This window comes from Urocitellus parryii, chromosome 12 (genome assembly GCF_045843805.1).
Source record: "Urocitellus parryii isolate mUroPar1 chromosome 12, mUroPar1.hap1, whole genome shotgun sequence".
In the NCBI taxonomy this organism is placed as follows: domain Eukaryota; kingdom Metazoa; phylum Chordata; class Mammalia; order Rodentia; family Sciuridae; genus Urocitellus; species Urocitellus parryii.
Genome location: NC_135542.1, coordinates 79,978,269 through 80,050,357, shown reverse-complemented (window position 1 = coordinate 80,050,357; position 72,089 = coordinate 79,978,269).

The window sequence follows — 72,089 nt, the reverse complement described above, 5'->3', positions numbered from 1 at the left end:
CCACTCCCATGCCTCTTCCCTTGGCTAAATGCTTTATCATGACTTTTTAATGAAACTAGGTTTATTATTTAACCATTTTTATACTTTGAACAACATGAGACGGCATGAAAACACCAGAAACTGAGTTAAGCATTGATGTCTGTAAAGATTGCAGCTAAGGGAAAGTTGTCAGATCTGCCAGAGATAGGCCTTGGAAATGAGCTGGGGGAAGAGAAAGTACCCCAGAATTCCAAGATGTTTAATTACAATCCCAGGGAAACCCTCATTTGCACAATCACTATTTACATTTTTTCCCACAATTTATAGTCCTTTTCAACCCACCCCTCTACCCCATGCTATTAAGCTTTTAATGTTGCTGATATACTGAATTTCTTAAATTTATATGGCAAGACTGTTAAGTTAAACATGATTCTTGAGAAGTGTTTCATACATTTCTCTATTTGTTTCAGGATGGACACTGGCGGGAAGCAGAGTGTCTTGTAAGAGATACTAATTAGGACTTAGAAGTCATCCATTTTTTTTTTTTTGTTCCACCATAATTTCAAGCACAGAGGTCCATCGGAGATGTCTTTTAGACTAATGTCCAACCCTAGGAAAGAAGTGAAATAATATGCCCTTGAGAATGTTGTGCTAACTGTCTGGGACAAACGAAGTTGACAAATAATCACTCGATTTCAGTCCTTGTGTTTGCTTTGTTTAATAAACAATGGCCTATCTTTTATTAGCTCCTGCAGTTCATATTACACTGCAAGTCACAAAGTTGCAATTTAATTTTCCAGAATAGCATGACAGGCTTCCTTATCCTGGACTCTTCTTTTTAAACCTTTCAAACGGGGTAGGGGGCTAACTAGGCACTTCAGCCTACTACAGAGCTGCATCTACACCACACCAAACAACCAGGCAGAAAGTGAAAAAATTCAGTCCATCTCCCAGATGGCTCCAGATGCATGGCATTGTGTAGACAGAAACAGCCAGATGGCTGAATGGATTTTTCACTTTCCATCTGGGTGCGTGACATGGTGGAGATGCAGCCAAAGCCTTGAGCCAAAAGAAAATGCCAGCCAAGGAGATGAGGTATTGCTACTTTCCAGGCACCTAATTCCTGCTGGGCAGTGTCTGTGACCTTGATTTCGTATTTTTTTTTTTTTTTTCAGAAACAGGTCACTCTTCTGGGAACAAGGATTATCAACCTGTAGAAATGATCAGGAAGGCAGACCCGCCCAAAGAGGCATGGAGAGAATGTCTCCTTTGCTTTCTTACAAGGACAGGTATTTCACTGAGTTCGTGGGTACAGCAGCACTGTGGGAAGGCCTTCTCCTTCCCAGTCTCTTGAGGTCAGAAAAGCTGGAGGCATGACAAAAACACAAAGTGAAAATGAAAACATCAAGGGGCTTGCTGTCCATCATGGGCATCACTAAATCTTTTCGAACAACCCTGGGCAGTGAATTATGGCAGCATGGAATTGACTTACAGTTTATTTCTAGTAACAGGCAGTTACTATGTCAAATCTGAAACCATTCAGAAAGGCCTATAAAAATATATGACAAAGTAACATGTTACCTCTAGCTCTTTTTAGCATGTTTATGAGCTTAAACTGCATTGAGCTTGTGTTTATAGAAATGAATACAGGAATTTCTTATGTTCTATTCTCTCTCTCTCTCTCTCTCTCTCTCTCTCTCTCTCTCTCTCTCTCTCTCTTTCTCTCTCTCCCTGCTCTGCAACCTGCTCTTCTGAGACCATGGGGTGGTAGCCAAGACCTTTGGAATGTTTGAACTCCCAACTGGAGTTGCCATTCTGTTTAGAGGCAATTTTATTGGTGAGCATACATCTTGTCTTTTTCCAGGACAGTTGAGTTCTTTTGTGGAGGAACAGGATAGTTAAGTGACAGTTGCCAAAGGAAATCATTTCCAAGTTACCTTTCACCCACTCTTCCCCACCCCCTGCCCAATGCTGTTTGACACTTACTGAGAAACTAATTGCAGCCTGAGTGGGGCCATGGGACAAATGCTGCAATCCAGGCATAATGCGACACCAAATATAATAAGGTAACATATTGTTAAAAGTCAATACCCTAAGTCTAACAATACGGTGTCACAGACTCATAAGCGTGTAACCATATAATACATAATTGTCATCTGCAGAGAAAAGATCTAATTTTGATAATGCATATTGAGATTGGTTGTCTGAAAAATGCTTATGGCTCCAGAAGGTTTGACAGTCCTGAATATCACATAATAGCATGTAGCCAAGGAACATGGGATGAAGGGAAGAAAAAAAAGACTCTATTCCAGAACGCAAGCACTCCCACTCACAGTTTTATTTTTAAAAGAACATGATTCTGCTCAGACAATGAGCAAGTTTACTGAGCAGGGTGATTTGTTCCTGGGTTTCCATATCTGGAATCCATGTGTGTGTGTGTGTGTGTGTGTGTGTGTGTGTGTGTGTATTCAAGGGTCCCACTGCATCTTTTAGGATACGAGACTCTTCTTTGGCAGAAATATCCTGAGATCTTTGACTTATGAGAAATTGGTTTGGGTTTAAAATACAAGGAAATTAAGCAGAATCAATTGATTTGTGTGTGTGTGTGTGTGTGTGTGTGTGTGTGTATGTGTGTGTATGTGACATTCTATTTACTATGTACCATATTTCTCAGTTCTCGGAAATGTCTTTTTAGTCATTCAAGATACCTATGGTCAGCATCCTTCTTTCTATGTATGGATTTAATGTATTTTCCCTTTTTTTCTTCCTAAAAAGCTTTTTTTTGACTCAAATCTGTATCTTTCAATCCACAGCACCTTATATGAAGAATATAAGTATAATATAAGAAGAATGTAAGTATAATAATAAATATGTTAGTAACCCTTTTGGGCATATATTGTAACCCTAAGATAAACAAAGACCTTTGACAATATCACTTCATTTCAACCACATGTGAACTCTTTGAAAGAGCTGATTTTATTCCTATTTTACTGATGAGGAAACAATGTCCCACAACCATGGAGTTCTGTTAAAAGCCCTCTTTGCCCTGCAGTTCAGGATCTAGTCATCTTTGAATGTAACTCCTCATGGCAAGAGGTAGGGCAATGGTATGCTTTGTTCTCACACTCACGACTTTGACAGAGCCCACTGCATGGGCTCCATGATGCTTGGAGGCCATTAGTTCCTTCAGACTTAGGCTCCAATTGGTCTGGATGCAGCACTCATAACAAGAAGATTTGCACCTGTTTTTCATTTCTGGGACTTGTATCTCTTGCCCCAGATCATTCACCTAAGGCTACTCTATCAATATATGTTTGTGATTATGTTCTGTGGGAGACCAACCTTGCACTTGACTGAGTCACACTCCTCGGCTGGGTGCTGAGACGCTCAGTCACAGAAATGTGGCAGAGCTTTCCCCACCCTTCTTGGGTTCCAGGGTTGATGCATGGGTGTGTCTTGCTACAGCCCCATGGGTGAAGCTATGCTCACCTGTTCCTTTGTAATATAACCCCTTGCCCTGTTTAGGATAGAATCTTCCATGGAAGTGCCTTGTGGTATGTCCCCTTCTCTTACTGTGCCTTTGGGTGTAGTCTACCCAGATGTCAGTCAACCTGCTGATAGTGGACATCATGAAGATACACTCAGCCCCCTGAGACCTGACTCCTTGCCTCATTTGAATAGCTTCTCCTCAATAAAAGGGGTCAGTTCGTGCTCTTGCTCTCTTTCTGTGGAACCTTGGGTCAGAGGAGCCATCACTGAGACCCCAAACAAAAAGGTATTTGTGTCTCTTGTGTGGTTATTTTGCGCAGCCCAGTCAGCCCAGTTCAACTGGAGTGACCCCTGAGCCTTTTATTCGAGAGAACAGAAACCCAGCAATGTCCCAAGTCTCTGTCTTGGATGGTATCTTCTTGAGGTCAAGGCCATTTCTTCTATTAACTATTAATCTGTACATGGTGTGTGGACGTTACACATGGAACAAACACATAACATTAAAAATGTCATACCAGTACCTTTTAAAGAGGGTGGAAACAACTTTGCTCTTTGACCCCGTCTGGCAGCTTCCATTTGAGATTTTCTTTTACCATCACCTTTTTTTTGTTTTTAACCATTATGACTAAAATTTTAGGAGGAAAAGTTTGTTTGGGGGCTCTAGGTTTCAGAGGTCTCAGTCTATACATATGCAACTTTATTTTTTCAGAGCCTGAAGTGAGATAGAACATCATGGCAAAGAGTGTGGCAGGGGAAAGCAGCTCAGGACATGATCAGGAAGCAGAAAGAGACCTCTGCTCATCAAGGGCAAAATACCAACCCCAAAGACATGCCCACAATGACCCACTTCCTCTAGCCACACCCTATCTGCCTAAGGTTACCATCCTTAGTCTTATCAATGAATTGACAAGCTGATTAGATTAAGGCTCTCATAACCCAATCATTTCACCTCTAAACCCTTTTGCATTGACTCACACATGAGCTTTTGGGGGGACATTTCGTTTCTAAATTATAACAAGATTCATTCATTTCTTTATCAAATTTTTATTATAGGTGCTTCTATGTGCAAATATTGGTTCAGATACCCTGGGAGAACCCAGACCAAAAAAAAAAAAAAAAAAAAAAAAGAGAACCTATATGTTTGAAGAGATCATAAGTTGGTTGACTCTATCACAAAAAAATTGACTATTGGAAGAGATAGTTGATGTGTGAGGTCTACATAAGAGGCCGAGGTGGTTATTATTGTTATTATTATTTAGTAGCTATCATTCAAGGGAGAGAATGTTTATTGCTCTGGAAGTTTGGAGAAGGGAACATGTCAACACAAATGGTTACGGAAGGTTTTTTTTTTTTTTTTGGTAGGGGATGTTGTACATGTGGAGATGAGGAAGAACATTCTAGGCAAAGGAATACCAGAAGAAAATAAGGTCTCAAATAGTAATCATTTCTTTTTCTTTTACAAAGTTGAAAGGTGGTGCAGGAGCAACCACGGCTGCAATTCTGTCTTCTGGGGCAGAATAATGGAGTCATTGACAAACAGGCCGGGTGCTTGGAAGCTCCAGAGAAGGGGAGGAAGATGGGGAGAGGGTTGATCAAGCCTGTGTTCTTGGGATATTAGCTTGATAAGGAGTGTGGATAGTGTGACTAAGGATGACTCAGGCCCAAGATCAGGATATACGAAGAGAGAATGAAGAACATTCATAAAGGTCCTATTCTGCTTAAAGATGCAGCTATTTTCAAAAGGTGAAAAACTTTTATTTTAAAAACTAGAATCATTGCAAGCAGATTTTAATGGTTAATAACTGAATGGCTGATGTAGCTGGGAATCACCATGGTGTAGAAAAGATGTGGTCACTGGAAATGCACGAGAGTTAGGCTGGGGTTTTGAAAGATGGAGTCAAGGGAACAAGGTACCTGCGTAGACAGCAGACCTGTGGAAACACCATTTCCTTGGGATTCTCTGGGAAAAATGGGGCCTGGATAGGAGCATGGCGGGAGGCCATTACTCACTGCATTTCTCCCAGTGTCAGGAAGATGATGCCAGCACTTTCTTTTTCATGTTGACTCCTTAAATCCCTCCAATACCCCAGCAAGGAAGGTGTTATTATTTCTACTTCATGTGTGAGAAAATTGAGACTCAAGGAATTTAAATGACTTTCCCAAGTTACAAAGCCAGATTTCACGTTGGGTTTCATCCTAAGAATTGTTCGAGTCCTAAACCTATGCTTTCCTCCCTCACCCCACAGCATGATCTCGGCATGCCTCATCATTGTTCAGGAGATTAGTCTTGGAGACAGTAAATACCCACCACCCACATTGCCCATGCATCTCCATCCTGGGCCATGTGGCTCTTTCCTCTCTAGTGAGCAAGTTAAAGAAACGAGCTCCCTCTGCAAAGGACAGAGCACGGATGACCAGAGGCTTTGTTTTGCACCTCTTTCCCTTTGGCCTACAGTCTGAGATCAGAAGGGGCGAGGAGATCCAGTTGGAACTTTAGACAGGAAACACAGTGAGGAGTGCAAAGAGGCACCCTCTGAAGAGGGTCTGCTCTGGTCTAGCTTGACTTTTTCTCTGTTCTTCTCATTCCTGAAAGTTTCCACCTGCCACCAGGCCTCCTGGTTCCTCCAAAGATTCAATTTGACATTGACCCATTTCAGAGGTCCTCTTCCTTTTCAAGAGCAGAGGGGAAGGGTCGGGGGTCAAGGTGGCAAAGCCATGAGCTTCCTGTAGAGGACACAACAGTGCTTCCCAACTTTTTTTCTCATCAGGACACAAATATAAAATAACAATATTTGTAGTGGACTCTGAAGAAAGTGATGCGGTGTTTATAACGGAGTTACCAGGCCAGGACTCTGGCCCCAATCATTTTTCCTGACGCCTCACCTGTGTCCGATATGAAGCACAGCTCTGTGCCCACTGACTCGAAGCTCTGGGATGGAGAGGACCACACCACTGAGGACCCCCTTGAGCAGTGAATTCATTAATTTATCATGAGAGGTGAGGTCAAGCCCTGGCTTAGCTCTAGATTTTTTAGGTTCTCAGTATTTAGTTCTCAGTAAGAAATCAGAAAGGTCCAAGATAGGATTATGAAACTGTAAAGCAATGGAAATGTGCTATTCACATAATAATCCCAGGATTTGCATAATAATATTCTACAGTGGAGCGCAAGTTTAAAACTACAGAGTGAGCATCTTCTTTCGAGCTTGTCTCAGTGAGGGCAGGTGTAATGGTCTAATCTTATCTGGAGAGTGCAGTGAAAATCTATTTAATATCCTTGACAATTGGAAGTCTGAGCCACGCAATAAGTTCCAGTGGGTAGTGGCAATGGAAAGCCATGGACACATATTACTAGGTGGTGGCTACATGTACTTCTTCATGTGCTATTTACTTTATTTCTCAGAGCCACCCTAATTATCTCTGTTTTACAGATGAGCACACTGAGGTTTAGAGGGACAGATTAAATAGTTTGCTCAAAGCCACATGGCCTCACCGCTGAGTGTTGAAATTCTGCTGCCAACATCATCAATCCAGCCAGAATTCTTCGAGAACTCTCCTTAGATGCAAAAGGAAAAACAAACAAATTGCAAAGTTTTATTTGCTAACAACTAGCTTTAAAAACTGACCCCTCTAAGGTATTGAGAGTAGGTCAATGGAGGAAAATGCGGTATAGTAGTGAGTGAAGTCTGGACCATTATCTGGGGTTGCTACATTTAGCAAATAAAAATATATGATGTCCAGATAATTTTGAATTTTAGATAAGTAATGAATCATTTTTAGTTTATATATGTCCCAAATAATGCACGGGACATACTTACACTACAGAATCACCCATCATTCATCTAAAATTCAAATTCAACTGGGAGTCCTGTATCTTACCTGACAACCCTAACATGGCTGCTACTGTCTGCTGGTAGATATGGATTTCCTTTAACATTTATAGCTCCTTGATAGCACTACACAAAGGCAAGTATTATTAAAATGACAAAATAAATAATTATGACCATAGAATCACAGGAAGAAAGAGAACAGTGGAAGATTGTTATAGCTTTGTTGCTCTTTGCTAGACAGTGGCTGTGTTCATTCCAAGGAGAGACTAGGTTTTTGTGTCTTTCCCACAAGACAAATCAGAGAGAGCCATCATGGCCAGAAGCTCAGCATTGTGAAACTCTGGGAAATATAAAGTAGAGGAGTGTCATTGAGAGGCTTTCCTAAATGTGGGTCTTTAGAAGGAAGCAGAGACATTGGATAGTAAAGAATAGAGAAGCTATTTCTAAGTAGAGGAAACACATGTAAGGGTCCAGAAGGACAGAATGACAATATTCTCAGGACTGTTGTAAAGGGAAAGGGGTCAATTGGCTTGGAAATTGATCAGAATATATCATGAAGTGCAGAGAAATAACATTTACTTGATATCAACTACCACGTTATTTGGGCTTGAATAGTGTTATTCTCAAACTCAAGTCTACTCAGAACCTGTGAATATGACCTTAATTGGGAAAAAGGTCTTCGGAGAAGTGATCAGGTTAAGATAAGTTCATACAGAAGACACAAATGGTGAAAATACTTTGTGTACAATCAGTGACTTGAAACATTGTTTTCTATATGTGTAATGTGAAATGAATTGCACTCTGCCATCATGTATAATAAATTAGAATAAATAAATAATTTAATAATTTTTAAAAAGAAATTAAAAAAAAAAAGACAAGGTCATACAGAATCAGGGGTCCCAAATCCCAATATGATTGGTGCTGTTAGAAGAGGGAAGTTTGGATACAGAGACACACACATGCCGGGAGAAGTTCATATGAAGATGGAGGAAAAATCAGAGAGATGGGTTTACACTGCCAAGATAGCCCAGAGATTTCTGAAGATCACTGGAAGCTGAGACAGAGGAGCAACCATTCTTCCCAGAAAATTCAGAGAGGGGAGGGAACTGCCAATACCTTGAATGTGGACGTTTAGCCTACAGAACTGTGAAAAGTTGCAAACCATCGAGTTCCTGGTAATTTATTACAGCAGCCCTAAGGAGATGAATAGAGAGCATGACAAATTCCATGTTACCATCTTGGATAGAGATAAAACGGTAAAATGCCACTGAGAAAAATTGGGGAGAAAAAATATTCACCACTGTTCCCTATTTCAATTAGTCTCTAAAACAGACTGAATCTGAAAGCACTGGTGTTGGTAAATACGAACTATCTGACCTAAAATACGAACTATCTGACTAGGAAGGGTCAGATAGTTCGTATTTTAGGCTTTGCTGTCTACAGCCATGGTATGTCATTGTAAGGGTGAAAGCAGCAGAAAGATACATAAACAAATGGGTGTGGCTCTGTACCAATAAAGTTTTATTTATAAAACACCTGGTGGACTGGATTTGGCCCCCAGCCTGCAGTGTGCTGGTTCCCCTGATGTCTTGCAAATGTCCCTTGTCTTGTGACTATGTGACTGTTCAGTTGGCTACTCTGAGACTCCATCTGTGTATCCTTGCGTTCTCACATACATGATGGTACTGAAAAGTCATGGAACTAGTTTCTCAGGTCAAGTGACATCTCAGTAAGTGTGTCTCTCAGGGTTTCATACTTGCACACAGGCTGCCATTGCTCAAGGTGCGAAGGGCTTGTTCTTTCGCACTGTGCCAGAATCTGAGCCAGCTGCGTCATGCTTCCTAACTACACCTCATTTTGTATCTGACAGATTCATGCTCATTTTGTTCACTAGGTTTGATTCTGAGCAACTTTTGGATTCATTCCCAAAGTGAAATTCACCTTTCAAAGTTATATATTACCATTTTGGTGGGATTTCCAAAGAGCTCGGTAAAGGGTCTAACAAATAGCCCTAATGGAGAGTCCCAATCTCTCTCTCTTTCTCTCTCTTTGGGGTGGGGGGGGGGGCAGGTACCAGGGATTGAACTCAGGGGCACTAGACCACTGAGTTACATCCCCAGCCCTATTTTATTTAGAGACAGGGTCTCACTGAGTTGCTTGGAACCTGATTTTTGCTGAGGCTGGCTTTGAACTCACGATCCTCCTGCTTCAGCCTCCCAAGCCACTGGGATTACAGGCAAGCACCACTGTGCTCACTAAATTTCAATATCTTTTTGTTTTGGCAACATCCATAGAATAAGTGCTTAGGTTCCCAGACAGCTCTTAGGGAAAAAAAAAAAATGGAGGTTCAGCTGCATGTGTAAATGGTACAAGGCTTATTACAAGGTCATTTCCATTGTTTTTAAGGCTTGCTTTACTTGATTGCCCAAAATGGTATGCACACTTCTGTGATGTGGGTCTTTAGAAGAAAGCAAAGAGGAGACATTGGATAGTAAATGTGATGTAGGCTTTGAGACATCCTACAGATTTGGGGATACTGGCCAAATTTACTCATGAAATCACCATTCCTACTTCTCAGCCAGGTAACCAACACCTCTGAGGAAGTGATTCTCCTAGGGAACTTTTCTAAAAGCACCAGCGACTTCTAGGCCTCCATTCTGCCTTGGAGGAGGAGCAGCTGTACACATCACAGTTTATCAGTATTTCTGAGAGGAGCGGGCTCCCCTGCTCAGTGCTGTAGGTGTGGGTCTCAGAGGAGCCCTTCTGGCTGATATTGCAGGACGTTTTCTTACCCTCTCCACTTTAGAGTGTTAGTTTCCTACTCACCACGGTGCTCTTTCTTGTTAGAGGGATGCTGAGTGTGTGAGAGCAGGTAGCACCTGAGACCCACTAGGGCTGTCAGATGTGATTTCACCTCATCTTCTGAGGTGCTGGAGGGAAGAATGCTGGGTTTCCTTTGAAAGTTGAGCATCGGCTGGACATAGGCAGTGGGCACCAGACCAACTGTCCTCTTTTTCTGATTTAGAAAATTGAAATATAATGTATTATTCTTACATTTTAATTATATGGTAGATGTTATTGTGACTTCTGATGACAATAGGCTTTCAAGACTTTCAGGGGATAATCTTCTACATATTGAGAAGAATAGTGTCTTGGGTTTATACAAATAAAACATTCCCCAGTAGCAACAGCCAGAATGATAACTGCAAATAGCTCAGCTTTACACGGTTTCTGAGCCCACCCCTTTGGCCAACTGAAAGGTACCAAATGAAACCAATGAAATCATTTGCCAGTTCTCTGACTTATATAGTTCTTTCTTTTATGCTAGAGAAGTGACAGCATTTCAGAAATTTCTCCTATGCAGCCCTGGACTCTTTCTGTGCAGGCCGAGTGTTTAGTTACGTGTACCTTGAACTCTTCAGAATATGTTGTTTGGTGAAATATATTCCGCTTTCTCCAAGAATCTACCTAAGCAGATAGATAGAAGATGAATATCTGTAATTTTTCTTGTTAGAACTTTTAGACTTATAAACAGTCATTGCAAAACATATATAATTATTCCCTGAGTGAAAACACAGGCAATACTAGCAGGGCTGAAGCAGCGGATGTGTGTACATATTTGTTTATACGGCATTTCATAGAGGACAGGGAGGAGAGAGCATGAGAGTGAGGTGGAAGGCCCACTAGCTGGAAGTAGAGTGACAGAGGTGGAAGGCAGCTGCTATGGTTTGTATCTAGAATGTTCCCCAAAGGCCCTTGAATTGAAATCTTGGTCTTCAAGTTGGCACTGTTGGGTTATATGGGAAATTTGAGAAGTAGGGCCTAGCGGAGGTCTTGTAGTCACTGACACGTGTTCTTGAGGTGGGTATCAGGACCCTGGACCTTCTTCTTCCTCTCTCTCTTGCTTTGATGCCCCGAGGTGAGTGACTTTGCTCGGCCTAATGCTCATCATCATCATATGCTGCCTCATCACAGGCCTCAAAGGGACAGGTCAGCCTGACCACAGATTGAAACCTCCAAAGCTGTGAGCCAAAACAAAACATTTCCCTGAGTATATTGATTATTTCAGGTATTTATCACAATAATGGAAATGGACTAACTTAGCACTTTGAGAGTCTCCTAACTATATCCTAGGTTTAAATGAAACAAAAAGGTCCTCTCACCCAATAGTATGTGTAATATGACGGGTCACTCTAGCTTATAATAGGCTGACCTTGGGAAAGTAGAGCAGACACTTATTTTTGATAGGAGCATCTGGCCAATTCCACTACCTTCCATTCCTGGGTATGCTCAGAAAAAGTGTTTATTTATATGCCACCTGACTGAATTACCAGTTCCACTCTTACAGAGTGTGCCTTTGGTAATGCTTGTGTCTTTGGTAATGCTGACCTCCTGAGAGTCTATGGCAGGAGTCAGCAGAATTTTCTTGTAAATGTCCAGATAGTGATTTTAGTTTTGTTGGCTATACAGTGTCTGTGTATTCAAGTCTGCCATTGTTGTGTGAGCACAGTCATAGCATAGATGGATGGAAATGGCTGGGCTCCAATAAAACTTTATTACCCAAATGGGCAACAAACAGGATTTGGGCTGCAGCCCATAGTGCTGATCCTTGGTCTATAAGGAAGAAGGATTCTATTCTTAGGCTCTTATGAATCTTATACTTATAGATTGAACATGGAACAATACAAAGACCATTAAATTAGGAATGAGGAGACACGGGTTATAATCTTAGTTCTGCCATGGCTTGTGTTAACTGTTAGGTTTAATCTCTCATGCCTTAATTTCCTCATTAGGAAAAAAAAAGGAATTTAGACTAATGATCTCTAAGGGTCCTTGCAGTTAGGGAATTCTGATTTCCTCTAAGTTTTGGAATCTCTAAATGGCAATTATACTATTTATAATTAATTATTTTCCAAGCAAAATTCCTTCCCATATCTTCATTTTTATGTAGGATTTTTGATGGCAGAAGTGACATTTTGGAAGGGGTCTGGGAGAGAGTGATGTTTCACTAGTTCCTGTTTGTGGTTCTGATGTTCTGCCTTCTATATAAGGCATTAGATTATCTTATCTGGACCCTCCACTCATTCTGTCAGCAAATCCTGCATCCAGTACATTCTCTATTGGCACCATTTTTCTTTACCAATGACAGCAAAATCAGGAGCTGCTGGTTTCCTGATTTTGTCCTGTTGCCTCCAAAGAAGCAGGTCTACCTCATGCAGCTACTTCACATTTCATTTGAGGGATTCTGCTTCCCTGTGGAAGAGAAAGGAGCCTTTACCTCCTCGGTGTATCTTTCCCACAGGACATAGTATGGCGTTAAGCATACAGCAAGTGCACGCTATGTTCTTGAAGGTTTGAGTCCAGGGAAGAATGTCTGCCTCTCCAGGTTCAACTGAAAGGCTGATGGAGAGAATGTTGTGGAAAGAGCTCAAGGTAGCAATACAGTCAATGATTATTACAACAATAGCTACAACATGCGGAAGGAACACTCTTGTGGATGTTGCTGGTACTTTGCCCAAATGTCTTCATTTTTGTGCACCCCAAGGTACCTTTATTCCAGAAGCCAGAAATTACAACTCTTATTCTGGAGGACTGTCCCAGACTGTCAGATTCTGCTTTACCCATGGTTTGGAGAACTGAAGAGCTCCTGGGAACTTCTATTCCCTCAAGGAGGCCTTAACCAATGACTTACATGCCAAGTAATGTGACTGTCCAGTTTCTTGTCTTCCAACAACTCATCTGGGCATGACTCATAGGCTGGTGTTTCCCTGGGGATCAACTGAAGCTCCTTTCCACAGGACTTCCCCTGAAATCAAGTGCTTTACTGACTCTTTTTCTTTCTTTCTTTCTTTTTCTCCTTCTCCTATTCTTGCCTAGAGATGCTCTGGGAAGATTTTCTTATAGGATCACCAACACGTGCTAATCTTCTTGCTTGAGTCTGAATCTAGGGAAGCCCCCTAAAACAAGAACCTAATATATTGAATCTATAATTTTAGGTACTTGGCACAACTTGATACTGATCCTTGACCCCAAATCCTGCAAAGTAGGTATTCAGAACCCACTCTGCAGGTGAGAAAATTATGGTCCAGAGAGATCAAGTGTTTTTTCAGTTGCACCCAGCCGAGAAGTGGCAAATCCAGAATTCCAGTTTCAGAATTTTGCTCCTTGTCTCTCTGAGGTCTGCTCTGAGTCAAGTGGGTCATTTTTCAGGGGAAATTCTTACAAAGGTATCAGAGGATCTTTGCAATTTTGCCTTAGAGGAGCTTCTGTCTTAGAAAGAAGAGCTGTTTCCTACATGCCAAGACATGAGGTGATTTTACCTCCTAGGAGAACTGGCAAACTTGGACAACTGCATAATGTTATATATATGTACACACACACACACACACACACACACACACACACACACACACATACACAGAGCATAAAACAAAATACCAGACTATGTAAAATGGCAGCTGCCAGAAATATTGTCCTCATCTCTCTCCAAGTGCCAGTAAAAAATTAAGTTACGATTCTATCCTCTGCTGACACGGGCTTTCGTGGGATTGCAGTAGTTATGGTCCTAATCCGTGAACTATCCATCACAGTGGCATTGGAAAATGTTTGCATGTAGTAACTTCCCCCCAGTGAATCTCTCGAATTTCCACAGCTAATGGTTAAACAGGACTTGAACCAATATTTGCATCTCTCCCTGCCTCTGGCAATCTGATTATTAGTGCAATAAATATACAACATTTAATAACTCTTCACTTTTCCACTTTGAAACCATTAGTTGTCTCCAGGTTGACGATGAAGAACTTCAAATTCAATTCATTAACATTTCTTTAAATAGTCCTCTTAACAGTGAAGGTCTTGCTTTCCCATTATGTTCTGTCACTAATAATGGTTTTTATTTCTAACCTATTATTAATTAAAAAATAAGAAGGAGTCCTCCACTCTCTCCATTTCTGAATAAAGGTTTATATCCTCTCTGCGTGAACTGCAAAGAGGCCTTTGGAGTGTGGCTTGTAGTGTTTGATAATTGCTATCAAGGTAAATAATTTAGCTGGTCAGACAGAGTGCACTTCTGTCTGCCTCGAGTGGACAGCTCAAGTCACTGCCAGTTGGGCACAGTGAACCGGAGGCAAACAGAATCAGAACTGTATGAAACTTTCATTAGGAACCAACCAGAAAAGACAGACTTAAGAAAGTCTGGGATGTTGCTGTGACCCCTGAAGCTGGCTGTGACCTGGTTCACAGTCCTCCTCTGCACATTTGCAGCCAGACAGGGGACTCTGGACCCCTGGGTCCTCCTACCCCAGACAGAGGTATCTTCCCCCACAGCCTTTCAAGATTTCTCCATGAAGGACAAATGAGCAGGCACACAGACTCTGGATGCCCTAATCTTTTCTTTCCCTACTTCAAAGCCTTCTGCGTTGCCTCTCAGCCTGTAATTACCCTGGAGGTATTTTAGACTTGAAGCGACACCAGCAAAATTGTACTTCCTGATCATGGGAGTCCACAGTTGTGTTTAATCAATTATGAAGCTGGTCACGAGATGGAGTTTTTCAGCCATAACCATTAAAAAGAGAATCGTGATCTATCCCAACTCCTTGTGCTCGGGGTAAGGGACTCCCAATCTGAAATTACAGAAACACCAGCCACTTGATGTGGTTTAATTTGGTCTCTACCTCCTTAATTAAAAGCATACCATTACCCACCCACATAACAAACTGACACTTTCATGCCAGACTGTAATCAAAAGGAAAAAAAAAAAAACTGCAAAAGTTAGGTGGAGCTAAAACCCTGATTTTAAGATACAGAGGCTCCCGAGTTATTTAAATTGGAAGCTCTGAACAAGCTTTAGGGCTATTTGAGAGTCTGTTCTCTGTTCCTCTCCAGCTGTTTCTGCCTCTTGCAGCATCATATGACGTGTGTACCTAGTCCCTGCACATACCTTGGCTTTTTTGCCAACACTTGGGTGTTCTTTTGTTCTTATTAGTTATACATAAGAGTAGAAAGTATTTTGACATATTATACATACATGGAGTATAACTTCCCATTCTTCTGGTTGTACATAATGTCGAATTACATTGATCATGTAATCATACATGCACAAAGTTAAGTAATGCCTGCTTCATTCTACTGTCTTTCCCATTCCCATCCCGTTTCCCTTCCCCTCATTTCTCTGTCTAATCCAAAGTACTTCTATTCTTCCCTACCCACTGCCCCATTTTGGGTTAGCATCTGCATATCAGAAAGAACATTTGGCCTTTGGTTTTTTGGTATTGGCTTATTTCACTTAGCATGATAGTCTCCAGTTCCATCCATTTACCTGCAAATGCCTTAACTTCATTTCTCTTTATGGCCAAGTGGAATTCCATCATATATATATATATATATATATATATATATATATATATATATATATATATATATCTCACATTCTTTTTATCCATTCATCTAGGACCTAGGCTAGTTCCATAGGGTGTTCTTTTTGGAGGCCTGTGTATCTGTGTATCAGGTCAGGGAAATTGCAGGGGAAAGAAGTTTAGACCAACCTTCAAGGTCACGAGTACTCAGGTTGTCCTGGCCCCGAAGCAGCTGGCTTAAAGGGGACTGACTGAAGCCATGGTGAGAGCAGGGCTGCAGAGCTATGCAGTAGGCCACCATTCTGCCCCAGTCACCCACTGGCTTTCAGAGATGTAAGCTATCAACAAAGGAGCTGATTTCATACAACCAGGCAGACTAGGCTAGGCCCCTCTCTACTCAGATCTCTTCCCAGGAGTTCAGTTATGGTGCGTGGACAATGGGAGTGGCAGGTGATCATGCTTACATCTCCTTGACCTCAGCCTTGCTCAATCTGCCTCATTTCTCTGTGGCATTTTTTTTCTTCAACTTTGAGAGGTAGCATAGCATAGTGGTTCAGAGCATGAGCAATTATGAACAATTACACCATTTGAATTCAAGATCCTACTTTGCAACTTCCTAGCTGAGTGATCTGCCTCTTAATTTTTCCCATCTGTAAAGTGGGATGGTAAGAGTAACACTTTCAGAGGTTACTGTGTGGATCAGGTGAATAAAATCAGGTTAAATACTTTGAATGCATCATAATAAATACACACAGCAACTCCTTCTCCTCCACCTCCTCCTCCTCCTGCTCCTCCTCCTCTTCCTTCTCCTCCTCCTCCTCCCTTTTCTTTGGTACCAGAGGTTGAACCCCAGTGTGCTTAATCACTGAGCCACACCTCTAGCCTTTTTAAATTTTTTTAAAAATACATATATCTTACCTAGAGACACGATGTCTCTAAGTTGCTTAGGGCCTTGCCAAGTTACTGAGGCTGGCTTTGAACCTGTGATCCTCCTGCCTCAGCCTCCCAAGTTGTTGGGATTACAGGCATGTACCATTATTCTTGGCCTCATTTTAAAAATGAGAAATGAAGAAACTGAGGTGCTGAGAGCTATGTAATCAACATATTAAAGACAGTGTGATTGTGGAATGGAATCTGCTAATCCTGTGCTCTTTTGAATAAACACTTTGCAAATGTTTCTCCTCCTTTTCAATGAAAGCTCTCTGGGACTTGGATTGCTAGAAAAATCAGTAGCTTTGAGGGCAGGATCTTAAGATACTAAAGTCTTGCTGACTGACCTCAGATTCATATAGGCAGTAGATGGTCTCCTTGGAATTATTTGAAGGGTGTTTAGAAGACCTCAAATAGCTCCCCTCTTGCTACTAGATACTATACCACTCTCTAGCCCTTATTTTTGGATAATAATTGCTCTACGAAGAAAACAAAACCTCATTTTTAAAAACCATGGCGAGTACTCTGAATATGCAGAAAGCATCCAACATTTTAATACGAATGGAGTGCCTTCTCTACTCAGAAGGGCTTGGGAGCCTTAGGCCCCAGGGAGGAAATTATTTTTGAAAAGAGGGAAAGTGTGTGAAAAGAGTAGAGGTCACTGAAAACAAGCTACTGTGTACTCTTACAGTTTTGCCTAGGGCTAGCTCAATCCTGTTTCCAACTGGGTCTCCTCTGCTCCTTCACCAACTCTGTTTGGATGAATAATGGATTGAGAATGAATGTTTAGGAGCGAGCCAGGGACTGATTGGGTGACCTTGGGTTGGTAACAAGTTACCTGGGTGGCTGTTGATTGTCCATCTTGGTGAAGGTCATCCTGCAAGCACTTTAGCTCCCTGGTTGAAGCAGAAAGAGACAGGAATGAGGTAGACTTTTGCTCCATCACCACCCCAGTAAATCCCACAGGATGCAAAATGTGAGCGGACAGAACTGTCACTCCAGGACCTAGAGTGAAGCCCTCTATATCTGTTGTCACCCCCACTGGTCTGCAGGACTTCTGCTCTGGGCTACCTCTAAAAGTTTGAAATGAACCGAAAACCACACTGCTGAGGGAGGAGGAACAGGAGGAGGTGGTGGTGCTGATATTGATTCACGATGTTCCGAATTCTTCTTTGTGACCTAGAAGCCTGGCATGCTACTAGAGTCCTGGGAACCACCTTCCCTCAAGTCTGAAAGAGAGAGAGCAAGCAGGGGACAGAGTGACAGTCTATGCTTCCTGTTGTGACACACTGAGAAATTCCTGCCTCAACTGCCTAACACTGACCTTAGCACAAGGAATATCAAGTGATCCAAAATCCAGAGATGTGCTGCAAAGAGCTGACTTGGACTCCTTAAAATTGTCAACCTGAAAGACCATCCTAAGTACAAGATCAGCTCCAGGTCTCTGATGAGCCTTCTGATGGCTGCTACCTTGGAAATAAGACCTTCTTTTGTAGGAGATTCTAGGATTTACCATTCCTACCAAAGACTTGGATGGTGAAGAAAAATAGGAACAAATACACTAAGTGCCACCCAAATTAAGTGGAACTAGTGCTCTCTGCTGGGAACATGAGTGGCTGGTCAGTTCATACATAACATGGTTCATGAAAGTAGTCATTGGAGAGAAAGTGTTGAAATCTCCCCAATACACACACACACACACACACACACACACACACACACAATTAAAAAAACAAAACATGTTGATAGGAATTGCCACCCTCCGCACAGCTTGCTCAAGCATAGCCCTGTGGGAGCAGCCTTCTGGAAATGGAAGGAAGGGCACAAAGCCATGCCACCCCCAAACAGATGCCAGATTGTCCTCTAGGAAGTTTGGCTCGGTTTCCTCCTAGCTTCAGACCCTAAACAGCTTTTTCCTAGGGCTCAACTCAGAAGATGTTGCTCTTCTGGAGCAGGACTTTCTCCATAACCTTGGGTCTTCATTTCCTCTTCTGCACAATAAAGGGGAGGTTTCTGTGGTCTCTTCTAATGCTAAAATTGCATGGCTTTATTAATAGATAATAGACTATAAAGATATATGTGTATTGAATGATGCTATTGGTCTGTGATGTCTCCTATAAGATCTGTAATTTAATATTGTTTGTCAAGTAATGGGCATGACTTCTAGGTTAGCTGGGCCATTTCATTCATTCATCACACTTAGAAGTAAGATCATATTAAAGAGTCCTTATTTATGGGATGGGTTCTGATCAAGTCACATGCCCTGAGAGAAGAATGTGTATCATATCTCATTTACTCTAAAAAGGAGGGTCTAGAGAATGGATGTTTCGGTTCTCAAAGTCCAGATGCCAGTGGTATCCCCTGCAATGTTCTTTTTTACATCTGGAAAACATAAGCTCATATTCTCTGTAACTAAGACCATCATTTCTTGGCTACATGAGACAGATCATTGGTTTTAAACCAATTTGATGTAATAGATCTATTTGAAAATTGAATAAAATCAATGATTCCTTTTGCCTAAAATGTCCACACATGTAAAATATTGCACAAAGTATTAGGGGCTCCATGGGTCTTCTAGAAGTTCTTAAAAATCAAATGAAGAATCTCTGCTATATACCTACGAATATGTTGTAGGGGAAGGGATAAAAAAGAGCTATTTTCAGAAAGGAAGTTTGAAAAAAAAGGTACTAAAAATTAAGTAATAACAATTTTTAGAGTTATTACTAAGTCTCATATATGCTAAGTCTCATGTATCCTGAAAGCAGCATCTCCAAGCTGTAAGGGCCCTCTATTGAGTCTCGGCTGAAATTCCTGGGACATTCTGACATATTTCAGCCTCCTCTTGATTTAAGGGGACTAGCCCCCTTTCTTTGGGATATGTAGAGGATCCATCCAGACACCTGGGTCCCACAAACCTAGGATCTGCCCACTTCCCTGGTGATGGTGAGACTGTGTGGGTAGAGAGCTTGCTGAGCACAGCTCTATGGGAGACGCCTACAGATTTCCTCGTGAGATGTTGCTCTGTTCCCCATCGCTCAGCACTTTAAAACTTGGGGAGAAGTGCCAGAATAAGAGAGAGAAAGAATAGGAGAAACACATTGCACTGTAGTTTCGCAGTTTTCTCTGTCCTTTGATTTTGCATTTTTGATTGTTGACCATTGGCTAGGACCATATGGCTCTCTGTTGTTTTCATCCACATCTCCTCTACAGCTCCCCACACGATGTGGGGACTGTTTGCAAGGCTCCATTCCATCAGTCCGCCCAACAGCATATGACATCTTGGGGATTTGCATTTTTTAATTTAATCATTAACTTAATGTTTGGGGGACATTAGTCATAGGAAGTTAGTCTCATTCATCCAGATGCGTTTTTGAAAGTTACAGCTCTTCTTTCTCCACCATAATGCCCCCCTTGAGCATGCCTTCTCCCATTTCCTTTAAAAAACACCCTGTTCTTCTGGAACTCTCCAACGAAGACATCAAAGCTGGAAGAAATTATTAATTCAGAAAATACATTTGAGACTGCCAGAGGAGTTGGACCTGGCTGGAGTCATGGAGGAACAGTGCTGGTGTATGGTCAGGAAATGACTTAAACTTGATCTTGAAGGGCCTGAAATTGCTCCCCTGAAAAAAAAAAAAGGGAAGGCCCTTCTCTTGCCTACAGCCCTCTAGGGAGACCCAAGTCCGGGGCTTGCTTCCCTTTCAGCACAAATGAACGAATGGAGGTTGCTCCTCAGGCTTGTGGCCAAGAGAACTGAAACCACTTTTGGAATTTGGGCTGTTTTGTGTTCTTGGGCTTAATAAGTTACTGGACAGATGGCTCTGGAGGCGAAAATGGGGCTTGATAGGGGCTTAAAAATTTGATTCAAAATAGAACCCCTTCTATTATTAAAGATTATTTCAAGTAAGCAAATAACATGAGCAAAAGCGAGGAAGCAGGTACCATAATGAATATTCCAGGCCCATGAGTGCATCCATCTGAATGTAAGCAGATCAACATCGTTGAGTGAGGACAGGCAGACCAGGGCACAGGAAGAAGTCTTTCTTGTCCTGTTGGTCTTTGCTCTGTGGGTAATCAAGAGCCACTGAGAGCATGTAAGTTTGGGAAATCTCAGGATCAAATCCGAGTCTTAGAATTGTGAATTAGGTAGGGGTTATTGTGAAAGTGACCCATAAGAGTCCTTTTGGGGGCTTTCTTTCTTCTAATCAAAGGCCAGTGATTTTATTCTTCATAATGAAATCATCATACCCATAGCATTCCAATTCTTTTTATGTTCAAGGTCTCCCTTTCCATTTTAAACATAGCTTAAGAAATTATCCTGTAACCCATCCACGTCCAGGGTGAGCCATCAAACTGGTCCTAAGCACAAAGCCTTGCTAGTCCTGCCCCATAGTCTATACTCAGGTATCAAAGGACAAAGACAATTGAGAAATGATATTAATCCACTAGAGTGACCTGGGTGTGGTCTAGAGAACCTAATTCTTTTGACATCCTACAACCTCCCTGGGCCTCAATCTCTGAACTCTCTTGTTCTTTTATTTCCTTTCTCTTTCTTTACCTTTTTTTTCTTAATCTAATTATTCCCCACTACTTCCCTCTCCCAAAAGGAAAAATATTCTTTGCTCATTCAAGGAACAGAAAAAAAGGAAACTTTTCTTTAGAGCTCATCTGCTCCTGATTCTCACATCACCTATTTTGGACATCCTTATGACCCCAATCCTTCAATTCCTCCACTTTCTATTACCTCCACTCATCATGTATTTAGCTTATTGGAGTAATAATTTATTAATATCCTTATAACCTGTCTTCTTTTCCCATCTGCCAGGAAATCATACTTTAGAGGAGCTCAGCAATCTATTGCCTCTGTGTGTACAATTAACCAGCCAAACATGGCTGGCAGAGAGAGGAAGGAGAGGGAGTGAAGGGGAAAAAGAAAGGATGAATGAAAAAGAAAGGGAGGGAGGGGGACAGAAGGAAGGAAAGGAATGGAAGAAAGAAAGGAAAGAAAAAGATCATTACCATATGATCAAGCAGTATGTTTCCAATTGATCTTTATCATAATCAACCAGGCTTTGAACATTGCCCATTTTCCCTATGATATTATTCACATATATGTCTGTCTGTGATCAATGCATCTACTCTTCTATCATCCCTGTTTCCCACCTCAGGGAGCTCTCAGAACTCATACTACATCGATAGGTGTTTTTTTTTTTCTAACTTTACCATAATTTTATTTATTCAAGTTATTTAAAATTCAAAACCTCTAAAAGTTAAGATTCTGTTCCAGATCTCCATACACCTAGTTCTCCCTCCAATGAACCACCCGTGTTCTCAGTGTGTGTCTTCAAAGACATTTTATGTATATAAAAGCAAATACATGTGTATATTCTCTCCTCTCTTTTACTTTTATGATCACACTTTGCTTTTGATTTTTACTTAATGATACATATATTAGTCTCAGTACATAGAAAGCATCCTCATTTTTTAAAATAATATTATGTTCCATTATAAGGTGTACAATTATTTTACCAGTCTACTAATAGTGGTTATTTCCAATTTTTTGTTGTTATAAATTGTGCAATAATGAGTATACCTATGTAATTTTGCATATGTCGATTGGTATTTTAAAAATTTGTTCTTTTTAGTTATACATGACTGTAGAATGTACTTTGGCAAATTATGCACATATAGAGTATAACTTATTCTGATAGAATACTATTCTTGTGGTTGTACATGATGCGGAATTACCCTGATCATGTATTCAAATACAAGGCTAGGAAAGTTATATCCAATTAATTTTACTGTCCTTCCTATTCCTCTCCCCCTCCCTTTCCCTCATTTACCTTTGTCTAATCCAATGGACTTCTATTCTTCTCCTTCCCACCCTCCCTTCTTTTGGGTTAGCCTCCATATAATCAAAGAACATTCAGACTTGGGTTTTGGGGGGATTGGCTTATTTCACTTAGCATGATAGTCTCCAGTTCCATCCATTTAGTGTTGGTATATTTGTAAGATTAGTTTTTAAAAGTGTTATGAATGGGTCAAATGGTATGTCATTTGCATTTGAATAGATGTCGTTGGATTCCTCTCCTCAGAGATTACACCAATTTACACTCCTACAGGAATGTCCAAGAATGCCTATATCTTAGGGCTTACTACCACTGGGCTCTGTTCATCTCTTTTGTCTCTGGCCAGGGATAGCTAGATAAGGCTCCTCATTGTAGTCACAATTTGTATCTGCACAGGGAAAATTGAAGCCATGGAAAAAATCTTCTCTAATTTTCTCTCTACCATAACCACTTTGGTTCTTTCAAATCTCTACTTGTGGCATTGATAAAATGGGTACCATCTTCAGCTAAAAATCAGTCCCTCTATCTTCCTTCCAAGTCTCCTTTCCCCTTTCTCCTCAGTGGTCCTGTATGGGGAGCCCTTATTTTTGCTGCATCTTCAACCTATCCTTTCCTACTGGATTCTTGCTATTGACTTCATGCAAGCATCAAGTCAAGTCTTAAAAAATATTTTTCCTTAACCCCACAACCTTCCTCCAGTGTCTCTCCTAGCTCTATTATAGAGCTAAGCCAGACAAATTTTCACACGGATGCTTTCCCTTCCACTTCCTGCCACATAGTCACGATTCCCCTTGACCCATGTGTCTTTTCTTTTTTTAAAAAAAAATTTTTTTAGTATTTATTTTTTAGTTCTCGGTGGACACAACATCTTTGTTGGTATGTGGTGCTGAGGATCGAACCCAGGCGAGCGCGCTACCACCTGCCTGAGCCACATCCCAAGGCCCCCATATGCCTTTTCCACTCCTGACTGCTCCTGTAGAAGTCAGCAGAGATCTTTGTGCTTCTTTCTCATATGGATTTCCAGTTCTCAATTTACTTGATTTCTTCTTAGCAAGATGGGTCAACGTTGACTTCTCCCCTCCTCCTATGATGCTCTTTTCTGTGGCCAGGTTCTGCTAGGTCTGCTACTCTCTGAGCCTCCTTTGCTTGCCCCTCTCCCTACTGAGTTCTAAACATTGTTTCCCCCAAGACCCACATATCCATTTCTATTTGGATTCTCTCCTAAAGAGAATTTATTTTAATACCCGTGATTTAAAAACCAATCATAGGCAATTTCTCCCAAATATTTATCTCTCGTTGCCACTTCTCTTCGGAGTTCTAGGCCTGGGTTCCCAACTGCCGACTGTCTACATCTTCTGTTGGATCTCTCACTTGCATTTTAAATTTAAGATGTCTAGAACTAAAATCTCTCTCTCCTCCACACCCACGTCTTCCGCTTCTCTAGGATTTCCCCTCTCTGTCAGTGACACCTCCTGCCATATGGATGAATGCTCCACTAACTTAGACTCTATCCCCAAAAGCTCCCTCAGCTCCAGCCCCATATCCAATACGTAAACATTTCTGTCCTTTTGATCTCAACAGATATCTCAACTGCATCATGTTGTTCTCATTTCTAATGTCCCTACTCTCTTCAAAGCCATGGGATCTCTTCCCTGGATCACAGCAGTGGCCTCCAGTTCATGTCCCAATTCTGCTCTTACAAGCTCTGTGGTCTGTTCTCACAAAGTGGCTCAGGTCTCTAAACACAACAACTAGGTACGGCGATTTCCCTTGTCTAAACCTTCCATAGGCTGTCTATTATACCTCCAATGAAATCCAAGCTCTATCATCACAACATGGCAGTCTGCTCTTGGCCTTCCTGATACCCACTCCCCCTCCCCTTTTCCTAATTAATAGGTTCTGGCTGGTGATAGGATTGTGTTTCCCTTACACCGCTGTAAAAAGGCGTGACCATGTTAACAGATCTGGCCAAAGATCTACAAGTGGAAATGTTCTCTGGGAGTTCTGGGAAGGGTCCTTTCAGCAGCTGACTTAGAACATCCCCTGGGCCTGCCTTTCCTCCATTCCTCCTTAATTCTTGGAATGCAGATGTGAGAGATGGATCTCGGCTGCCTTTGGAGAGCGGTAGAAACTGTCAGATGGAAGCCAGGTTCTGGATGGTAGTGTAGAGAGAGAGGGAAGAGATCCTGAAGGCCATGAAGTTATAACAGCAGCCCTGGGATGCCTCTCTCTGGGTTTCTTTTCCATCTGAGAGAAGTATGCTTCTGTTTTCTTTATGCCATCGTTATTTTACATTTCAGTTATATACAGCTGAATTTAATGTTAACTGATATGTCTGGCTTGTAAGGCCTGTGTGATGATCTGGCCCTTGTTCTTTTCTTTGACCTCATCTCATGAGCCTGTCCCCCTGGGTCACTCTCCACTCACTGAGCTGGGCTTCTGTCAGTTTCTTGATCTCTTTGCCACCTGGGGCTTCCCACCCGTCTTCCTCTGACTGGAATGCTCTTCCTACTCCTTCTTTGCTTGGATAACTACTGTCATCTCACAGACCCGCATTTAAATGTCATCTAAGTGGAGAGTTCTTCCTTGATTCTCTAAGCTGCATTATGTTTCCTGTTTTTTGCTCAAAACTCTAATTTTGCCTCCACACCACTGATGACTATTGGAAATGGCATATTTATTTGTGATTTTTTTTTTTAATAAGGCCCCTCATTGTAATCACAATTTGTATCTGCACAGGGAAAATTGAAGCTATTGAAAAACTTTGAGGTGCCACAAAGATCATGTCTTTTTGCTCAGTACTTCTACCCAGCACCTCCTTCTCTGCCTATGGTGCACTCAGATAGTAATCAAATGGATGTAAAAATATAGAATATGGTTCAGAGAGTTGGGCCAGGCATCCAGGGGTCTGGGTTTTAATCCAAACTCTCACCAGCTGTGTGACCTTGGCCGGGTTACTTACCTCTCTCTGCCTCATTTTACCGATCTTGAAATGAGGTCAATAGTAGAAAATTCCTGAGGGGATTGTGGTGAAGATTAAATGACCAAATAAAAATGAAAGAACTCAACATAGTGACCTTCACAAAGGAAATGCTTAGTGCACATCAGCTATTATTAATGAGTAAACGAAGAAATCAATGAAAGACCCAAGGTCCTCTTAGGCAGTATGTTATCTGACCCGGGAAAGAGACCAGGGCTTCGGTAGTGGCCTTCATTTGCTGAGGTCACATAGCCTTCAGCTAAAGAGTGGAGGGAGTAGTGTTCGTCACGGGCAATTTTAGTGTCCACCTTGACCTTTGTGTCCGGTGATTCCAGTGCCCTTCTCCGACAAGGTCCTCGCTTGGCCTTTGATACATTTCCTCTGTGTCTGCAGGACTTTGGCTCTCCTGGCACCTGCCAGGAGGAGCCAGAGCTATTACCATCCCTGGGGATGCCAGCCTGTCCCGTGTGGGGCCGTGTTTTATGTGCCTACCCTCCCCTGACTAATGAGCAAAAATCCTTCTCAAAGTCAGATTTTAATCTTTGGTATCAGACAAGAGGAGAACCAAAACATCAGTAAGTGAAGAATGTGGGGAGAGGGGCCGCGCTGGTTTCCTGTCTATGAACTGCCTCTTTATCCAATTGCTTCAAACCCTTCCCAGATTTAGGGGAGCCGCCTTGAAGACTGTTTTGGTTCTATTAGGGATGCTCCAAAGCCACGGTTTTGGAAAGGCTTCAAACATTCCCCAGATGAGCGTCTTCCCATTTATAAGACATTCTAAAGTCCTATATTTAGTAAGCGTGGAACAGGACGCACGAACACACACACACACACACACACACACACACACACACACACACACACACACACACTCGCACACACTCATACAGCAACCACTCTGGTTTCGCTGTAATCCTGGCTTTAACATTCAAGAGAATACTTGAATAATACTTACCTACCTCACTAGGGTGTTGTTAACGATTAATTAGTTAATGTTTGTAAAGCACTTTGCCAATGTAAAGTACTTATTTAAGTGCTAAGTATTATTATTATTAAGCAGAAGTTCTATGGTTTGGCTGAAAATATTTTTTCCGCAATCATACGTTTAACTGTAAATAAATCAAGTTTATTTACAAGAGTATTTTCCTTTTAAGGTCATCTCCTGCTTATTATCATGGAGCTAATCTCTTTTATTCTCATTTGGGTTACAAATAGGACTGCCTCATCCTGAAAACTTTCTCGGAGATAATGTCAAGATTGTGCTAGAAAAAAGAAATTCCCACAGAGGTTACCTATTTCCTCAGGAGTGAGGCTAAGTAGGTATTTCGTCCCAAGAACTCCATACCTGACTCAGTCACCAAAACGTCGTAAGAGTTCTGCCCCTGGATTTAAAAGAATTCCAGTTTAAATTGAAAAAGAGAAAAGAAGATGATACATAGAGAGCAGCATCCCGTCAAATAGGTGGCTGGAATAAATCTGCTAGATTTGATGATAACAGTAATAATCATAACAGCAATGATAGGGACCCTCACTCCCCTGTCTTTAATCTGTCTTTGTTCTTCAGAAGAGTATGATAAAGGTGGGGGTAGGAGGCTGAGAAAGAAGCAAGAGTCTTGGCCAGACCAAAGCGCCCAGTGGAAGGGCAGCCTTAATGAAGTAGTAGAGTGTCTAAGTCCATCACAGCCTGCAGGTCAAGTTCTTTCTTCTCCTGCAGTGGGCAATTCCATGGGAGCCCCACTAGAAATTTAATTGAACTTAGCAGACTATAAATCAACAAGGGATATGATACTGGGAAAAGGGATGAAAACTTGGCATATTCTTGTGCTTTCCCCCCACCCCCCCAGGTATGGATGGACAGTAGTTATTTTAAGCAGGGGCTTAAATTGTCCAGATATTGGATCAGTACTGTGCAAGGGTTATATCTTTAGTGTGCAATTCCAGGGTGGGTGGGGACAATCAAGCTGAATTACTGACACTGTAAGGAAATGAAAAGTCAAACTGCTGACCATGTGCATTCTATATTATTTAATTAAAAGTGGATAACGGTGCATGAATGAACCACAAATCAGATAAAAAAAATGGCAGCATTTTCTCATATTTAACACATATTTGACTTGTGGTTGTGTGACAATTTACCAGAACAGGTCTAGGATGTCGCCAAATAGAAAATCAGGAGTGTAATTAAAAAAATACTGCGGGGAAGAAGCAATATTAACTCCAACCTGAGCAGAGCTAATCACAGCCACAGCTCCTGTTTAATGAGAGTTTCCTTTCTTTCTTTCTTTACCTTAAAATGAAAAGGGGAAAATTATTAGAATTTTGCTAACTTGACACAGGTATTTTAAATACAATGCGCCTTTTTTAGAAAGAAAGGAGGACAATTTACACATTCTAGGTGTCAAGATTTCCTATTTATTTACTTGTTTCAATAGAGCAACAAATTTTAATGTTTCAATGACCAACAAATAATGTTGGTCATTTTATGAGACTTTATTAAAACAAATAAATAAATAGGAAATTGTCTCTCAGGAGAGAATTGATCATTCATCTTTAGAGATTTTTGGCTTCATTCATGAGCCGTTCTGGGGAAAGTCCATCCTGACACAGAGGAGTGATGATTCCTAAGTAGTGCAGAGAGCACTCTTAATGAATCCACTGTCTTCTGCACCCATTCAGACATGCCTTCTATGGTCAGAGCTGAGCATCCTTAGCCCTGCCCAGGGAACAATGCCACAGCAAGGGTGTGGAGTCTCTGCTTCTCACAGCCAGGCTGCACTTGACTTTCTGACTGAGTGGGGAAGAAGTTGGTACATTTTCTGCTTTCTGAACTTCAGTTGTTTCCTTGATTAGTCAACCCACCTGCTTTTGTCTAGAAATGTTCGCAAAATCCCTCTCTATACCTCTTTACCTTGATTCTTCTGTCAAAGAGTGAGAGATAAATACTTAAATACATTATAGGACAAATTGTTGATGATTCTTTGATATTGGTTTGGGCAGGAATGGAAGTGACTCTGCATTAGAACCTGGTGTCATACTGTTACCACTCATCCCTTTTTCAGTCTCTGGTTAGAATAAATCAGGAGTTCTTTAAATTCCAATCTTGCATTTCTTACTTTTGTTGCCCTACATTGAGAGACTTGTTGTGAATTTTTTTTAAGGGCTCTCCCTGATTATCTTATCAACAGAGAAGAGTTTCCATTCATAGAAGACAAGTGCATAGAGATGGATAATTCTGAGAAGCCAAGAACTTAACTCATGCTCTTGTGCCCTGAGCAAGCCTGATAGAGCTTCCAACAAGGAGGACAGCCAGGAAGGAGGGTCTGGGGCCAAATCAGGTGGGCAGATGATATTCTGAGTTGGCATATCAGGTACTGCTAGGGTTGAGGACCTTTGGGGACATGGTGTTATCAAGTCTGAAGATTAACATGAGGATGGTAATGAAAGGCAAGGGGAGGAAGTCAAGAACAGGGTGGAACTTGGTGGAGACAGTTCAAGAGAGAAGTTCAGAACGAGGAGAATTTGTTGAGTGTGAAAGAGAAAAGTCCTATTCCTCCCAACATCTTGTCTAGTGGGCATGGCAAGTGTGCTGGTGGAAGAACTTTCAAAAACAGCATACTAGGAAGTGATAGATTGAAACTAAGTCAATTGGGTAAAGCTGTGGGGTGTGCTGAGCTCACCAGTAGGAAATAAATATAAACTCAGTCCAAAGGCAAAGAACAGGATTACACTATTGCCTAGATTTTAAGACAAGCCACCTAATGTTGGTTTTTACAATTGATGGCATCTTGGATCCATCAAATCTCGTCTCCCAAGAAAGGCATGAAAGCACAAGAAACAGAGAGACCTCTGGCTACAAACACCAGGAGGGCAGAGGTGGCTTTCTGTTGTTCCTGAGTGGCCATGCTGTTAAGGAGGCTCTTTTGCCTCCCTGTGACTTTCAAATGAAGCTTTTGGAATGTCTCACGCAGAAGCCGGATCTAAGCTCTTTCTTTTCTGACACTGTCACTCATTCTTCCTCTTTTTTTCCATTTCAACTGTATCATCTTCTATTTAGATAAAAGTGGGGACGGGAAGAGTCCAGCTGAACAGAAGCCCTCGGAGAGGCTTTTCCACACACCCAACAGTTAACCAGCTCTCGCCTGCTTCCTATCGAGTCATCCTATTTTATTCTCATCTTAGCCTCTCTGCTTTTCCATGGCTGATTTTCCTGATAGTAATTCCTTGGCTAATTTTGTGTATGACTTTATATCCACTGTTAGATGCAAGCTCAGTAGGCATAAGGGTGTGTTCACTGAACTGTCCTCTGGGCGTAGCATGGTGCCTGGTGCCCAGAGGACTCCAAAAAACACATGGAACAAGGAAAGGCATCTGTGACCTTGCAGAGGGCTGAATTCTTCCCTGGAGAGTTAGGGCTCCCTGGAGTACAGTAATGAATGCTATAGCCAGCTAATGTGTTTTAGGGTATTTGGTGGGTTCCTCTGAGTTTTCCATATATCTTTCTAATGCAATCCAAACTTTAAGAATTATGTGACTCTTAGTCTTTAAGACAGCAACCCCTAAAATATAGCTTGAGTTTTTCCAGAAACTTAAATTAAAGTCTCCCCATCTCCCTGTCTGGGATTATGCATGCTCATCTAGCTTCAAATCAGCCAGTAGCTATTATTTACCTTAAAATTAAAAAGCAGGAAAACAACCTCTCTTCTGGCAAAGACATTCATGGAAAGTGTTGCTGTTGTTATGTTGGCACTGGTCTCGGTGATTCATATTTATAATGATGATAAAATATCTCTTACATGTTTAGAATAGGTTTATCATTAATACTGTGCTAGTAGTCATAACTACCAAGGTTATCACTTCAACAATTTTGAACGAGTTTGACATATTATCAAAAGGAACAAACCTACTTCCACATACAGACAGCACTCAAAATTGATGTTACATTGTCTAAAAATGTAGATCATGCAAGAAGAAATTGTGAAAATGGACATGTGTCATGGAACCAACTTTTAACTTAACCTACATTAATCTCTTGAATGAGTATCACTCTCAGAATAAAATTAACCTCTTTGATTTTAGCATATTTAGACCTATTCCCATTGTGCCCTCATTTCAAGTTAAAAGCAAAATAACAAAACATGTTGACATTCTAAATGTGTGTGATACAAAAATCATCTAGGAATCATTAAGGAATATCTCTTGCTAAATATAAATGCAATTGGAAAGGCAGGAATAGAGAAGGAGAGTAACCCTCACCCGTCATGTCACCTTGATGATCAGGCCACCTTGATGCTGGCAGTGGAGATTCTTATCAAGCTGGGCATAAAGATTATGAGCAATGTCATCATCACCATCTACAGTTTGGTGATTCAAAGGTGAGGTTTGATACTCACATGTGGGTAAGTCACAAGTGTTTGCTTTTCTGCAACCTTTCTTCTTTCTTCTACTTAGTGGGTGAGCTTGTCTCAATTGTAATGACCTATGGGTTCACTGACCCACCAAGAATTCACTGACCATGACAGGTACTGGGTTGGGTTTGGGGGATACTGAGGAGGATACTGGGGCATCCACATCACAGGTGGGAAGAGTGTGGAGAGCCAGGAATCCATTTATATATATATATACACACACAGTTGTGAAAAAAGTCTGGGAAGGACACTGGACTGAGGAGAAAAAAAACATAAAATTTAAACCCCCAAACAGCTTCCTCACCCCTCTGTACAGCTTCATCCCTGACTCAGATGCTGCCAATTGCATCTTGAGGCCCAAAGCAAACCCACCCCATTCCTCTACCTCCTGCGAGGAGGCTTTTCTGCAGACAGGCATTTATCTGATGCTCTGATTTTAGGGCACAGCATCATCAAAGAGGTAGCTTTGGGTTTTCAAGAGGGGGACAGGCCACGAAGAAGGTGTTCTGGCCTCCACTCTCTGAGTTTACGCTCTCTTTCTCAGCACACATGGACCAGGCTGTCTCCTGTTAGAAGAGAGTCTTGTGAGATGTGCAATTTTTATAAATACTCATTTAGCTTCTTTATCTGAGAAGCTAGAAAGGACAAATTTCACTTCTATACAAAACCCACTTCAAAGGACAAGGTCTGAGATTGCCTTAGAATTCATGATTAGGAGTTCTCCTTGGGATAAAACCTGGCTGGTTGTTTCTGGCACACAAAGGCACAGATGTGAAGGTCTGGCCACGGGAATGAGGCAAGGGGATAGAAGGCCCGTAGAGACCTGAGTCCTTAGCTGCCACCATTTCAGACAGAAGGCTCTCAGGCCTGACAAGTGTCCTGAGCTCTGCAAATTCCACTGGAGGGGTGTCCCCTTAGAGATGGTGTGAGTTCTTCAGTTCACTGCTAAAGTAGAAATTCTACACGGACCTTCTAAGATGCACCTTTTCCCATTCTATGTGGTTTTTCCTTCTCTTTCTTTACTCTCAAGGTGATACAAGGTGCTTAAGACACACAGTGAGCCAGAAGAGCTTAAACCAGGTTCTGACACTAAGTAGCTATGTGACCCAGCACATGTCACAGGACCTCTTTGGGCCTCAGTTTCTTCAACTGGAACATGGAGCAGTGGATTCCCTGAGTATCCTGTAAAGGTTTTGCTGTAGTCTTCAGATCTTTCTTGACTCTTTTGCTCCCAAACAATCCATTTTTATCTTCCCTGCCCCAAGGCCCTCAACTTCTCTAATTATCTTTTTTGCTTATATACCTCTCCTCTTCTTTCCTTTCATGTTCTTGAGGAATGAGTGAAAGGTCAGAAGTAGAATTTGGTGTTTACCCTGTTTGGAGAATCATGGAGAGACTTATAAAGCTCCAGTTGATGTCAGCCATAGCTATGCAAACAAAGGTTTGCATTATTTTGTTAAGGACACTAAGCACCATGATATCACAGGTTGGGGAGAAGCCATAGTCTACCAAAATTTGTAATTTGTTGTAAAAAGAATTCAGTCCAGAGGAAAGATTTATGCCTTCTATTTCCCTTTGCATATCTGTTCCCTTATTTACTTTTCTCATATCAAGGGCCTGGCCCCCACAGCCCCTTCCCAGAGGGAGGCCTGGAGAGTCCCCATCTATTCCCTTCCACAGTTCCATCCTCTCCCCCAGCACCACGGTGGATAATGTTGGATAAACCCACAGGAGACTCTCATCCTTCTTTCATCTCTTCTCCCAGATTAGACCTTCTTTCTATTTTGTTTTTCAAAGACAAGACCACCTTAGAACATGGCTTCTTCCAAAAGAGCATCTGGCACCTTTTTCCTAAGCCTGAGGGGAGACGGAGAAGTGGTTTCTTCTTTTTCCTAATACAGGTATTAAGCTGACTTAATATTCACTTACTCTGAAAAATCCCACTTCACAGAAACATTTTTTTAACACGAGCCAAAGCATTTCTCCCTAATTCAGCACAATTGCACCTGGTTTATATCCATTGATGTTAAATGATTTCCCGTTTAATATCAATTGGAAATGGCTGATTTCCTACCCCAAACAGTACTTAATGTCAATTATGGCAGGCCGGGCAGAGCTGTTTTTCAATTAACTATAGCACTCCATTTTGTTTGCTGGCGAGCGATGCAGGACAGGAGCACACAGAGCCACCTTGTGAATGGCAATGGAGAGGGCTTCGATATTGATTTTGCACCCTGTCCTACACCATGCAAAGAGTGGGCAAGGATGGGGGTGTTTCTTTTTTCCCCAGGAACCAATCATCATGGCTTAATGAGAACATATTCTTTCATCAAAAAACAATTTTTTTTGATGACCAGAACTTGCTGGAAAAGCCTAACCTTTCAGCCATAAAAGGTTACCAGAGCATAGTTCCTAGCCATGGTGGGTGGGATGTGAATTCATAAAGGGGATGTGATGGTGTTGTGGACTCTGCAGTTACTCCCAGGGAGCACAGGTGTGATGCGTAATGCTGAGACTGGCAGCTCACATTCATTGAACACCTGCTGCTGGTCAGCAAATTATTCTTATTTTGAATCCTCTTAATAATCTCGTAAGAGATACTATATGCCTGTTTTATAGATGTCATATCCGAGGCTCAATAGGGTTGCCTGATGCCATAGAGCAATTTGGAGGTAATATTCAAATCCAGGACTGCTTGATTCAATCTCATGGACCAGCCTTCTTTCCTAATGAAACTGAATGGAACTGATCCCTGGTGATTCTACCTAATTCTTAAGGGGATGCTTCTTAGGATAGTGGAGAGTGGTACCAGAGAGGAATGGACTCCAACTTTCCTCTTTTTCTTAGAATAGGATCCAGAGGTCTATACATTTTTTGCTGCTGCAATCCTTTCATGGTGATTTGTGTTTGCCACCTGTCTGTGTGGAGAGACTTCTACCCTTTGTCTTTATTAATTCCACCCACTTTTCAGGGACTAGCTGAGTCATTTATGGAAGTCTCCTTGATTGCACGGTGGCCTGCCTCAAGCTCTCTCCTCTAAATGCTTATAGCACTTCTGCTCTGTGACTCTGACACCTATGGCTATAGCAAGCTTAACTTGAGAACAGAAATCATGCCGAAGAAAGAACTTTGGGTGGGAGAAATGATAGGCCTGGCTGACTAGTTTTGTGATTCCTTGCCTCATTTTTTATTCATTCAACAAAGATTCATGAAATGCCTACTCTGTGCCAGGCATTTGCTGGGAGTTATTGATGCCAAGGAGCTGGTATTCCAATGGAGAGAACAGACATTAAAGGGAATGCTTCAACAGAGTAAAAGAGATACTGTGAGATTGTCCAAGACAGATGCATTTCACTTGATGGTGGGAGCTAGAGAGAGGAATCTGAGATGTTTCTTTGAAGTGAGCATCTAAATCTAAGTTTTGTGGAGATGGTTAAGCAGTAGGTAGGGGTCAGAGAAGGAGGGAAGCCAAAGGAATGTTTTCGGGCAGAAGGAAGCAGCTGCGTGGGTATATCTAATCCTGGGCCAGGCAGCTATTGGAATTTCTGCATCCCAATCTTTCATACATAACCTTTGTCTTAGGGATGATGTGAAAATAGATAATACTTAACGTTTACTATGTGCTTTCTCTCACTCTTAGGTTTGCATTGCTGTATGCTCTTAACTTGTATTAACTTGTTGAACTCGCATAATGATTTTATTGGGTAGGCATCGTCATTTTTTAAAACACTTATTTTACAGATGAGGAAACTGAGTCACAAAGCCTTTAACTCATCAAAATAACCAAGTTAATAAGCTGTGATGCTGGAATTCAGACCTGGGGGTCCTGCCCCTCCAACTTTGCTTATCTGGGCTCATCCTGGATAAACAGAGGATTTTGCTATTTGACAGTAGCTATTGGTCTACACGGTTTAGTGTCTGAATAAAACCACGGCTCCGTTTGTAATTATTGCCTTGACTTCTTGATTTCTCTGCTTATGTGTGCATATATTTTTAAAATCTCCTCTCTCTGGAAAGATATGGTTTTTATTCTTCAGGATACCAGCCTCTTTGGTAAAGGACTGTGCTCACACAGTGATCCATCCCCACCTCCACACACACCACCACCACCACACTTTGAAACTTGTTTCTGTGCTGTGTAAATAGAGACTGCATGAGACAAAATGGAACACTGGGATAAACACTTGTGCCTATGAAGGTTGCCAGTAGACGAGGAGAAAGTGAAGCTCCTTGTTTCTAAGAATTATTAGGCATCAGAATTCAGATTTCTTGTCTGGGTATTGCCCAAGAGAGTGGGCAACTCTTTTCTGAGTTACTCTTCTTAGGAATGAAATTTCCAGGAGGTTCTGTTGAACTTTCAGATTCCAGAACTACACAAGACATTTTCTAAGGTGGTTTGAGTGTCGTATTTACTAAGAGAAGGTAAGCTTCTCATCTGACCAATTTATTTAGAGGAAATATCAGCTGCTGGTACAGGTTAACCCATTAGTTAGAAAATAGGGTATATTATCTGAGGATTGCACTACCTATCACTGGAAGATGTACATTTTTCTTTCTGCCCTTCCTGCACCTTCTCTTGATCTGCATAGGCATTCTGCATACCATTCTGAGATGTGCTGTTAACCTCTGTGGGGATTATATAGTGGGATCATTGATGGGAATTTGAGTTTTCTTTGAAATTCCTATAGTAGTATTTATTTTTTAAAGCACAAGACAATGAAAGTCATCCACAAAAGTTAGTCATTTTTATTTTGGTATATGTTTTTGAGTTTAGGATCAACTTTAAACAGTAAAACAGGAGAAGAATGAATGGAGATAACTCTAGGGAGGAGATGGGACTCAAGAGGTCCTTTATAACTTATTCTGCCTGCACACCATTGCTAACAAAAATGGTACTAGTGATAAAACTTATGCAGTAATTCCTAGCCTGGATAAAAAAAGAAGATTTTGCTATTTGATATTAGATAGTATTTATAAACATTATTCCATTCATCCTTGAAGGATCTCAGAATGTCATGAGGACAAATATCTTCTTCAATTCAGACTAGCTCAAGGTCAATGCATAAAAGCCAGAATTAACTTTATATTCCTCTTTACCATACATCTGACTCAGAGGGATCATCTTGTGTCTTCAGTTGGAGCTTTCAGATTGTGAAACTTGGGCAAAACAAAAACAAAAATAAATAAATAAATAAAATAAAACTAAAAAATAGGTTTATAAAGAAATTTTTTTTTTAAAATGGCTACTGTGTGCTTGATCACTAGGCAGGTTTTAAGCACATTTTTAGTTCCTTAGAGAGACTTTAGTTTTCTATACTTGACCTGTGTGCCCTTTTGATACAGTCTTTATCGTAACGAGGGTGATCATACCAGAGAATCCCAGGCTTTGCCAAACTAAAACAGGTATTTGGTATGAGCTAGGGTCCACATGATTGTATCTATCTTATCAATATGACGGAAAGATGGTCTCAAAATCCCCACAGAAATTCTGAAGAATTGGCTCAGATCTCTCCTTGCTACCTTTAGTCCCTCACCTCCAAGGGTACCCAATCCAACTGCTAATTAAGGGAAAAATTGAGACAGCAGATGAGAAGTGTGACTTTTTTTTCCCCCTTTCGAAGGGATTTAAACCTTTGGAAGGTACACAAATGTAGTCCTATTATTCAAGTTAATTTACAATCCCTCCCGTCTACCACAAGGAATTTATGAACCTGGAGGAGCTGGAAGTCCCTTAGCAAGGTAAACAAACTGTAACTCAGGGTTGCATACTTTCAAGGATCCTCTATCAGCAGGTTTTATTTTCACACCAGAGGTGAAAAGATAATTTGGCGAGCAGTACTGTGCTGCCTCATTGAGAGCAGCCAGGGGGCTGTAATGCGTGGTGCAGGAGAAGAGGGGCTGACAAAGTGGCTGTCTGCAGGTTAACACAGAGCAGCTGTCCTTGTCCTAGACAATGACAATAAGTGGCGTTTGCAGAGCTGACCCCATATGGCAGGTCCTAGCTTATGGGTTTCAGGCCCATCACAACCACTGGAAACAGACATCCTTGAGATCTCCATTTTACAGATAAGGAAACTGAGGCTTTTGAAGTTTGGATATTTATTTTCTAGAAACAAACTGACAAAGTGACCTCACACAATTTATCTGCAGACTGAGCTTTATCGGAGGGCAGACAATGGACTCTTTGGTGGGAGGTGGAAGAGATTGGCGTGGGCCAGTGTTTTCTTTTGAGAAAGGAGATTTCTTGTCCTTCTTTTCTCTTGGCATTTCCCTATCTTCCCCTTTCAAAGCAGACAACAAACCAGATACAATGGTGGCTGCGTTGAGGAGTCAGGAACCCTCTGCTTAAGTCCTAGCCCTAGGAGGACCTGACCACGTGGTTGTAGATGAATCCCTGCCCCTCTTCTGACACCAGTTTCCTTATATGGGAAATGAGAGGGGGCAACGTAGGTAGCTGGTGTCTAGACCTTTGGCTTTCAATTCAATGGCTGCCTGATTCTTTGAACCAGGGCGGTCAATCTTCCCCTTTCAACTCCTCACCCACCCTTGTGTGTGGGACAGCGATGCCTCTCTCTCAGATGTGCAAAGCCCTGAAAAGAAAGAGTGTATTTTATTTATTTTTTTATTTTTTTTTTTGTGCTGTATACCAGACGACCTTGATGTGATAGACTACAGGATCTGGTGACACTGCACACTCAGTACTATTCAACACTTTGCCTGAAAGGGAGGAAGGAATGGATTTATTGACTTGCGACTTTGACTCGGGCCTGTGTATCAGGCTGTTATTATGTGGAATGATTAGGCTGCAGTGGCAGGGACAAGTTAAACTAGAACAACAAAAGACCTCCTTAACCTTTACCTGGACACAAGGCCATTCATAATGACTTGCATGGTTTGGAGAAACCAAGTCTTTCCTGCAGCACTCAATACTTTTGCAGCTCCAGCAAATGAGCAGGGAAAGGGAAGATGGATGGGTGAAGGAGATGAAATGTAATCCAATTCTGCATAGTCCTGTTTAGAATTCTGAGTTCAGGTCTGTGTCAAAAAAACAGCAATGGCTGAGAGATCATCATCATTTTCTTTGGCTTGAAAAGGGAATTTGAAACCAGATACAATGGTTGCTCGCTGAGAAAACTTCCAACTATTTGTTATCCACTAGAGCAAATTATGCTGTTTCTGAAAGATATTTTCCCCTCTTGAAGGAACCATGTGCCTTCTATTAATGTGAAAGGAACTGGATACATGGAGCTTTCAAATACACACACACACACACACACACACACACACACACACACAATACCGAACGCAAGGTCTCCTTGAAAAGCTAAAATAGCTGCAACAATCTCATACTCCGCTCACTTCTGGGAGATCCTTTCCCTTCTATCCCCACTCCCTGGCTCAGCCTGATGAACTGTACTTTTGGTGATATGGCTGCAGCAGCAACCCCATCAAATACTGGGCCTGATGGTGTTTTGCAGACATTTTTTCCTAAATAGTTTCAGTTTTCCTGGAGCTGGATATAACAGGAGCATAGAAGACCACAGAGAGTCACAGCTTGAGGCCTTTTCTATCACCTCACCCAGAGCTAAGTAAACCTTTTCATGAAGGGCCAGGTAGTAAGTATTGTAGGCCTTGTAGGCTGGTCAGTCTCTGTCACAGGGACTTGCTACTCTACAAATGAATGTGGCTGTGTTCCAATAAAACTTATAAAAACCAGTAGCAGGCTGGATCTGACCCACAGGCTGTAAGTTTGCTGACTTCTAATCTAACCTATTGATCAAGAGATGCAGACTGGAGCCCAGAGGGTTAAAGAGGCTCATTAGGGGCCAGCTAGCAGCAAAGCAATGGCTGAAGGCACATGAGGGGGAATCACTCTTAATCTTGGTGTCTCTGGTCTGCAGACCTTAGCTCACTTGAACTCATTAACCTTCCAAACAATTTTTTATGAAAATTCGTTTATAAGCTAGAATGTAGAAATGGTGCTGGATTCTTACAGAACTGAGACCTGTGTGGAGGTTGGTGACTCTGGAACCCCTCCTCACATACATCCTCTAGGCAATCTCTGATCACACTCCTAATTTACCTGATGGACCAAGGAGTCCTGTGGAAAGAAATGCAGTCCTTTCCATCACTGGGCTGAGATGGAAGCAGACATGTCTGGGAGACTATGGGAGTGGTTGGTTCTGACAGATGCCAGATTGCAGAGGACAGTGGGGCTTGCAGAGAAACACACTCCCACATACCCAGGCTTGCTCTCACACATGAGCACGCACACACATGCACATACATTCAGCTAACAAGTCTGGTAGAAGTGGCCTATTTTAGCCAGAAGGAGCCTGTTAGAGTAGGACAGTAGTTCTGAGACAATATAAAGCTCTACCCAGTTACTTTGGTCATCTGGGAGCACTCATGAACCCCCACAGTAAAACTGAAGTAATTACTGGGATCCAGGCACCTCTTAAAGGAATTTCTATGTTCCCTACAAACAGTGCAGCAAAAATAGCATGTACTTATTTTCCTGATGGAGATTCACTAGGCCTGGGTATGTGGAATCAAGCAATGTAGTATCACTTAATGGGATCAATGGAGAAAATGGGCACCAATGGGTGATAGGTCACAAATGGGTCAGAGCCACCTACCGGGTGCCTTGCAAAGGAGAGCTGGTCATTGTGTGATCAGACAAGGAGGCATGAATCACAGAGGACACTGAGGTGGATTATGAGAGCATAGCATGGGGGCAGAGGCAAAGAGTTGGGAAAGGGTCTATAGTGGGTTGGCTTCAGCGTGTTAGGGGCTCAAGCTTAGCATCACAACGTGGTGGGTCAGTGTGCTTGGCATGGGTGTGGGTGATCTTAGGAAATTAGGTCTTGGCTGAAGGAGCTGATATGGGCAATACCTGGGTCATAAAGCAGTGAGGCTCACGGTTGCTGAAATACTGTGTGTCAGATGCTACCTGCTTTGGGGGGTTATCTCATTTAATCTGCACAACCACCCTATAAGGTAGGTACTGTTACTGTTTCCTGTGCAGTCAGCCATCACTGTAGTAACAAACCCTGACCCTATTCCCAAATATCAGTGACCTACAATATGAAGACTTTCTTTCTCGTGCATACTCCACGAGGACTACAGCTTGGCTCCAACTCTACTCCAGGCTGAAAGTGAACTGTGGGTCCAATTGTGTATTTTCTCTTTCTGGACTCTGTCTCCAGAAGTAGCCCATAGAACAATGCAAGAAAAATGCAAGAGCTGGTGGAACTTTGTGGTTACTTCTAAAGCTTCAGCTTGAATTTTATGTACATACATCCACACAGATGCCATTGGCCAGAGCACGTCATGGCCAAACCTGACTATGGGCCAGAGAAGCATTCTGTCTGCTGAGAGGCACATTTACAGGAGGAGGAAAGGGTACTTTTAACTAATCTAATCAATCTCGTCATGTGGTTTTATAAATGAGACAGGAGTCCTCATATCACACAGCCATTCATTACATTAGAATTTTGTGTAATGGATGCATGGCTGATTTAAATTATGTGGGAGATCTCTCATCTCTTCTTGCCCCCAGTACTTACTTATCATTTGTGTATCACTGGTGAGGCCACCTGGCAGGTGGAGTAGAAAGAGGACCAAATGGAGAGCAACTTAATTTAGGGCCAATTAACTTGAAGCTTAGGCAATATTCAGAATACACTTTTAAAAATCACTATTATTTTAAAAATTATAATTATTTATTGTATTATATTTAATAATACAAATTATTTCTTGTTATTATATAGAAAATATTTTTTCCAACTATGCCCAATCCTTGATGGGAGCATAATTTTCTAAGATTGTGCAGGGAGTCCACAGGATTATTTTAGAGGTAAGACTGCACTTTGAAGCCAATGACTTGTCCGGTTGGTTGGCATGAACTTTGAGGAAGACTTTCACCTATATTTCTATTCTGAATATTCAGGAAGTTTCAACAATCATTCTTGCTCTCTGTAATTACCCATACACACACATTTATTTGTTGAACCACTTGATAGTGAGCGGCATACATTATGATTCTTTGCTTAGAATTGTTTGCTGTGTCCTGTTTTTATTTGTATCACTGTGAGCTCATGGATTTTTATTTTATTTTTCAATGTACCTTCTAAATATAAGAACATTCTTTGAAACAATCATACTAATGGCAATATGGTAACAACATACTTCAGTATAATTCCTTAAGCTACCAAGATGTCATTTAAAGCTAGTTAAATTTTGGTGTCAGAATCCAATAAAGACTTATGCATTGCACTGGGCTACGATGTTTCTTTAGATTGCTTTAATTGAGGAGAGTTGAACAGTACCTCCCCATTTTGTTGTTATTGTTGTTGTTCTTAATGGTAATGATTTCTTTTTAAGAGACTAAGATGGTTGTCATACGTATCCCATGATCTAGGTTTGCTTGATTTTTTTTTCCTTGTCATCATTTGATTTGTGCCTCTGTCCCCTGTCATTTTCTGTAACTGGAAGTTAGCTCTAAACATCTGGCTGGATTCCCATTAGACCTCAATGGCATAATCCCAAGCATACAGGGGTGCTGTATGCTTGGGATTGCTTCTCACAAGGAAGTTTGTGGATCAAGCTGTCCTACTCTCAGGAATCTCAAGTTGGATCCTTTGGTTGTGGTGTTGAGTACGAGCACTTTCTATGGTAGGTTCACATATATCCCTTTGAGATTTTGAGTGATACTTTGAAACCTTGTGAAGATCTTTTTCATCATAAACTTCTACCTAATCAGGCCAGGATCAATGATTTCACTGAGCATGCACAATTTCACTTACTAATGAGGATAAACTACAATTCTCCTAAAAGAGCTAATTGAGAGCTTCATTTCTTTTCTCTTTACTAATCACTTTTCAGAGGGAGGAATTGGTCACGTAACTTTCAAAGATGGGAAAAAAATCCCTTCTTTGTGTGCTGTGTCCTGTTTTTATCTGTATCACTGTGAGCTCACAGATTTTTATTTACTTACTTTTATTTGCTCATCTTTTTTCCTGATGCACACATAATCCAAATTTGGACAGTGGATGGCCTTTGGACAGATATGTGTGTTTATTCTCATTTGTCTTAAACGATTTATTTCCTTCTGGCATAATAAGATGTTCCAGGTACACCTTACATTTTCCCTGCCCTAGATCTGGAAATTGTCATTTCACTGAGGAACTCTGGTTATGTCCATAAGGAGTAAGATTTATAAGTAGATCTAGGCACCAGAGATACTCAATGCTGTTGAGGTAGTATTGCTTTTAAGGCCTCACTTTGTTCTTATCAATCAACCTATCTATCTAGTTGTTCAAATATAACCTTAAAGATTTTTAATCCACTTATTTGTTTTTAATATATGTCATTATTTTATTGTAATATTGAAAATTCTGGTTTCTAATAACATTAGCATATTCATGTGTTTGAGTTATTCTATAATTCATCTAAAATAGTTTCCAAATTAGCTTCAGTTGTTATCTAATGGATATATGGGTATACCCAAATCTCCATGACTTCATAATGGTCTTGACCAAGTTTGAAGCATTCATCTTCCATTCTGGTGTCCCAGCGTTCAAGGGGACAGTCTTTCCACTTGGCTAGGCCACTGACCTCTCCTTGTGATCCTCATTTGGGCTAGCAATTCTAACCCTTGTTCTTATGTTGGAATCTTTAAAGGTGCTTTAAAATGAAACACCTGACCTGATTTCCACCCCTAGAAATGCACATTCAATTAATTTGATATGTAGCTTGGACATCAGTATTTTTAAAAACTCCCTGAGTTAAGAACCTCTGTTTTAAAATCTAAGATTCATTTTGAAGAATCAACAAATTCATATACTGTCACTTATTATCAAATATATTTTGTCCCAATGGATAAGAATCTTTATAATGAGGTTGCTGGTAAGGTTGCCAGATTTAACCAAAAAAATACGGGGTGCCCAGTGAAATTTGAAATTCAGATAAACAATGAATAAATTTCTTGTATAAGTATGTCCCAAATATTACACAGGGCATATGCATGCTGAAATTTTTTTTTGTTGTTTATCTGAAATTCAAATAGAACTGGGCATCCTGTGTCTTATCATTTTATCTGGCAAGTCTAGTTTCTAAGAGCTCAAGCTGGGGTGTAATGGGGGTGGAGTGTTGTGGAGAAGGAGGAGAGAGAGAAAGGTACCAAATGCTGAAGAAAAGCTGCCTAGATTTGGTGAGGCAAACTGAGGACACATTTTTACCTTGAAATCTGGGAAGTGTGGCTGGCAGCTGTGCTTATTTTGTGGATGCACTTGCAAGATTTTGGGGCATTGATGTATGAGGATGGTTGGAAAGGAAGATCAGCTCATCCTGTGTAGGTGTCTCTGAGTAGGCAACAGTGTGTGACTGAGTACCATTTTGTGGTTATAATGTATTCTGGGTAGAGAAGGGGCTCTGACACTTGCAGTCTGGGGAGAGGCTTGGTTCAGTGTTTCTCTTAAGTTCAGTGTTCACATAACTCACCAGGGGAGGTGAAAAATGCAGTAGGTCTGGATTGGAACCTGATAGTGGGCTTCTCACAAGCTGCCATTGATGTTGACATGCCTACTGGTCCTTTACCAATTTCACATAGTGGATAAGTGAGTGATATGGGAGCTAAAGAAACCCAGGTTCAAGTCTTGGCCCAGGAAACTTTTGATCTATGTGTCCCTGGGATAATGACATAATATTTCTAAGCTTTGGTTTCCTCTTCTGTAAAGTAATATTAAGTATAATCTAGCAAATAGGGTTAATTCAAGGGTTAACTCAGTGTCTATCAAGTGTCCATCACTATGCCCAGCTTATTGTAAAATGTGCAGTAAGTGTTTACTATTTTTATTCATGTAACAGTAATCGTGTGCAGAAGAACTAGATGTTCCCAAGGTCATGCATTTTACTCTATGAAGTGAAGGGGAGCCATCCCCAATTCAACATGATTGATTATATGATATATAAAATACAACCGACAAACAGAGCCCTACTCTTCTTGTTCATAGTTTTTCCTGGAGTGGGGGCGGGGGATGAAACAACCTCCACATATTTTCCAAGAAGTTTAAAATCAGTGAATTCTATGAGAGAAAGAATGTTCTAAGAAATAGAATTGGTAGAAGATTCAAGATGTAAAAAGTAACAAATAGGTTTCTCAATGGGAAAATTTGCAACAGGTATTTCTTGGGAGGGACTAATGGCCTTTCATCATTTTATAGCCACTAATGGAAGCCCCTTTTCCAAAAGCAGTTGGAGAAAACCATAGCAAAGCTAATATAAATTATTAATGAGAATGGTATAAATTTATTAGAAACAAATATCTCTTGACTTCTGATTCTATACCATGAAGGTTTTATTTCCTGGTATTACTAGATGACTTCTATTTTGTAATGATGGTGATATGGTCAAGCCAAGAGTAGTTCAAGACCTATAACCAATCTTGTGAGCATGGTAGCATCTGACCATGGCGTGAGCTTTCAGATCAGGTGATTTTGAATCTGTCCCAGATAGAGGATAGTGGCTTAGAGAACTAACTCTAGAGTCAGACTGTTTTGGTTGAACCACGGCTAGTCATGTGACCTTGGGCTAATTTCTTAATATCTCTCTGTCTCAGTTTCCTCGTTTGTAAAAGGGAATGATAATATCTTCGTCATGGCATTGTGAAGTTTGAGAAGTTTAAACTATGTATATTATGTAATGTTGTGTTCAATAAATAATAGTCTTATGAGTAGCATCATTACTGATCCCCTCATGACTATAGAACTGGGAGCAGATAACTCTATTTTGTGCCCAACCTGAAGGCACAATATTATCTTTGAGGGATAATGTTCTCCAAGTAGCCAGGAAGGAGCATCTTGCTGTCTGTTACATATAATTCAGGATGGCAGGGGTGGATGTTCAGCAACTCGAGCTGGAGATACCTGGTTGGTTTAACTTGGGGCAAGAGTAGAGAGGTGGAGATGAGGGCTGCTCATAGGAGTCACAAGAGGAGACAGATAATATGGTCCATGAAGCCAGATGAGTCACTGAGGAACATTACCAGGAGACTGGTCCAAGTGTGTCAAGGGGGTGACCGACTAGTTCACTGCAGAGGTTGAGGAGAGTGAGGACAGACAGCTAGACAGGGGCCATACAAGCTTAGATGTGGCAGTGAACACAGACAAGATCACAAGGCAAGCTGAGGTTTGTTCAACTGTCCCAGGAATGCAAACCAAAAACCTACGGGTTACTTTGACAACCCCTTGCTTTACATATTCAATCCAAATCTCTGCTTTTCTCTCTTAGTGCATTGACTTCCTGTCCCCCACCCTGTTTCTGCATCTAGCACCACCCTCAAACAAACCAAGTGATGTTTTGCTGGCTGATCTTTGTGTTCCCATGCTGCTGGCTTCCTTTCTTTCAGCATCCTGCAGCCAGAGGACATTTTAAGGAAACAAAACAATATGATCACATGTTAGCCTGCAAACCTTTTCCTTGGTTCATAGAACAAATCAGAATTCTTTAATGAACTCCAGCATACTCTTCTTCCAGCCACAGCTTTTGCCTGGCTCTCCTTCTTGCTTCTATCTACATCTTCTCACCCTCCCAACCAGAGGTTGAGCATCAAGGAAATTTTCCCCTGCCTCCCCATCAGGTCTACCTTCCATCTGCACTATTTTAGGCCTTCATAGAGGACTATGAATTTCTGCTTTGTGACATTAACACAGTTGAAATTCCTCATTAATTTTTAATTAATTGGGTGAAGAGTCTTCATGAAGTTGAGAATTAAGTCTGCTTTTGCTCAACATTACGTCTCACTGTGTTAGAGTATACTACACACTCAGTGAATGTTTTTGAATTAAATAAATACACAGAATGAATGAATGGAAGAATGAATGAGTACATTAATGAATAAGCAGAGGATCAGGGTGTAGGATAGTGTGACAGCTCAGGTTTGTTAGGAGGCACCGTTAGCTGGGTCCTCTTTTCTGGGATGGCTCAGATCTTCCCTTGGAATGACCTTTCAATTCTAGGAGGGGTCTTCATTCTACAAAGTTTAGGAAGGTGGAGGCTACATTCTAATTTTTTTTTCTCATCTCTGAATCCTCAGTGCAGTGTAGGAGGTGTTCAACATCTTTTTCTCCCTAATGAGTGAATGAATCACTGAAGCATTGCCGAGGAAGGAAGAATTCCTCATATTCCCATCTTCTCTGCTGTTTTCCCATTGGATAATTGGGGTAAAATATCTGGTATCCATATGGGTTGGCACAGGCTAATGCCTTTGAATGCATCTTAGATCCACTTCCCCTCGAGAGAGGATTCTGAATCTGAATTCTGGATCTGAATATCCTAGTCTTTTCATGTGTTAGGCCATTCAGGATCAGAGGTTTAGCCTCTCTATCCCACCACAGCTATTTTGCAAAATAACACACCCCAAGATCTCTCACCCTGGGGTGAATTTGCTGAGCTGGGTTAGGTAACTTCCTTCCCTCCAAAATCTGAGGGGGACCTCTGTTTCCATGGTAGTACTGAGGAAATGGCTTTTCCAGAAAGAACAGACCCAGTCCCCAGTTTCTTGGTGGTCAGAATTGGAGAGAGAGTGTAAGCTGAGCCTCATCTTTTCTCCCTGCACTTTACAAACATCTCATTCTTTATTTCTCTCCAACAACATGTGATGACCCTTTGGCAAGTCCTTAGTGCTAAATTTCCTTTTTATGGAGGCAGCAGTAAAAACTCGAGGGCCTTTGATAGGCAGTGCTGAGACGATGTGTGGATGTAAATCACCTGAGCATTGGCTGGATTCGGTTGACAGATTTCTAGGTTCAATGAAACTTTCCTTTCTCAAATAAATCAAATTCTGCCCTCTGAAGGTCTAAGCTAGGGAACACTTCCAAAGTGTCTGAATTTGGGCTGAAGTTGGAAGTTTTTCTATTTGGGTGATGGGCACAGATTTTTGGTGAGTGTGACGGAAAATTTCCTGAGTTTTACACATTTCCATTTTACTTGAAGCTTTCAGAACTTTTTGCTCCTTGTTCTTTAAGTATAGTGGGATGAAAAATTCATGTGAAGGAAACTGAGGAGTCTCGGGTAAGCATGGAAAATTCAAGAAAGCTTTGTTGGTGGAAAAAAAATTTATTTGAAAGAATTGTGTGTATGTGTATGTCTCTCTCTCTCTCTCTCTCTCTCTCTCTCTCTCTGTATGTGTAGTGTGTGTGTGTGTGTGTGTGTGTGTGTGAGAGAGAGAGAGAGAGAGAGAGAGAGAGAGAGAGAGAGAGAGACTGACACTCTACAGTTGAAGTTTTTTCTTACCACCCCCCACCACCCATAGCAATGGCCTGGACCTTGTAAGCATTCCTATGTGGAATGGCATTGAGATGATCTGCTTTTAGAAGGAGTTGGAATTTTGGGGTTCTTTCCACAGTGTTACTTATTTTGCTCTGACTCAACATACCTTGAGGGTCAGAAGGACCTGTATCCCTAGTTTGTCCTTTTAAAAGCCATCTTATTTCCATTTATAAACCAGTCCCCATAAGAAGTTCCAAAAAGAAAGGGATACAAAATGTTCAGAATGAATAATTTAAGGAGACACCCTACCTTCCACCTAGGGAACCACCAGGAATGGATGTGTGCGGCTTCCCCAAAGCCAGGTACTAGTCAGGTGGAGGACTGTGTGTGTGTGTGGGGGGGGGTAGCAGTGACGCTCACTAATGGCCCAGTTATCACAGAAAAGCACATTGCCATTAACAACTGATTATACACATTATTGGGTAGCTCACAGCTAATGGGACCTGTCACAAGATCTCAGAAGACTGGGCTTATGATCTGTTGATAAATAGATACGTGCTACACGTGGGTCAGTCATTTCCTTGTTAAGAAGGAAGGTGGAAATGAAGTGACAGCCTCAGCAGGTCCACATGGACCACGTGCCTGGCTGGAGTTTGGTATCAGGACAGGAGGTGGGTTGAGATGCATCGAGACCTGTTTTCACTAAGGATAAACTAAGAACAAGGGCAGGGATACAGGTCCTTCTGCAAATACAAAGGGGCAGATGTGGCTGAGTCAATGAGAGGGAGATTTTAAAAAGTACATTGGAACTTCAACCTTTCAAAGGAAGGTGTCCCCTCGGTCTTAGCAGTCCCCTGGGAGGCTGAGAGCTTCTTCCAGGGTTGCCTTTCTGATTGTAATTCCTTCATAGGATTTTTTTTTAAAGCAGTCTAATTATTTTTGACTGTTTTTATATTTGATACTCAGATGTGAAGGGGTAATTTCCAGAAGGTTGGGGGTATCACTGCAGACCAGTATTGTGCAATGGAAACAGTAGCTGAGCTCCACTGCTTATCCTGACCCAGTTATGCAAGCTGATAATAAAGTAGGCCTGACCTTTAGGCCACAGATGCAGACACGCAGCATGATTTTACCTAAATACTTAGGATTTAGCCCAGGTTGATGTGGATGCGATCTCACTCATATTAGTGGATGGTGGCAGATGGGGACATTTCTTGAGGCTTCTCTGGAGTCAGTCCACACTGGGTACTGTTCAGCCTAGCCCACATGGGTTCTTTGAAGTCTGATGAATAAAATGCTTCCTTGGTGTTGGGAATGGAACTCAGGGCCTCAGACATGCCAGGCAAGTGCTCTACCCTTGAGTTACATCCCCAGTCCTTTCTATTTTTCTATTTCGAGACAGGATCTTACCAGGTTACCCAGGCTGGCCCCTAACTTTTGTGATCCTCCTGCCTCAGCTTCCTGAGTAGCTGGGATGGCTACTCAGGGAAAACAAACAAACAAACAAACAAAAAACCTGTTTTTTACAAGGCTGGGACCCTTTTTTGTCTAGGCTTAGGTAGATTCCATATGCCAACCCTTGGCCAGAGACCAACTCCCCAGGACATTGCAGCCGATCCTTGGACTTTGACTTCTTTCCAAACCTACTGGCTACTAATCCCTTCTCAGTCTTGGGAGTCTCCCGACTCAAAAGCCCTTGCTACTTTTCCTGGGCCTCAAGAAACACAAATGGCTTTTAAGAGAAAAGGCCAGATAGGGGACTTCCTACAGGCAACTTCTACTTCCACGTAAATAAAGAATATAAAGGGCACAACTATTCCATAGGAACCAAGGAGGGGAAAATACCGGAAGAATAGTATACATGTTAACATCTCAGCAGCTTACACCTCCATGATAAAGATGGTGATAACTATGGTGATGAAGATAAGAATGGTGATTTATATTGATGTATTGTTTTGCAGTTTCAAACTACTTACTACCTGATGTGATCCCCATGGAGGTCAGCAAGATAAAATAGTACACCAAAAGGAAATGGAGATTCAGAGATGTTTTGTGAGTTAGCCAAGGCCACGCAGCAAATAACCACAAGTCCCCATTGGTTGGTCTGGCATCTTTTTTCCTTGATAGAGGTCATGTGTCACCATTCCCTGTTTTGTGAACACCAACTGCAATCTTCTGGGGATGGGGTGGGGAAGTAATAGGAAGTGGCTTAATGACCGGTGGAGTCCTGGGTGCCAGAGGTATTAACAGAAGGGATCCTGAGACTTGTTAAACCAGCACAGTCTACGTGTTCTCTGAACAGGACCGATGTCTCTGACACAGATGTAACCTCCTGCCATAGTTGATGGGTTCTCCTGGGGAAGAAGGAAAGAAAGTTTATTTCAATGTTATTTTTTTCCTTTCTGCATTAATACCTCTAAATTTCTGCTGCTCTTTTTCTAATAAGGATTAGATGTTTACCTAATTATTCAACCAGTGAATGTGGTTGAGGATTGGACAGAGGAGGCAAAAAAAAAAAAAAAAATTTGCACTAGAAGGAAAGAGAAACGTTCTATTTTTTCAGAGAGACACAGATTTATTTCAGTTGTAGAAGCTCTTATTCAAATTCATCAGATGTAATTAATGAAAGCTAGGAGACACACACACACACTCACACACACACACACACACACACACCCCTTCCTAGGATTTTTTCATTCTTACTTGAATTATGTTGAGCTGTTTGGTCTATTGGTTCAGTACCCCAAGCCTAGTGCAGTATTGTCATCCCTTGCTTTACAACACAGTCATTATATCCCTAAACCACATTGTGATACACAGTGCCTTCTGTTTACGACTCCCGAAACTCCCACTCCATATATCACCTGCCATAAAACCCATCAAACTGCTGCTACTAAAATGGTGCACAGTGGTCTAAGCAGGAGCCAGGCAAATTGTGTGATACCCTACTGTGGTTAATGAGAGTGAAAATGTGGTTAGGATTTTATTCAGGCGATGTTCATTTGCAGGGCCATTGTAGTGAGATGGCAAAGAAAGATTCTTTTGTTAACTTGAATGACAATATATTTTCTATTGTATGGAGTGGCTCAGTGTAGAGTTTGCCAAGTTATTTGTCAATTGTAAATAAGTCAAACGGTGACCTTGAATGACGAGATTTTTGTTGCTTGGGGGTCTCGAAAACTAATTAATACACTGCGATTGTTAGATTGAGTATTGGAAACCTGTTGCCAGAATTTAAAGTACAGTAGTGTGATTCAGCTCTAATAAAGAAAAAAAAAAGTTACAGTAGACTATCTAATTTCTGTAAAATAGATACAATTTATTGCATCTCCAGCCTGGGAATTGTAAAGAAGATGGAGGATAGAAGTAGTGTTGTACCTTTTGATTTTTTTTTTTTTTTGCATTCTGCTGAAATGTGCTTATACACAGAAACCATTACTCACACTCTGAAGGATATGCTAGCATCTCCATTCAAAAATAATAAGAGCAATTAAAGAGTTTTGTTCCTTAAATAATGTTAATTCAAAGGAATTCTCACCCCTCCCCATACTCCCTTCATTTCCAACTCAAGAGCCAAGGCATTTTTATCCCAGAAAAAGGATTTCTTCAAATGGTTCAATGAACCCACTGTATCATCTCCCAGCTCCTTCTTTCCTCTCAAAACAACCGAGTGCATGGCATAGATGATAGTTACTGCTAATGATATTAGAAAACTTCCACTAGCTCTGGTTCACTTATGAAAACTTTAAAGAAAAATGAACATAGTATATGTCTGATCTCATTAACGCGTTCATTCATCACTGAGATATGAGCATCCCCAGAGCCTACCCTCCGCAATGTCGTGGAGGCAGAGCTTGTCCCTGGCACGCTCTCGCCTCTCTGCTTTGACCTTCTCCACGGCTCTCCCCAAGATGATCGGGGAGCTGCTGCAGTCCCTGCAATTGCATCGTTATTACTGTCAGAGCTAGAGCGGGCACCCCACCTGTGAGAACCAGACCCCAGGGTCTCTGCTAAGTGCTTCTTATGTGTTATTCATTATATACACACACACACAAATTCTATGAGGTAGTTTCTAGTATTTCCCACTTTAGAGACTAAAATAAATACCTTAATTAATTAATTAATTAAAAGAGAGAGATCCATAGAGACTAATTTCCCCAGGGTGAGTTAGGTCATAAGAGGCAGGATGGATTATTCCTGCCTCCCCGCCATTCTAGATATTTTGTATTCTCCCTCCCGATCATCTTCTCCTGTGGTTCTCTCCACCCCAGTTCTCTTCCCTGAAATGATGTTCTTCTGGGGAACTTCACATCTTATGATCACATCAGAGAAATCACTGGGAAGAAAGCAACAAACCCACTTCTTAAGTATTGCTGGCTGGTCCTGTCTGCACTGAACCAATTTCCTTAAAGAATCATTATCTCTACATTTATCTCTTGGCAGCCCCTGTCATGGAAGGAAGTAGTGCTAATATCATCAGGAAGAACTAAATAGGGGCTGAAAGAAGTATTATCCCACCCACAAAGCTTCTGGGAGTGCAACTGATAAATTCTATGTACACACGAGGGTCTTTGTGTGGCAACCCCACTTAGGCCATCTGCAAGGTGGAGGAGGCACACAAGCCATTCTGATGGACACCAAAGGGGAGCAAAGGTCGAACATGATTCTCCATGGTCTGACCACTTTTCAGATTGGGCCCCTCTGATGTGTGTGATTTCTTTAGGGGAAATCTGACTTCAATTGAGTCATATTGCTTTAAAAAAAAAAATCCCAACTCCAAACAGCACCACAAAAAGGAAATTAAACTATAAAAAGTGCATTAAGGTAAGGGTAGGGATCTAAGTTACTGGCCCAGAAACAAGTTAAAATCAAAGTTAAGAACAGAACCTTTATGTTGCCCTCGTTAGACATTACAGATGCCACCGGTATTTACAATTGCTTGATATAAAACAGTCTACCTCGCCATGGATGCTGACATCATCAGACTAGCACTTAGGACATGGGGATCTCCAAGGACTTTATAAACATCTCTTGCTTTTTTGTCATTCTTGTGGAAAATCAGATAAATAGAAACTATTGTTATCCAAGCCAAAGGGACAGTCACATTCCAGTTGGAAATGCCACCTTGGTTGGCATGGGGGCTTAGTGCAGATCTGGAAGCTTGCAGGTGATACTGGTGGCCTGAAAAGGCTTGGATATATTCTCCCCATGACTCAGATCCTCCCTACTTTGCAATCCACATTTCTTGTCTTAGAGATCTTCTGTGTTAAGAGGCGGACGGGTGAAGAGGGCTATAGAACAGCCTAGCCTTGGTCGGGCCACTGACAAGCTATGTGGCCTTGGGCAAGCTACTTCTCTCTCCCACGCCTACTGCCCAGGCAGAAAAACTCAGGAAAGTACAGAGCATGAAACAGCTCTGTTATCATTATATAAGAGAAAAGGAAAAAAGAAACACACAAAAGAATCAGACATCTCAAAGAAAGTTGAGACTTGTCCACAGGATTTTGCAAGTGTGTAGATGTAATATCGAATTTAATACAGGTACAGTTGTGCCCTTCCTAATTATTTCTTACACCTGGATGTGGCCCATGGGAAAATTCTCTCAGAGGCCATATATTTAGGGTCTTGTATATTTTCAGGTTTCCTTATTAAGTAGAAACCAGAAGCCTTTTTATGTCTCCATGGGGACACCTCCAGAGCTTGTATCAGCAAAAAAGAAACTATAACCTGAGGTGTTAGGGTTAGGACAGAAAACCTGAAGGGGCTCAACCCCAAAGAAATGGGAGTCCATGGGGTCTGGCCAGCCTGGTGGGCTGCTTCAGTCTCCTGGACACGGAATGGTTGCTACGTTTAAAAGGAGCTTTGCCTTTTAGAAGGGAAAAAAATTTAGAGTTCATATGTTCATTGTGTGTGTGTGTGCACATGTGAGTATGTGTATGTTGTGTTTGTATATGTCCTTGATCACCAAGGTTTGGGACTCTCCATTAGTAGTGGAAAAGAAGTAGCTCAGTGGGGGAAGGAAGGATGGAGTATATTTTCTTAAAAAAAAAAAAAGTTGGCCAATAGATATTCATTTTACATCTGGAGACACAAGGCATTGTATGATAGGTCCTCTGTGACAGCCTCTTTTAAAGAGGTGAGACAGACCTGCACTTCTTTTTTTCCTCCTTTGCTAATTGTTCTCAGACTCAGGAGATCATTCTTGGCTCATGTGCCCAAATTTGCCCAATTTTGAGATGCATGTTTGGAGGTTTAGAAAATGCTTGAGTCATGGCTACTGGCCTGGAGAAACCCTTTAGGGACTGGTCAAAGAGAAGATATGGATAAAAACAGCACCAAGTAAGAGGCTCTGCCTTTAAATGCGATGTCAAATGGGGAGAAAAAAGGGTCCAAACTTTGGGAACTCTGAAAGGGGGAACTCCAGTTCAAGAGAAGTGGGTGCTTGTAGTTGTGGGTGGAGTTGGGATGGGCAGTATCAGAGAGGAGGGTGGCGGCTCACCTCCATAAACACCTTGGTTCTGCAAACCCGGGGCCAGCAGGGGGAGCACAAGGTAATAAACAGCTTTGGTTGGAGAACTTGACTGTGATCTTGGGACTCAGGGAAGACAAGAGGGTGACCGTCATTCCTGCCATCCTCTCTTCTCTTGATTTGCCTGATGCCTCTTAAAAGTTGACCTCAATTCTCTCCAGTCTCAGTGACAGAGCTTGTTCCAAAGTAAATGCAGAAGTGAACCCCAAACCCAGCTAACCGGAAAGAGCCCACAGCAAACAAATAGAAAGTAGTCAAGGAAAAGAAAAAGGGTTCAGTTCTTAATTGTTCTCTAAAAAAAACTTCAATCGTTCGGCCTCCTGATTCTTTGAGTAATCAGGTAATACGGGGAGCTCACAGGACATTAGAGCTCAGAGATCTGTCACTTTAATATTTTCCCTGCCTCGGGAAATGGGGCTACTTAACAGAATTCAGTAAATCAATGATTGTGGAAAAGGAGATGAGGGTGTGGGGGAATCTAATGCAATCATGATAAGACTTTAGTGATGAAACGTGCATTTAAAAAGACTGCAGCCTTATGTTTATTTGTGGCAGAACTTTTTAAGTTTCTAGAAACTTGTCAACTGTAATCATAATTCTGTTCAAGGGAGGTTCCTGCTTCACTGAGTTGCTTCTGCCTGACTCTCCATGATAAACCCCTATGGACTTCCTTTTGTTCATCAAAGAACAATACAACTGCCTACCTCAGGGCCTTTTCACCTGCTTTTTGCCTTGGAAGCCCTATTCTCCATCCCTGGCTTGACCTTTCCTCTGCCTAGTGAATTTTAATTTGGTGATTCAGCATTCAGATCTGAGTTTAGGATCAGATCTGAGTTCTATAGGAAAGTCATCCATAACCCACAGACTAAGTCTCTCTGCCATTTAGTCTCAAGGTACTTTGCAGTTTTTATTCATAGCACTTAACAAAGTTGGCAAATATGTGAATATTTTGGTGCCCATTCCATTTGGCATTCTCTACTAAACCAAAAGATCCAGGGGGGACTTGAATTTGTCCTTTGTACACTCTGTTGCATCCTCAGCATGAAGGATATATAGTGCTTGGTACCTAATAAGACTCGGTAACTAATTTGTTGAATGATTAAAAAAATACAGACATTGTGAGCACTGATCAATTGCAAATAGCAGGTGCAATAGTCAGTTAACGGCTATGGAAGTAGAGAGAATGGAGACTTAAGAGAGGGCAAGGAGGGCAGGAGAGCCTTGACAAACCTTAGGTTTTGAAGGAGAGGTGTGGAACAGAAAGGCTATAGGAAGGCTGGATGCACAGCTTCAGTAATGCTGGCTGAGGGCTGCGTCAGAGATGTGATTAAAAACATAGGGATCATTGCACCATGCCCAGGTGTGCTGATGCGCCCACACAGGTGAACGTACTGTGACCTAAAGAATGTTGCTGATTGCTCTTCTCCATGAGCTTCCCACCCCCAAATCCACTCTGCTTCCTTTACACCAGGCTGACCCTGGCTCCTGTTTGGGTGTGACCAATGGAATACACCAGCAGGGAGCATTGCAAGGGAGAAAAGGGAGGTGGCAACCCACTCTTCACTCTTCCTGCTGGGACCTGACTTACTTTCACTTGCTTTCTATGAGTGGAGTGGCACTTTGTGCTCACCTGCTGCATTGGGTTCGGGCTCAGCACTAGGTCTGCCTTGCCAATAGGCCACGGGATCAAAACTGGTTCTTTGTCTAGATTCCTCCTAGAAATATCCTCTTTATTTCTGGGCAGTCTTTTGGCTGTAGGTTCTTGGCTATCTACAGAGGGAAAGGTATCCTTTTCCCCTTCCTCCACTCACTGTACAGGTGAAGATGACAGTGATAACTTGTAATCAAATACAACATCTCTGACTCAAGAAACGATTTAGAAAACCCCAAACTGATAGGGGCATGGAGAATAGAACCATTAACTGGTGAGAGTGCTTATTAGACCCGCAGTCTGCAAAATTCAGGTCACTCAAAGTTTTTGAACTGGATTATTTCTCTAGCTGACTCGGTTTCATGATCTATTCTTCTGGTGCCGAGCCTGGGTTTGCACCCCTTTTCTACCTTTCTCCCACCCCAAAAGGAAAGTAAAGTAGAACAGGAGGATAATAGGTACATGCAATTCTCTCCTGGTCCCAGCCCGATTTTCATGTTATTGGCTAGTTAGATTTTTCTCCCTGGATATATTGAACATGTACCCCCAGATCTATAAAATGTCCAATTATGAACATGCTCAGGAACCAACTCAGTTACTCTGATACATAATATAAGGACTTTAAAAAGTAGAAGAGAATAATTTAAATATGATTTTAAACCTGTGGCAGAATATTCCTCCTGGCACTCCCCTTACCCAACCCCCCGCCAGACACACAGTGCAGGAACATACCGAGTTTTCTAAATGAGGAATTGAAAAATGACCCATTTACAGGAAATCAAATGCAGCCTCTCTCACATTTTGCAAGTATCTGAAAGAAATATACGGAGATGTCTTTTCAGAATCTGCCAAGGAGAGGGCCAGCAGGGCTTGATCCCTAGGATCCCACTCACTAAGAAAGCTTGTTCTTACCGACGGAATGGTGGAAGGAAAGGCCCAGAGGTCTGGACCCCAGCTTCTCCTGGGCTTACTGGACTGGCTGACAGGTCACCCATCTCAATGACCTGAAGAAAGGGAAATATCATGGGAATTTAAGGTGGAATGACAAAATGATTATACTTATTCTCATTTTATTTTCCCTGGGATCATTTTAGACAACAATCCTGTATTAACACAACTTGTACTTTCTGTAAATAGACTCCTTCTGTTTGTTTGAAAGCTCTGCTATGGTTCCTCTTGCATTCCTTAGGGGGGAATCCTGCTCAGAGGTCATTGCCCACAATCCTAAGGCTTCTGAGGACAGCTGACGTGGCCACTGGCTGTACCACCTGTGTCCACTCTCTCCTCTCTGAGGATTCTGTAGTGGGAATGACAAAAATAAACATAAAACATCTGCGCTGTACCTGAATTAAACCCCTGGACATTTTTCTCAGCCCATTTCCCAACCTTTTCTTTTCCAGGAGGTGTTGGGCTAAAGGAAAATCAGGTACTTTACTACTGGTGTTGGAGTATTCACCATAGATAAGGGACTATTTATGAGGGCTGATTTATAAAGATATTGACTACGGTTCACTGTAGAAATTCGCTTAAGCAATAATTCCAAGCCTTGCTTGTGTTGGTGTTCCGGGGTGGCTTGACTCATTTCTAGGAAAGTCAAAAGTTGTTTAAAATAAATTATTTTAAATTCAATTTTATTTTACACATACAAGTCAACTAACTGTAGCTTCATTTCTGCCATAAGCTGGTACAAATTGGGGCAATTCTCTTAACTCCTGGATTTTTCTCATTCCCGGCTGGGAGAGGAGAAGTCTGGACTCAATGCCTCTGTGTTACCCAGCCTTGGGCTGCTGTTCCCTCTGGATTCTACTGGATGTTTCGGGAAGACTCTGTTTCCACAGACCACGGTGGTGAGATCTGTCTCCCTTGGAATGTTGCACTGCCGAAGCCCCGGTTTGACCTCTAGCTCAATAAATACCCATTGGGTACCCAATATGTGCCCAATAATAATGAGGCACACACACAAAAATCAAGAGGTATACTGCAACTACTTAAAGGGGGAATCAGCTAATTAGGGGTGAAAATGATTTCATTTATGTGTTGATGGATTCGTTTTATCTGCATATATTACACATATAAATGTCAGAAATCATGCAAAACTAATACATATTTTTCCTTCTAAATTCAACTCCAATCTGAGTCTGTTCATGAAGACCCAGTTCCCATCTCCAGAAGCTCCCATGTTCCCAGATGGATGGATTCATGGACCAATAGGAATTCATGATGAGTACCCTGGTGGTGCATGAAACTGAGACATGGCAAAATGGAGCAGTAAGGATTTTTGGATTCTCTGATATGTCTTATCTTATTCACATATCTTTCCTCTGTTGATGAGTAATGGAGATATTAATGCATTGAGCTCATATTTACTGAGTAGGGAAGCAGTGTGAGGAAGGTCGAGGTAGGCAATGTGTAAGGTGTGCTATTAAGGACTAATCAAGTCAGGCCAATGTGTCAACAGTAGGAATGGAAATCCTGGTCTTCCTGCCTCCGCACATTCCCAGTTCTTGGTACTTTGCCTTGATGGCATCTCTCCCAGTTGTGACTACTCAGTATTTTATTATTTGATTACTAGACTGTAAGCTCCTTCAAGGTGGAGATTGTGTCTTTTTTGCTCACTATGGTATCCCCAGGGGCTTGAATGGTGCCAGATGTGTTTAGAAGGCAGTCAAAAATATTGAGTAAATAAATGAATGGGATGAACTCTGGAAGAATAGGTTGAAGGAGGAAGGGAAAGAGTCTTTTAGCTGGATGGAATGGTTTGAGCAATTGCCAGGTGTAAGTGGCCCCGTGTTAATCCTTAGGCTGTTTATGAATGTTAGCAGTGGAAAACTGTTTCCCATCCTCTGACCGAGCAACTAGAGGGCTGATTGAGAGGAACTGTGGCCTCTGCATGGAGTATCTCTAGCCTCTCTTTAATAACTCAAAGAAGGAGTCTTCACCCTCCACTTGGTCTAAATTCATCTTGTACCTAGTAGGTGCTCATTAAATATTTGAGACCCAAATGAGGGCACGGATGGATTTACTGATGTTTTCTGTCCTACAACCTTTTGGAATAACAAGCTATCATTGCCTATCCCCTACCCCCTCCTGCTTCTCACTTAAGCCATGTCTTTATGCTGTGAGAAAAATGGCACAATATGGGGAAAAAAAAGCAGGGCATCTGGTTCACCAGATATGCATATGGCCACAACATATGGCAAACCCAGGGCATTTGACCATCGTGCTCATTAGGATGTGCCGGCAAGCCGGATGCCGCGCGCTCGCTGTGTCTGTGTCGTTTTTCTCTCAGCATGCCGACCTGGTGTTAATCATCAGGACACACTTGCCTTTCCGAACAAATCAGTTCTTCCACTTTTTTTCACCTCTGATTTTTTTTTTCTCCCCCTGAAATTCCCTCCTCTTCTGTGTTTACTTTCAATTGGTCGGTGGCCTTCAAACTCAGGATGGTCTTACCCTGTGGGTTCCACGAGAAACATCCACAAACCACACTAACCACAAAAAAAATGATGACAGTGGGGTGTGGTCTTTGGGGGGGGGAATGGGTGGGAACAAAATGCCAGGTTTCTTCTTCTTAAGGCACTGAAACCTTCCACACTGCTCCAAGAGCCTGGGATAATTAGCCTTTGCACAGAAATAAAGCAAACCACCCACCCTCGATGCCTTGGTTTTCACTCAGGGACTTCTCGACTTCAGGAACGAGATGTGGGGGAGAAGGCGACCCCACCCCAACCTTGGCCGACAGAACGAGATAACCAGCAATTCGCACCACCCAGAGTGAATCCATCTTCAAAAGCCAGGAAACTGTGCTTTCGTTTTGTGCACTTGATAGCTTCCCTCTAAAACCTTCTGGCTCCAGCTTTTCCCAGCCACTGTATGTTTGTATATATCCCCCCTCCCTCCCCAAGCCTCCCTTCCCACTTCTCTAAGGAAATTCCATTTTCCAGTGCTCACTGGGGATCGCAACACCATTCATTTAATACATTTGCATATTTCATTTTTGTCCAGGTCGTTCCTCTCCTGTTGCATTTCTAAAAATGAGAAATGAGATCTAAACTCATATTAACCCCGACGCCATCCCCTTTGCTTCTCGTGTTCATTGCTATCTTTTGTTTATTGTCTTTCAGCAAATTTCCAATCCTTAGGACAATGTTCCCCCACGAATCAATTAGAACCAGTTTCACAAAATAGACCTACGGATGCTCTCCACCACTCTTTCTGAATTCCAGCTGTATAGGTCCATGCCCATTCCCTGATTGCTAGATACACATTATTCCTATCATCTGCTAGTAACTATCAAAAAACAGTAACAAATTTGTCCGGAAGGATTTATTCTCCGCATAACTCCCTTCTTCTGCTTTTAAGTATTGCTGATGATTTGATTGAACTCAAAAGAGTCACAGATTTTTCTCATTTAATGCCTACTCCATTATTTCAAGGTAGGAAAAAAATGCAGATATGTTTTCTTTTAAATAGTTTTATAGACAAAGTGAAAGATTTTTCATTCTTGCTTCAAATTCATTGTGAAAACAGAAGGCAGTTTCCCCAGATGGAAATCTGTCATATCATTATGGAAATGTCAGATTTCCACCCGGGGCATATTGACAAAAAGCCATGGTTTTTGCCCAGGGGGTGGAATTTCACAAATTTTCCCAAGAAGAGCTGCACTCCTGGTAGAAGACAGAGGCAATTTCTTCCCCCGATTTCAGATTTGCGAGACTGAGTGCTAAGAGATTGGTTTCAGGCAAATACCCAAAGAAGAGAAAAGAAGACGTTTGCATCCCCATTACCAGCTCTATGGAGTTGGCTCTCCTTTGCAAGTCAGTGCTGGCCTTGTGGACTTTGGAGTTATGGTTACCCTGAGCAGCAACTCTGTGGGTGATATTGCATAAAACCAGTGTGTCCTCTTGCCAAACAGAGGACAGATTTCATTCTTTGGCCTATCTGATTCTGCCATTATAAATATCACCCCTTTAGTTAATAGATATGCTCTTCTTAAAGTCTCAATTTTGGTAATTGTATTTCCCCCCCTGGGAAAGGAGCCCTTGAAACCTCCGTTAGCAGAGTACTCAAGCGTGTGTTAGAAATATTAGCGAATCATGTCCATGCTAATGAATGATAGGACATTTAGAGGAAAATAAAACAATCCCCAAACATTTTCATACAGTTAGTCATTAGAGTCTCATGCTTTAAATAGATGAAAGAGATCTGTGATTGGCATAAGTCATGGCAAGCAACAGCCTTGGGACGTGAGGTACTCTATTCGATTACGTAGAAGTCTTGCTGCCTTGTGTAACAGCTCTCAGATTAACAAGCACAATGCAAAAAAAAAAAAAATCTAAATATTTTTTTTCTTAAATAAAGATTTGATGTTCTCAACCAAAAACCTCCTCCAAAGACTCTGTTGGTACAGGCATTCTGCTCCATTAATATAAGTGTATATATTTTTTTCCTCGTAGAAATACCTGCATTAAAAAAATGCGGCAATAACTTCAAACTTCAAAGGTCTAAACTTCAAAAGGTTTCTTGCATTCTGCTTGATGGGACAGCATCTTATGCACACATGCTTTTTTTCCCTGCTAAATGCCTTAATAATGAGCTTGGGTTCAGATTTTGTGAATCGGAGCCAAGTAACTCTATTTTATTATATTTGCTGGGAAATGAACTAGCTCAGGGTAATTAGGAAAGCAATTTTATTAGCTTCTATTTCATAAAGATTGTTTTTTAATCAGAGTCAGAACTTACTAGAAATGATTCTGTGCTCATTGCTTGGGTCTCAGGAAATGAAGTGGGGCACCGTAGGTCCTAACCCACAGGAAAGCCAATGTGATGAAGACAGAAGCTTTGCTCTTAATCTCTAACGATGCTGTAAAAATAAACCCAATCTGATGGCGTTGTAAATAAAAGGGTCACAGCTAACGAGTACCTGTGTCTAGTCTATTATAGACCAGAGCCTTGATAACTGAAGGAATGCAAGCTTTTCTTTTAATTGACCAAGGAGACTTGGATTCAAGTTGTGGAGAATCCTGGTTTGGAGACCGAGGTGGATAGTAAAGCAAAGTAGAACACTGCATTAGGTGACTGTGTCTCCAGGAGACAAATGGGAGGAGGAATTGGGACTGATAGTGTATTTCAATAATGTAGTGCAGCTGTGAAAAAGACGGATGCTCTACTGAGGCACTCGGTGCATCCTGGGAGTGTGGTGTTGTTCCTAGGAAAATGGAGATCCTGCGGTCGCCGCTGCTCCCGGCAGCCCCTTCTGGAGTGCGAGTGCCAGCGTCGTGTTTGGGGCACCTCATTATAAAGAGAACATCAATACTGTAAATTAGAGAGAACTCAGAGAAGGGTGACCAAAAAAAAAAAAAAGATAAAAGGATTAGAAGAGATGACCTATAAAGAAAGGTTAAAGGAACATAACATTTAAAGCTTGCAGGAAAAGGAGCCAGAGAGATGGAAGGCTATGCTAACTGTCTACAAATATTTGAGCAATAATAATTTTAAGGAAAGGAGAGGATTGCTTGCAGGGGCTGAGAATGGTCTAATAAGAAGTAACGGCTTGAAACTAAGGAAAGGGGAAAATGTCGGTTAGCAGACATTAGGACAAATCTCTTCCCAGTCAGGGCAATTAGGCACTGAAGAGAACTGCCTGGGGAGGCGGCTGCAGCCCCATCATCGCAAGTGGCAAGTGGTTAGGGGGGAGGCAAACCACTCGGGGAACTCCTCTGGAAAGGCAAGCCAGCCCACCCTGCTCTGAAGAGCTCCACATACCGGAGAAGTGGGCTGGGAAAGCGAGGAGAACTTTCCCAATGGCCCCAACTGTGATGGAAGCTTGTAAAAATGAGCATGTGGAGGGTGGGGGTGGAGGTGTAGATGTTGTCCAAGAAAAAAAAAAAAAAAGCCCATCATATGTGTATGGGAAATATCTTTCCGTAAAAGCTGTTCTTTTCTACTGTTGGTCATTAGTGTTGGCTCCTCGTTTGCCTTCACAGTCATCAAGACATTTACATAAATCATCACATAACACCTCCCCGAAGTCAGAACCCAAGCGGGGAGGGAGGGAGGGGTGCCTCTGACAACAAGGCACACCGTCTAAAAATGAATGGTGTGAGGTGGCACACATCAGTTTCTGTTGTGCAAGCAAAGGGAAATAGAGAAAATTGCCATGTTTTATCATGTCGGCCGAGCCAGAGCAGGTGACACCGTGATCAGGTGTGCATGCATAATCACTCCCCCAAATAATCGCCATGTGGAATAATTTCCCCCCAAATCTTGCAGCTTCAACTTATTCTCTGCAAGTGACTCATAAATCTTGGCCTTGAATGTGAATCAAGATTCCAAGCTGCAGGCTCAGGGGTTTGTTGGATTTATTCAACTTTAGTCTTTATTTATAGACATAAAAGTGTATTATTGGTTGTAACATCCAAACAAAAGAAAACAGATTGTAAGCATCCATTAATGTTTTCCCAAAAGGGAAATCGCACGTTTCTCTCGGGTCTTTCATTCTCTCCCTTGTAGTATTAAGATGATGTCATAAACTCGTAATTACTTTGTGATGTTCTTGGGCACTTTATATCTCTTGGTTCAGAGACGCCAATTCCCTCTCTGATCGGAAGGAATGCGGTGAACGATATGAGCAGGTGGAAGATAAGTCTTTGGTGGCTTGCAATTTAGAAACCTGTGAAGTTTTGAATTCCTACCACTTAAATTCTCTTTTCTGGGAGGGGAAAGATGCACTTTAAATATCTTGGGTCTTGCATTATGTACATGAGATGAGGTGTTAATTTTGTGGAACAATTACTATTGGAAAAGAAAATTATTTTGACTTACAAATGAATGCAGAGGCTATGTGAAAAAAAAAATCATTATTGCCCTTATCAGGTAGAAGTTTTTCATTCACTAATCATGTCCAGGAAAGCAAAGACACTTTAAAAGAAGGACATATTTGTATCCTATGATTAGATGTTTGACTTCTGAGTACCTGCAGCATGGGAATAAGTAAAAACACAAACCGGGGCTGTGAGAGAAAAACAAATCACAAGCTGGCGACTCTCTCTTTTCTTGGCCAAATCTTTGTTCTGTTACTCCCAGCTCATCTCTTCCATTCTGCAAGAAAGAAGCCATAAAGCATCCATTTCCAAGTCCTCTTTTAAGACTTGCTCAGATTTCTTATTGCTCATTTCGAAGCATTTTAATTTCTGACCTCTTCTGCTCCACTAGTTATAGACCCATTCACTGACCCTCTAGGATTTCCAACTCGGTGATTTATGTCCTTGCCATATTCATGTGAAGCACTAGTATCAACTGCAGAGAGAGAGAAGAGAGGGTGGGGGGAGGGAGGGGAAGAGGCTTCCTCTTTCTCCTGTGCAATGGCCGAATAATTTTCCTTTATGTTTTTTTCTGTTCTTATAATAAAATTTTTGATGTTGGTAGCTTTTAGACTTTTCTAGCAGTGCTCCCTCCCTCAAAAAAAAAAAAAAAAAAAAAGGAAAAGCGCACAAAGCGCACACAGCTTTGAGTTTTAATTGCTATAACTTGTGTAGACCCAGAGGTAGCACTTCTTTGAGTGGTAAAGTTTGGGGCAGGATGAGAAGAGAAGCTATTGACTTGTTGAGAGTGGGATGGTGGGATGCAGGGGCCGGGTCTGGGGAGTCTGGCTTCTGCCTGGGCTTCAGCACCATCCTTCTCCTGTGCAGAAGCAGAGTCCCCTTTTCTTTATTATTGAGGTATCATGGGGGTATGGAGCCATTAAGAAGGCACTGAGCCACTTTGACCATTTGTTGCCTGCTCTGGTCTTCTAAGTAGACAAGGAGGTCAACAATTACGGATGTCACTTGCGGTCCTCAGCTGTCATTCTCAATCAAGTTTTACTGAAAGGAAATTTGGCTCCAGATCTTTGTTTAGCCGGTTTATTCCATAGTCATTTCTATATTGGATTCTCATTCCTCTGCTTCATTTCCAGTGCTTTTCTGTCTCCTCTGCCTTCTTTACAATCCTAGGTGTCCAGTGAAACCACAACTCTTGTGTGCGCTCTGGGTGCCTGAGAGCCACTTTGCTTCTCTGTGACCCAGGCACATGGTGTGTGGTAATGCTGTTTAGAACTGAAAAAGAATGCAGACTAGCAAGCCTCTTTGTCAGGGTATGCATGTGTCCCACACGTCGACGGTCCTGTTTAGTTATTAGAATCTGAAAACTTAATCATACACTCTCAGAAGAGGCTTTGATAAAGAATTTTACTCCTGCATGTTCATTTAAGATTTAGACTTGACGTATTAACGCCAAATTTAAAATTGTGTCCTCCTCATTGCAGTCCTCTGTAGTTACAAGGTTCTAATAAATATTATGTCCTCCCATCATGCAATTAAAATTTTCCACCTCATTTCACAATGCAAAACATTCACATGTTGTCAATCATTTTGAAACATGATTTTTTGACATCATATAATTTCACTTCATTTTTGCAGACAGACATCGCACCAGGAAATTATTTAAGAAAGAATCCTATTATATCTTTATTTTTCCACCAAATTTCACCTTCAAATGCAGTCATTTGTGTACATTTCAGTAACTTCAACAATAAACTCGCAAGGAGAGGGAACGGCAACTCCTCAGACAGAGAATCACATATGGGTTTTGCAACCCTAGCCAGGCTATGGCTCAGTTGCAGGCACCCGGTTAGAAAACACAGTTTTAGCCATGGGAAGTTTACAAGTCTCTCTGCATCAAGTGAAAAGGTTGCTGCTTGAGACAGCTACCACCTGGGAAGCTGGGAGAAAAACATGCGTGGGCTTTTGAACTTTCCTCTGTTTAATAACTAGCAGACACTAATGATTTGCCAAACATCCTGATTTAAAATGGCGGCAGTCAAAAGCAAGGCTGCCTGCTGGCTGTCAGGTAGCCCACCTGTTCTCCATACCAAAGTTCCCTTGACCTGTGCCCAAAGCAAAGCTGTTATCCTATAAACCACTGCTAGATGTGCATGCACATCTTGTTGGGTTCTCTCGCTAACATTCTGGTCTGCTGTCGAAGAGAAGTTTCATCCTGGAAACTCCACCTTGCCTTTTTAATGAAGGAGACCCCTTGGGGAATGATCTCATGCACAGTCTTTGGAGGGGCTGGAGTGGGAGGTGAGGTGGGGGAGAAGGGATCAGGGCTCATTTCTTGAAGGAAGAGCTTATGGGGACATATGGACCAAGGCCCTGCTCAGTTCAGTACAGGCTGGAGATCTCTTCCTAGATTTTTGAAAGAGTGGTAGATTTTTGGAGAAGGCCAACCACATTTTTCATGTCTTGGTATGGTGTTTGTGGGAGGAAAGTCAGAAAAGAACTAATCGTTGAGTGTGAGATAGATGTGAAATCAGGGAGTAGAGTTGGAATGGCATCTCTAGTCTCTAGTAGATGGTGGTGTTTTCTTTTTTGTTGTTTCTTTGTCTTTTTGGTTTTTTTAGCACAAGGTCCTGAAGAAGCAGGGGAACTTTTTTCTGGTGTGACCCGAATTGGAAGGGGGATTAGAAGAAGCTTATTAAGTGATGGTTTGTCATCATTTATTATTTAAAAAAGTTAATTTGATCAGAACTGTGGTGATATTCAAAATCATCTGGACTTTACAACCAGGTAGGCTATTATTTCCAGGAAATCACCTAAGGCCAGGGCCCTGGAAACCCCTTACCTGCTAGACCTAGTCTTTCTAACTTTCTACTACTTTTTAAGTTATTCTAGGTTGGTGTAGATGCTGCAATCTGTATATCAATAAATATATCAAAGTGAAATATTCGATAACACAGGTAAGAATTCTTTTAAGTTGGTACCATCTGAGTATAATGTGAAAGTAATCATATTCAGAATTTTATTAACGGTTAATCTTTAAAACCACCTGACATATAGTAAGATTTCATGGCACTTTCTAAAAAAAAAAACTACTGTGTACCATGCTTTATAAAATTATGTCATTTGAACCTCAAAGGGACACAACAGCGTTGGTATCATTATCTTCATTTTACCAATGTGAAATCTAAATTATATGATTAAAAAATGGCAGAGCTCAGAATCAAATCTCCCATACCCTAAATGTTTGTTCAATGAATGTTGACAATTAAATCCATACCATATTCACTTATGGATATGCAAACATGCTTATCCATTAATTATAACCACATGTGTCAAAATTCCCATCTGTTTTTTGATGGACTGATTTAAAAAGCAGAAGGAGACCCTTCATGATACACAAGAGCTTGCTTCCTCCATCTTGCTTCTACTTCAAGTCCTTTGTCATTTTCTTTAAACCCCAATTCAGAGTGTTGTCTTCAGGGATCAGGGGCTGCTTAACTTTGTTCTCTAAAGCCAACTGTGTTACAAATGAAGATAGCAATTAGCATTTATCATCCTTGGTGATTTTTGTCTCCCTCTCTGGGTTTATGTAGTGCTTATCACTGTGGTACCAAAGTGCATTGACCCACTTGCTAACTTTTCCTGAAATAATACTGGCAGGAGAATAGCCCCTTCCTCTGAGATAACAGATAACTATGGAGCTTTCTCAATATTGCAAACCCATCATCTTCTGAGCTCCTATGTTGTCTACACTTATCCTACATGAACACAATGGAATTCATATGCCATAGCAAGTGGCTCTTTCAACCACATATACACTAAAGAATCTGTGCAGCGATATGTCTATAACACTACCTACCACTTGTTTTAGGAATTGTTTAGTATAAAGAAGAGAACCTTCTCAGATAAGCTTGGAAAAATAAAGTGTTATTAATAGGCTTTGTAAACAGCTCATGAAGCCTGGATAACCCTGGGTAGTACTAATGGAACTTTGCCTCACAGAAATGGGGAAATGGGCAACTATTAGTTCCTTTCTCTCTTCCCAACATCTCTCTTCCCTGCTTCTATTTGTGTCTGTTTTATTCTCATCTCTCTGAAGACTAGTTTCCCTGTTTAGACATCTGTTTACATATGGTCCATCTTGGCTGACTTCAAATGGTAGCCTTAGCCTGCAAATCTATATAACCTTTCTGTTCATATTCCTCACATCAAAGTAATGCAGATTCTAGTTTCCCTATTTCAAATTCCTGGGAGAAAGAATCTGCAGCAGTCCACATCACACATCACTCCTTGTCTACGCAGATGTGATGGGGGAGGGGGGTGGCGAGGAGAGGTCATGCATGCTGAGCTGCTTCTTTTAGACACTGGGCAAGTCTCCTAAGAAATGGATCAGGGCTAGAGAGCTTAGTATCTCCAGAATCAAGTGTAATAAGGATTGTATGGGGTGGGGAGCACACCTAAATATGCATAATGATGAATTTTCAAGTTACTGTACTTAAGAAAGAAAAACAAAACTCTTATGCAGAAAACTATGCACTGAGCATTTTAGATACAGATGCTTTTACAGAGCATCAGGGAAACGTAGGTATCTAAAGTCCATTCTTTCTTTCCTCAAATTGAGAATTGCAAAGTTTTCCTTGCAAGTTTTCATCTGTGTTTCTGCACACAAACATATTCAGTGGAACTGGGGGAAAAGAAAGAGAAAAATAAATTCTGATAGATATTCTTCTTCTGCCCTAGAATAAACAGAAGGGCTACCATTGTACATTATCATCCATGTGATTTTTTTGTTTGTAGACATAATCATCACTAAGTATTGCTTCCTTTACACAAATGACCCTGATAACCAGATAACTGCGAAGTTCAGTTATCTGGTTTGTAAATTATAATCAAGAAGTCTAATAATCAGGGGTAAATTTCTGTCATTTGCTGAGGAAAGGTTAAATCAGAATTAGTTCTTGGGGAAAGATCCATTGAAGGGCAACTTCTCCCAGTGCCCGGGAGCTCTCCCTTCTCCTCCGGGGGCAACATTACTTTCATGTCACACATAGCCACCTCACTCAGTTCAGCTATTTTGCTAGACTTCAGTTGTACCAAGGCAGCCAGTTCATGCTCATGAGATGAAAGCATCTGTATTGAACCGGCTGAGATATCAAGTTTCTTCCTTTCATTTTTTATGGTTCCAAGTGGAATTATTATGCCCATCACAGGATGACCAGTATGGTCTATTAGCTAAGAAATATGATCCCATTTCTCGTATCCTATTTGCATACTTTCTTTTCCAAAAACTGCCTTTTGCACAGGTTGCTGGTCCTAATGTCTGTGGTTGAGGGACTGATTTCTCCCTGAAAACACTTCATCCTCCAGTTAGAGACAGGCTTTCCTGCAGGAGCTTGAAGACTCTGTTCTAGTCCTACTGAAAGAGCACACGAGCACAAAACATCTTTACATTTTCCATGTCTTCTAAAACTACATAGGAGTATTATATTTTGTTTCTCCAGCTTCAGTCCTTAGTGTCCCTAAGGGACTTACCTTGGGGGTGATGCTAAAACATGGCCATTTTCATTCATACTATCAAATTGCTCTACAGCTCAAATATAACAATGTAATGAAACCAAGTGTAGTCATACAATAACAGAAAGAATCTACAGCTCTCAATAGTCATTGGCTTCCATTTTCTTGTCCTTTGAAGTCTTGCTTAACATGGGAAAAAGTGACCAAATAGCCCTGGGCCTTTCAGGTCTATGTCAACAACAACAGAAACATTTATGGTTCTAAAAGCTTCATTAATATCATCTCATTTAATCTTTTTTTTTTTTTTTTTTTTTTTTTTTTTTTTTGGTCGTACCAGGGATTCCACCCAGGGGTTCTTAGCCACTGCCACTGAGCCATATCCTCATCCCTTTTTAATATTTTATTAGGAGTTAGAGTCTCTCTAAGTTGGTTTAGGCCTTTGCTGAATTGCTGAGGGTAGCTTTGAACTTTTGATCCTCCTGCTTCAGCCACCTGAGCTGCTGGGATTACATTCATGTGCCACCACACTCAGCTCATGTACTCTTAATCTCTCTCCCCTGTTTTGAGATGGTATTTTTGTTATCCTACTTTAGATGAAGAAAGTGAAGTTCAGAGAGGGTAAGTAACTTTCCTTGAATCACAGAACATAAAAGGAGCAGTTTAGGATTTGAACCTAGTGATTCCCGCCTTGGTGTTCATAACCACTGTAGCGTACTGCCTTCTGAATTCCACTCCAGCCAATCAATGTCATGTGAGCCTATAAAGAGCGTAGCTGAGGTGTCTGTCCTCCTCTTGTGACCATTCCCTTCTAGATATACCTAAATTCTTTTCTTCAGACCTTACCTCTCAAACATGATGGTGTGTCCAAAATCATTCTTATATCCCAATGAACCAAGAATTAATTCCCCCTTAATTCTTGTGATCATTTGACACACTATTTTACTTATTCTCCTTATTATTATTACTTGGCTTCTTCCTCTGTGAAGTTTAAGCTCCATAAGGACAGGAATTTTTGAATATTTGGATCACATTTTAGGGGGCTTATTAGCTGCTCAGTAAATATTGGTGGATAAATGAATATGCTGATGGATATCCAATAGGACTAGCTGGCTGGTGAAGCTTTGCTTCACTGTTCTCAAAATCACCTGCTCACTCTTTCTCACTGCTTCAAGTCTCAGTTATTTTATGGCCAGTGCCTGACCTGATAGTTGTTTGTCAGCTTGATTTTAGTGTGGTCTCTCTCTCTCTCTCTCTCTCTCTCTCTCTCTCCTATCCTGTCCTCCATAGCAAATTAAATCCAGTGTGTCTGTCACTTGAAGGAAGTTTCTCTGTCTTTCTGCCTCTGTCTCTTTCTTCCTTATGCTAAGACATGAAGTGGAATGAGGAAGGTGAGCATGACTTGAAATGTATTCCCAGGAGCCAAGTAGTTGAAGAACCCCCCTGTTGTCAAGAAAGCAGACCCAAGGGGGTGCAACCCTCCTGCTCTCTGTCTAAATTTCCCAATACTGTGAACAAAATGTCACCTGTATCCACACGAGGCTATTAGTTAATCATTTGCAGGAATAAAACCATCCACAAGAAATGCTCTGCTTTTTATGGGAAAGAAGACTTCAGCATCTCCCCTGATGGCATTTGCTGGATGAGTACACTATGTGTGTATTTATTTATGTAACAAACATTTCTATAGTGCTTATTACATGCCAGGTGCTATTCTAAGTAGCTCAAAAATAAATATCAATTCATCAAGTGGTATGCATTATTGTTATCATTGCTCCATCCAAATTTTAACGATTTAGAAACAGAAGAACAGAAGCAAAAAAGGGGTCAAGTAGGTTGCTTGAGACCAGAGATAATAGTGGCTGCTATGGTTGGGATCCTATGTGTCCCTTCCAACCTCCTATGTTAATTCAGGAACTTTCAGGATTAGATTATGAGAACTGTGACCTAATCAGCAGATTAATCCATTTAAAGGGGTCACTGGGGATGTGCCTCTAGGGATCATATCCTAACCCCCTGGCTCCTCCTCTCCTGTCTTTGCTTTCTGGTTGCCTTGAGCAGAGTAGTGCTCCTGCATGGTGCTCTCCCGCCATGATGTTTTGCCTCCAGGACAATGGAGCTTGCACACTATGGACTGAATATATATATATATATATATATATATATATATATATATATATATATGCATGTATATATCAGTTGTGAATACTTTGGGGAATTAGTTGTGCTGTTATTGAAAGTATTCCTCAAGTCTCTACTTTCTTACAAAGAAGATGAAAAAAGTCCACAGTGGAAGATAGGCAACTATTTTAACTTCAAAGAAAATTAACTTTCTGATCTGATTTTTCTTAATATGATTATCTAGTATAAGTGTGTACGTATATAAATATATATTAAATATATATAGAAACATACATACATCAGAATATATACATGCATATACATATATATCAAATTCTACATGGATATATTTTTGCCTAATCCATAGACCTTCATCAATATTTCTTCTTTATTCTATTTTATGCTAGCAGCTTTCTTTATGCATTTCCATTTTCCACATTTTTCAGAATGATTGGATTAGGTTGCATACGCTTCTCCTGAAATATTAAGTGCATACAATCTGCATCCACACACATTGGGCCTATAGTTATGATCTATCATTTCAAAAATCCACATGTTAAAACAAGCAAACAAACAGAATGGTCCTTGAGTGCTATGAAGTATTAGGTCCAAAGAATCCTCTGCCATTCATCTTCTCAGTAATTCAGGGACTAACAAGACCCCAGAGTTTCTGTGTCTTTGGCAGATTCTTTGTCCTAAAACCACTGAGCTCTCTCTCTGTCTCTCTCTCTCTCTCTGTCTCTCTCTCTCTCTCTCTCACACACACACACACACACACACACACACACACACACACTCACCTACTATCATTCACATTGTATATCTAAGAAGACTAATCTATTTTTTTCTTTTCTTTTTGATATTGAGGATTGAACCAGGGGTGCTTTACCACTGAGCTACATCCCAACCTTTCCAATATTTTGTTTTGATACAGGGTCTTCAGTTGCTGAGATTGGCCTCTAACTTGGGATTCTCCTGCCTCAGCCTTCCAAATTTCTGGGATTCCAGGCATTCACTAAGGTGCCTAGTGGCTACTTTTTTTCATAGTGAGTAAGTTGTCACATAGCCAAATATCTAATAGTGTGTCATTCCTGAAGTTTTTAGAGGAAATAGGAAAGATATTAACATGAACATTATCCAGATTGTTCACCTTTGTCCTCAGGAATATTTTGGGAAAAAAACAACAACAGCAATGACTAGATGGAGCATGGTTGAGCAAGATATCATTTTTAACTTTTAATTGATCCCACTCAATATTGTCTTTCCCTCCATACTGTTTTTTTTTCTTTATGATTTTGATCATTAAATACTCCCAGTGTCTAAGGTTTCACAGATGGGTCTTCCCTCTTCCCTGTTCACCTCTAAAATAGGG